This window comes from Papaver somniferum, chromosome 2 (assembly GCF_003573695.1).
Source record: "Papaver somniferum cultivar HN1 chromosome 2, ASM357369v1, whole genome shotgun sequence".
Classification (NCBI taxonomy): domain Eukaryota; kingdom Viridiplantae; phylum Streptophyta; class Magnoliopsida; order Ranunculales; family Papaveraceae; genus Papaver; species Papaver somniferum.
The window spans coordinates 73,048,334-73,120,422 of record NC_039359.1 but is presented as its reverse complement, the minus strand read 5'-3'; the positions used below and the strand labels follow the sequence as shown (position 1 = coordinate 73,120,422).

General features: G+C 37.1%; 4 protein-coding genes across 5 annotated transcripts; 2 read left to right on the top strand and 2 right to left on the bottom strand.

Annotated features, from left to right (window-relative positions):
• The first annotated feature begins 25,772 nt into the window (after positions 1 to 25,772).
• Positions 25,773 to 26,930, top strand: LOC113348029 (GDSL esterase/lipase At4g26790-like). The gene is made up of 2 exons (XM_026591717.1): positions 25,773 to 26,389; positions 26,600 to 26,930. Exons 1-2 carry the CDS (start codon positions 26,128 to 26,130, stop codon positions 26,788 to 26,790), a joined length of 453 nt encoding a protein of 150 aa, XP_026447502.1. The 5' UTR covers positions 25,773 to 26,127; the 3' UTR covers positions 26,791 to 26,930.
• Positions 26,931 to 27,064: 134 nt separating this feature from the next.
• LOC113348028 (ELF3-like protein 2) lies at positions 27,065 to 32,402 on the bottom strand. Its single transcript, XM_026591716.1, has 4 exons — positions 31,410 to 32,402; positions 29,791 to 30,731; positions 28,441 to 28,492; positions 27,065 to 28,327 (listed from the first exon to the last, which is right to left on the bottom strand). Exons 1-4 carry the CDS (start codon positions 31,629 to 31,631, stop codon positions 27,269 to 27,271), a joined length of 2,274 nt encoding a protein of 757 aa, XP_026447501.1. The 5' UTR covers positions 31,632 to 32,402; the 3' UTR covers positions 27,065 to 27,268.
• A 34,587-nt stretch (positions 32,403 to 66,989) lies between these two features.
• LOC113353527 lies at positions 66,990 to 68,391 on the bottom strand. 2 transcript variants are annotated; one of them, XM_026597096.1, is made up of 2 exons: positions 67,861 to 68,391; positions 66,990 to 67,545 (listed from the first exon to the last, which is right to left on the bottom strand). In XM_026597096.1, the coding sequence occupies exons 1-2, from the start codon at positions 68,336 to 68,338 to the stop codon at positions 67,169 to 67,171; spliced, it is 855 nt and encodes a 284-aa protein (XP_026452881.1). In that variant the 5' UTR covers positions 68,339 to 68,391; the 3' UTR covers positions 66,990 to 67,168. The 2 variants fall into 2 exon arrangements, with proteins under 2 accessions (XP_026452881.1, XP_026452882.1); XM_026597097.1 differs by having other exon boundaries at positions 66,990 to 67,539.
• A 1,807-nt stretch (positions 68,392 to 70,198) lies between these two features.
• Positions 70,199 to 71,089, top strand: LOC113353526 (hevamine-A-like). Its single transcript, XM_026597094.1, has one exon. It carries the CDS (start codon positions 70,202 to 70,204, stop codon positions 71,087 to 71,089), a length of 888 nt encoding a protein of 295 aa, XP_026452879.1. The 5' UTR covers positions 70,199 to 70,201.
• Positions 71,090 to 72,089: the final 1,000 nt, after the last annotated feature.

Genomic DNA, 72,089 nt, shown 5'->3' with positions numbered 1-72,089 from the left:
AACTATTCCCTGTGTGCTTTATATGGACTCAGATGAGTTTTTCTCACATATTAAGAGCATCTGAGGAAATTTGGAGCGCTTCCTGAGTGCCTGTCTTGTTTAACATCCTTCGCCCATATGGAAATAGATTTCTCTACGAGCAAAATATCTAAAAAATGCTTCATTTTGGGATGTTCCGCTGTCTTGTTTATTCCAGAATTAAATTGATACAGTAATAGCATGTCAATCACTACAAGGTTCTCAAAGACTAAAATTGAAGTGCAGAACATAACATACATCCGGTTCCAAATCAAATCAAGTATTACACCCTCTTCTTTCTAGGCATCGGTGTTCTTGTAGATGGTCCATAAAATTTACTCGCAAGCTTTGGTGGACCCTTTCCAGATCCAATCAATTCTGACAAAATTACATATAATTGGTATCAATTATCAAACGAATTATAAAGATACGAGGAAGAAAACACATACCAAGTTAGTAGAAGCAGAAACGCCATAAATCAAGCAAGTCTTTTTACTCCAAGATCTTTTGTTGGGCAATCCATAGACACTAGCTATAGCGAGAGGCCAATAAAGAAGAAGTTCAACCCAAGCAAGTCCAACGCGGAAATGAGGTTTCTCAGACATCAAATAATCATTGTTTTCTTAGACATATTTTGAAACTAATTCGACAAGGAATTTAGGAAAGAACTCAATAGGTAAAATTATTTGAGCATTCAGTAATGGAGTTTGAACCGATAGGAGAAGAAAGTAAATGGCAAGGAATACATTGATTAGCTTCTGTAGAAAACATCTTCTTTTTCTCTAAAATCTAACACTTCTGAGTATAAAAATATGGCACTATAGTATAAAATCTTGGAAGTTGTTAATAACAAGTTGTAGAAAACTTGCCATGCACTTCCTCGCATGACGCGACATGGGCACGTTATCTTCGTATTTCGAGTGTCAGCAAAAGACTATTAATTAGGTGTTACGTGGGTGGACGGATGGCGACCATGTTCTCATCATTATTTAATATATACAGTACAATTCAAATGTGCTGGAGCCACTTAAGCTGCTAAGCTAGCATCAAGATGCTCATTTCATATGAACTCCCATAATTATGTTACACAAAATTGGTTGAAAAAACCTAAATCAACAATTTCCAGGTGAAAAGGATATTTAGATTTTGATACTGTTTAAATGGACAAAAATGTAAAAATAATACATCAGAATGCATCTAGTTTCATCTTTGCTATTTTTTAAATTTAAGTCGGGATGAATCCAATTTCATCCTTGTTATTTTTTTGGTGTTCATTTCATCCATATTAATTTTTACTCGTCCATTTAAACCATGTTTTAAAAATATTTGGACAAATAACAATTTTCCGGTTATGTTGTATAGGGAACTGTTATTTTTGTCTTATGAGCTGTACCGACAAGCATATTGTGTTGCTGATGTCTTTTCTTATATATCTTGGTCTAGGAGCTGAGAAATTTTCATATCCTCTCTCTTCTCCTTCACATCTCACACTCTTATTCGCATTCTCTTCCTCAGTTAACAAAGTGAGTAGTTATGTCGTGGTATAGAGATCCTCAGCTGTTTATTTTTAACTGTCCTTCTCTCAACCATTCATTATTCATAGGGAGGATTACACAAGAGTATTCTGATAACCCGGTGGCAAGCGCAAATAACACTGATAATGAAAGGTTAGATTTCTCTAAACATCTTTCGATGGGAGATAACGAAGAATGCGAGTATGACGACTTCGAATCTAGCTTCCCAGTGAATACTAACATTTGGAAATTTATAAACAATCAAGGTTTGGTGCTCAAATTTGATGATGATGATGGGGAAATGGGTACCTGGTCTCATGAAGAAGAAAACACGCCCTTTAGGGCTGTTCATGGTCGGTTTTAGTTCGGTTTCTAGCCAAACCAAAACCGAAACCAATATTATTGGTTTCTAAAAATCTAAACCAAACCAATCCATTAATCATTGGTTCGGTTTCCAAATGGCTCCAGTTGGTTTCGGTTTGTCCCAGTGGTTTTTGGTTAACCAATAATTATGCCAAACCAAAAAAAAAAAATACACAAATTTACAGATAAAAAAATCGTAGTTGTCAATAGTATTGGTTTACACAAATATACAGACAAAAAAAAAATCAAGAACAGTTAAAGCTTACTCTAATTCTAGAGATCAAAAGAAGATATATAATATATCTTAATTTAGTTATTGACAAATAAAAAAGAAGGAAAACGGGAAGAAAAAAGTCGAATAACAGCAGCTGTTGTTGGGGGTGGAGAAGGGAGGCGGCTGAGAGAAGGAAAAAGAGAAAGAGGGAGAGTATCATAATGAAATATTAGATTTAGGGTTTCTATTTATCCTCTAAATCAATGGGTAGAATCTAATACTTTTAAATCGACGGTAGAAACTAAGTTTAAAAATTAATCGGTTCCCCAATGGTTTTTGGTTCGGTTTTCAGGTCAAACCAAAACCAAACCAGTAATGTCGGTTTTTCAACTTTTTTTACCAAACCAATCCAAATTTAAATGGTTTGGTTCGGTTTCTTGCTTATTGGTCTGGTTCGGTCGGTTTCCAACGGTTAACCGACACCATGTTCAGCCCTAACGCCCTTCTATAACCTACCAGGCATTACCGAAAAAGGAATCGGTAACGAAATTGCTGGCTGACAAACAAGCACTTGAGGAAAAGATCTCCAAATTAGAACAAAGCAATTCCAACTTCCAGAAAAGAGTTTCCGACTTAGAAGAAGAAAATTCTATTCTTAAAGCTGAAATCCAAAGAGAGAGGAATGAGAAAACTGCTCTTATGAATTGTCTCAATGGAGAAAGGGCTGAACAGAAACACAAAGAATTACTGGATCGTTTTGCGAGTCTAGAAACTCGTGTCGAGAAAAAAAAAATTAGATGCGAGTGAGTGGTCAAACAAGTAATTAGGTTTCTTTCCAGGAACTTGATGTTCAAACGTTTTCAAATAATACTATCTGACAATCACCAAAACCATATTGATCCTTTGAAATTCGGAGCTGACACACAAAATTACTCCTAAATAGAGAAGAGGCGAGATTTGGGGATCATATAACAATGCAGGAATTAGTCATGCTGCCCCGGCCCCAAGGGATTTGCGACGGAGATGTAATATGACTTCAAGTTAGCGGGTTGAGCTTCCGTTCGTGGGAATTTACAGGCTCATTGGCCGAATAAAGTCACTATTCATGGTTAATCAAATCAGCTTTTGTAAAATTTATTTTGAACTCGTTTTTGCTTTGTTTATGTTGCATGTGACGAGCATGAAAATATAAACAGTTTCTCCATCATCATCATGTGACTGATGATGTCTCCTATATTTGTTTGATATACATAATATATAGGATTTGAATTTGGTGTATATCAGATAAATTTAAAGATATTGGGAAAGAAATTAAATACCAAGCTAGTGGAGGCTGAAACACCATAAATCAAGCAAGTATTTTTAATCCAAGATATTTTCTTGAAAATACCATAGACACTAGCAATGACTAGAGGACGACGAGGAAATGAGGTTTCTGACATTAACATAGATACAAAATAGGTTCGCCACGTGGCCGCACAGGAATGCACGAGATAGGAATAAGAGATCTCACTTAAAGATCTCGGTCAGTGGCTTGTCAAATCAAGTCAGGATCGTCATTAATGAACAGTCAACGAAATGAAAAACCAGGTGCGAGATATCATATTGAGGTGAGATGACTCGCTTGAAGAAATCTAAATTGCGAAGGATCAATTGGAGTACCCGACAAGATACCAATCACGAAATGAAGTTTGGAGAAGTAGGTTACTTGGATGGAAAGATAATCGACGAAGTCAGTAAATTACGGAGCCAGAAAAGAGACAGCTATCCAGACAAACATTCAAAGTTGTCAGCGTAAGAAAGGGGAAAACTTTATGGAAAATGATCTGGACGAAGTATAAAGCATCTCCACGACATCCTCACGAAGTAAATTAAATGAGTTGTACATCATTAGGGTCGATTGGTCTATAAATAGGGGTCCTTGGGTAAATGTAAAGGAGGATCGGATTCGGTGAGAATTGATAGCTTTGTTTAGGGAGATATTAGGGTTTCCTTGTACTGGAGAACTTGTATTTTCATTACTTGGAGTGGTTAATTAATAAAGAACTTCTCGTCTAAACCTTTATCATGTCTTAGATCTGTTTCTTTTCCTACTTGGGTGTGCTACCGGATTTTCGGTAGTTACATTTTGGCGTCCAGAAACAGGGACTTAGATCGGGGATTTATCCTCATCTAAGAGTTTGAGAAAGATTGAAACTATTAGGAGATTAGAGATATTGGCGAGCTATTTTAAGATTAGGGTTTTATAGATCTTAAACGACTTGTTTGTAGTTAATACTAGAGATCTAGGAGAGAGAGTAATTCATGGGTGCTGCATCGGAAGATTGAAGGCAAGAAACTAGTCGGAAGATATCGAACCAAAGATTAGTTGATGGCCAGAACACCAGATCGAGTGAGGCACTTGATAGCGACAAGGAGGAGCAAACGTTTGGAAGCGAAAATAGGAGGAAGAATGGAAAGGACAGAAACATCAGTTGCAGGGGAAAGACAAGACGTGAAACGACGGCGAAATAATCAGACTAATGAAGATGGCTTTAGGGAAGGATCGGTACACACTTCTGACACAGACACTGTTGCAGAGGAAGAAATGACCCATGAGGAGTTGGAAGAAAACATTGGTGAAGAACACATGACGTTGGAGCAGCTAAGGGAGACACTTCGCCTCGAACGGGAACGAGACAGGGATCTAGCAGAGCAACACGCCCGGCTGATGAGACAAAACGCTAGGTTGGAGCTACGAAATCGCCAACTTAATGAGGAAACAGAAGCTGACTCCATGGGATCGGAAGGAAACGCGATATCTTTAGAGGAAGAGGAGCCACGACGGAGGAGATTTTCCCATGAGGACGACGGAGGAGAACGACGAAAAAGACGGAATATGAAAGGCAGTGAAGAGAGAGATTTGAGGAGAGCGTTAGAGGAAACAAGATGCGAAGCTCAAAGACGGAGACACGAAGAAGAGAGGAGGAACGAATATGAAACGAGGCGAGAGGGGGAAAAGCAACACGATGTAAACCGGAGACACGGGGAAGCAATCGGACGTGGGGAAGGGAGGCTTAGCGTGATGAGATGCGACCATCATGAAAGAAATGAAGGAAACCTGAACCACGAGATCATATATGAGCTACGAGATATGAGGAAACTGATAAACAATTCGCGAAGAGGTGGTAGGGTGCAGCTGGCAGAGGCGATAGAAGAGGAAGAAAAATCTCCATTCACCTACGGGATAATGTACACGGACATTCCTGAGAAGTGCGTGCTGCCAATATATTCAAGCATATTCAGTGGATCGGAAAGTGTTGTGCAACACTTGAAGCAGTATACTCTGTCATTGATGTAGTGGGGACGAAACGAAGCAGTACTCTGTAAATACTTCCCAGCGAGCTTGACCGGCGAATCATTGGCATGGTTCGACGGACTACCAGAAAAATCGATTTCGTCATTTAAGGACCTACAGAGAATATTTCTAACAACGTACATAAGTAACAACCTGCTGAGGCCGGGAATCGAGACGTTGTTTAACCTAAGGCGAAGACCAACGGAAAGTCTGCGACGACTAGTAACGAGATGGAGGACTATGTATAGCAAACTTGCGGGACGAGTTGACGAGATTTTTTTTATCCTAGCCTTCGTGAACGCCTTATTCCCGACTGACTTATTGTACACCCAAATATTTATAATCCGAAATTCCTTGACGATGAATGAATTAGGGGAGTATCAAGAGGAATACGTAGCGTTGGAGGAGAAGCATATGCAAGTCAGCGAAGTAACACCATTTCCAGCAAAGGAAGGAAATTCAAGGCTATTACTGAGAGCAGTACATATCGTGGAGAATGATCCGAAATATGAGAAAGGGGAACCTTCAACCCCAGTTTTGACGAAACTTGTAGCTGTGTCAAGCGGAGGCCAAGAGTGAATCGACCAGCAGAGATACGAGGATTCAAGACGAAGGAATTATGAGCCCCGAAGAAGTAACACGGGATATAACAACAGAGGAAATCAAGGACCTAGATTTGGAGAGCGAAGACCAAATGCACGGCCTTTGAAGAGGTAAAGCTTCCTAGACTTAATACAACTGTGGATAAGGTATGGGAAGCGATAGTGCTGACAGAAGAGATTCATCCCCCACCAAATCTGGGAAGAAAACCACCTTCTAGTACTAGGAGTCATGAATTTTGCAGGTATCATCGGTTTCATGGTCATAACACGAATGACTGCCGAAACATCCGAAGGATCATATTTGGTCTACTGGAACAGGGGAAGCTAGCTCATGTTATGGAAGGATATGTGCAACCAACCCCACCCCCACCTCGCGATAATCAACAAGTGTACCAAATCGAAATAGATCGAGGAACCCACAAACTGAATTGTAATTCGATATTACATTCATCCAAGAGCATTCAAAATTTCCATGATAATATACTCAAAAGAGTGCATAAGAGGGACTTCGAAGGGAATGAGATATTTAGCGTGGTAAAGAAGGGGCCATTGGAAGAATGGAAAAAGAGGGAGATAACATTCTCAGCAAAGGACGCACCAGAGGGGGGAGCTTTGCACACGGAGTCGTTGGTCGTAACCTTAAATTTTGGGAAATATTCAAGGTGGGAGGAAGAAGAAGTCAAGAAAGAGAAAATTTGGACAATAGACAGAATCCTGGTGGATACGGGGAGTTCAGTCGACATACTCTTTTATAATGCATTTAAAACTATGGGGTACAAAGATTCAGAACTTGTACCCTCGACATATAACATATATGGGTTCAACGGGGTTGCGTCAAAACCAAAGGGAGAATTAGTTATGAAGATTTTTGCGGGCGAGTTGGAAACAAAGGTTACTGTTTGTGTGGTAGATATAAACTCTCCTTATAATGCTCTTATAGGTCGGCCATGGATAAAATGGGTTGCATCTACGTATCATCAGGACGCGCGGTTTCCGATGCCAAGCGGAATAGGCGAGATTAAAGGAGATCTAAAGGATGCGCGAGATTGTGTCGAAAAGGATGTCCACAACTATGAGGAAAAACTGAGAAGAAAGATAGAACAAAAGAAGAAGGTATGCGAAGCAAAGAGAGCGGAGCAACTGATGGTTTTCACCATTGGGATAAGCGAAGAACAGATCACAACACAGAAAAGCGTGGAAGAGGCAGAAAGATGGTGATAGCCAATGAGAAAGACCGCGAGAAGAATCCAGAGAAGGAAAACCAAGCCGAGATAAAGCAAAGTGGGAAAACGAAGAAGGGAAAAATAGATGAAGGAAACGTAGTAGTGAGAAGCGAGAAAGAAACCCCAATCGCCAAGGAAAAGCGAACCCCGCAAGGCGGAACAAAGACAAGCAATTCCAAGCGCAAGAAGGTATCGGTACAAGAGGTTAAGGAAAGTGTTGAATTGCCTGGTTATCTTGATAAGGAAAACGAGGCATGCGAAGAAGACAAGGAAATGGAACAATGCTAGACGCATTTTTGTGTCTAATTTGTCCTCAATGTTCCGTATTGTTAGTACTCGATTTCGTACTTATTATGGTGTTTTGTGTGTTTGTAGGTATTTTTTTGAAAATAAATATTGTTGGAAAATTTGGCTCAAAAAGTTGCTCGGTGTACCCCTGGAGAACATTTGCTATACGGACCCCCACTTTTGCTAAGGAGCACCCACGGCTATGTGTAGCCCATTTGCCTATAGCACCCACTGGTTATTTGGCACCCAAGACGTTGGATAAGGGCTGATCTTTCTTCTTCCTTCAAACATAAAAATGGCGGGAAGTTTGGTTCTTCCCTGGCAGATTTTTAGTTCATCATTTGGAGGAGTTTTAGCGAGACTCAATGGCTGGATCTTCAGAGGAAGACGTGACAGACATTAACATGCGTGGTATAGGCTTTTGCTTGGATTAAGTTGGGCTATATTTATCGGGTTAATTATGGACAGTGTGCATGAGAATATCTCACCATTTTCCATGAAATTTTTTGTTGGGCGTGTGTCTTGAGAGTGTTCGAATCAAACAATGACATTTAGTAGCGTGTTTTAGTGTGTATAACCAACAGCAGATACGGAGAATCACTTGCAGACGCGTGAACGGGATTTAAAAGGAAAAAAAATAATCACGTGATAGCAGAGTATTGAAGAGAGAATTATATGCACCTATGATGCGATATTTGGGTGCAGTGAGGCTATATAAGTCGTTGAGGGTCAGTAGAGAGAGGGGAGAGTTTGGGAGAGGCGGAGAGCAACAATAGAAGAGAAAAAAAATCGCACCAGAGAACCACCATTTCTGCTGCTGCTGAAGAACACGAAGAACAAAACACCACCAGAGGCAGTCGTTCATGCTACAGTGACAACGACAGTCACACGAGGGTCGCATAGATACAACAACAACAACAATTCAATTTTATCGTTCTTTGTAACAGTGTATTGCAACAATTATAAACGTTGCAAACACCCGATTTTCATTATTTTCTCTCCATTTCATCTTTGTAAACAAATTTTGAGCATGAATCAATATTTTGAGCAAGTTTACACAATGATGAGCTAAACCCATCCTCTGGGGCGACGGAGGAAGCTATTTCGCCAATGAAATGTGGTAATCTCTATTTTATTTAATTTATGCAATTATTATATGATTATTTTCCTGGATTAATAAATAGATAAAATGGTTTTTGTTAAACAATTGTTATTTCAATTGATGGAGCATGCTAGCCTAGGGTTTTGATGTCCCATACTTTCGATTTATAATTGTTATTTCTAAAAAATCAACTTTTGCAATATTAAGAATCAATTTGAATGAAGGATTTGCATAATTATAATTAGAGAATATAAATCACATTGATATTGGTAATTAGTGGAATCCATAGCCCAGTCTTCTCCATATTTTTCATATCACTTTTATTTAAGTTTCCTATATTTTTTATTTAAAATTAAGTCTAAAATTTGCTTTCACAAGTCTTGAACGAATCTTATTACTTCAACAACTTTGAAAATTACACCAATTTTTGGCGCCGCCGACGCGGACTTGTCTTTAGGCTAGAGTTTTTAGATTATTTTTTTTAGGTTTTTATTTTATTTGTTCTTCTTTATGTTTTTGGGTTTTTGTCTTTTTCTTACAGAATTCGGAATTTGGAGCGAAAGAAAATTTTGCAAAGCTTTTGGTGAATACTTAAAGACTTCGAGTGAAAGGCAAAGCAAAGGAGCGAAAGAAGAAGATTTTTTTTTATAAAAAAAAAAAGAGAAAAAAAAAAGAGAGACATTTTTATTTTTGTAGATTTTTATTTTTTAGACTTTCTTTTTCTTTTGCACTTTATATTTTTGGACTTTGGACTTTAAATTTTGGAACATTATTTTTAAACCATACGGAAGGGTAGTTTAAATATAAACTGTTTGTAGAGAAGGAAGATGATTACGATATCACCTCAGCCCCTCGGGTTCGTACATGACATAGGAGTTGTGGCCCGAGTCGACTACAAAGGTTCATCCCCAGTCTGGTACGGGAGGTAAGTTTGTCGAAACACTCGCGAATCCCCTGTCAGCGAGTTATTGTCTTCCTTCATATGCATATATGTTGAGGACCTGAAAACGACTGCTTTAATTTCCTAGTAAAGGGAAAGGACTGGCCATACAAGATAAGGGTTCGGATTTCATCACCGTTCTCTTCTTGCCCGCCTTAGGAAAACGACACCAAGCGCGAACCTAAGCCTAAAATTTTGACTAGAACGAGAACGATAGGGTAACGAGCTTAACATGAAAGTCATTCAAAAAATATTGGTTACTCTTTTAAGCATACTTCGAAGTTCTTGACAGTTTCTGTATGTTGAATGCGTGACTGCGCCGCCTTGTAATACCGGTGAGGCCTTGGGTATCAAAGATCCACCGAGCTTCCCTCGCCTCTATTTAACTTACTTTAACTCGGCTTGATTCCAGAGGGGTTTGCTTAAATTGTAACGAATTCCCGTTTGAAGGATTAGAAGCTGGTCTAGAAACAATCTAAGTGGAGCCATCATGCTTTTTGTTTGCTAGAAATCAGTAGGTTTGATGTGGTGGAGTGAGCCTTGTTTGTGTTTGCATAGAACATCCCTTCCTTTTTAGGACTTTTCTTTTTAATTTTGTTTTTCTAGTGTATGCCCGAAGTTTTTAAACGGGCTTGGAAAAGAAACACTCTAGGTTGTTTGATTAGTGACAAACCTAGTAGTTCTTCTTGTGAAGGCGGGGAGCTCGAAGACTCTTCTTTTGAGAACCCCTTTTTTGGAAACTTCAGTTTTGAGAATCATTATCTTCGTGAGGAAAGTACTCCTAGTCCTTTGGTAGTTCTAGAAATGGCAACTTTGAAAGCTTTGTTAAACCCAACTAGCACCTCTCGTCCTCTTGTATCAAGTTAGCTGAAACCGAGGCAAATTATGAACTGAAACCTGAGACTTTACAGATGCTCCCAATGTTTTTAGGGAAGGAGAATGAGAACCCCTATTTTCATGTTAGGGAATTTGAGGAAGTTTGTAGTACTCTGAAAATTAAAAACCTAAGTGATGATGCGTTGAAACTTAGGTTATTCCCATTTTCCTTAAAAGATAAAGCCAAATCTAGGTTGTATAGTTTGGACTCTGAGTCAATTGAAACCTATGACCAACTTACTTCTGCCTTTATACATAAGTTTTTCCCAAGGCATAAAACATCGTCTATTAGGACACAAATATGTACTTTTGCCCAACAAGAGGGAGAATCTTTATATAGGTACTTAGAAAGGTTCAATGACTTGATATCTCAATGTCCTCATCATGGTTTGGAGAAGGTTAGGTTAGTTCAGATCCTCTACGAGGGTTTAGATTATTCAAACAACAACCATGGTTGAGTCCTTATGCACAGGTGGGTTTGAGAATAAAACTGTTGATGAAGCGATGACATTTTTGAATGAAATCGCCGATAAGACCCAACAATGGGAAAATAGTAGGGAACCCCAGAAAAAATTCTTCTAAGTAGAGGAAATGTTAATAGGGTAGAAGGATCTTATGAGTCAGATGCCAAAATAGCAGCTATAGCCAAAAGGTTAGAAGCCTTAGAATTAGGTCATTCTAGTGGTAGTAGTGGAAGAAATGAGCCTTTTTGGGAAGGCCATGTGTTGAAGAGCAAGCCAATGCTCTTTATAACAACACTAGGTTTGATAACCGACAGAAGTTTGACCCATATTCAGAAACCTATAACCCTGGCTGGAGAAACCATCCAAACCTTTCTTGGTCCAAGGGCCAGAATCAAGGTCAGTCTAGTAATGCTCAGGTTCCCCCAGGTTTTGGCTATACTAAGAATCCTTCAGCTCCACACAGTTTCAGAACCCTTCATATAAGAAGATTATGAGTTTAGAAGAGTCTCTTGCTTGTTAACTCGTAACACTGTGCAGTTTCAGCAATCTGTTGCTCAAGGTTTAGAAGAAAATAAGAGAATAGGTCAGGCTAACTCTCAGGCTATTTCCGAGTTGAAAACCCAGGTTAGTCAGATAAATGAGTCTTTAAGAGAAAGAGGTAAGTTTCCTAGTCAGACTCAACCCAACCCTAGAGGAATTAATGAAATAGGTGAAAGACCATCTGATCATGTGAATGCTATTAAAACCCTTAGGAGTGGTAGAGTGATAGACAACAAGGTTTCCATGCCTGATAGTGAACATGTTGTAGTTCACCCTTCTGAACCAGAAACTGAGGAGACTGATAGAGTCTCTAAAGAGACCAATGAGGGTCATATTCCCGACTTTGTCCCTAGAGCCCCATTCCCACAGCTGCTAGTTCCAACTAAGAGGGAGTCCAATTTTAATGATATATTGGAGGTTTTTAAGCAGGTAACTATCAACCTTCCACTACTAGATGCAATTAAGCAGATTCCCTCTTATGCCAAGTTTCTCAAGGATATGTGTACGCGAAAGCGAAAGCTTAATGTCCAGAAGAAAGCCTTTCTAGCTAGTCAGGTGAGTTCTATTATTCAGAATACCACTACTCCTAAGTATAAAGACCCAGGGTCCCCTACCATTTCTTGCACAATAGGTAAATACCGTGTTGAGAAAGCGTTGCTTGACTTAGGAGCTAGTGTGAACTTACTACCATATCATGTGTACCTTAAGCTAGGACTTGGTGAGATGAAACCTACCCAGATGACACTTCAGTTAGCTGATAGGTCCGTTAAAATTCCTCGTGGTGTGATCGAGGATGTTCTCATAGAGGTTGACAAGTTTATTTATCCAGTGGATTTTGTTATCCTAGATACCCAACCTGTCCCTGACCCAGAGAACCAGATACCGGTAATTTTAGGTCGCCCGTTTTTAGCTACATCCAATGCGATCATTAACTGTCGAAATGGTATTATGAAATTGTCTTTTGGTAATATGACTATTGAGCTGAACATTTTTAATATTAGTAAGCTACCCTCTGAACTAGATGACTCGAACATAGAAGAGGTGAACATGATAGGAACATTAGTCGAGGAGTCATTACCAAACACTTTGTTAGAAGATCCATTAGAGAAATGCCTAGCTCACTTTGGGATGATTTTGATGATGATAATGTGATTAATGAGGTGAATGCTTTGTTAGATTCAACCCCTTTGTTAGACTAGTAATGGATGGAAACCTAAGTCGAACCACTACCAGTTTCTAAGTCTACCCTAGTTCCTTCATTAGAAGAGCCTCCTAAGTTGGACCTAAAACCATTGCCAGATTCCCTGAAATATAGTTTTTAGGCCCGTCTGAGACTTTACCTGTGATTATTTCTTCCGTCTTGGATAGTGACCAGGAAAGTAGGCTAGTAACCGTCCTTCAAAACAACAAGGAAGCTTTAGGGTGGACCATAGCTGACATTAAGGGTATAAGTCCCACTGTTTGTATGCATCAGATCTATTTAGAGAGTGATACCAAACCTTCTAGGGAGATGCAACGTCGACTAAACCCTAATATGAAAGAGGTAGTTCGAAACGAGGTCCTTAAGTTGTTAGATGCAGGCATTATCTACCCCATTTCAGACAGTAAGTGGGTCAGCCCCGTTCAGGTTGTACCCAAGAAATCCGGTATTACTGTAGTCCAGAATGATAACAATGAGTTAATCCCGACCCGAGTGACCACGGGTTGGCGTGTTTGTATTGACTATAGGAAATTGAACAAGGTCACTAGGAAGGACCACTTTCCCCTTCCCTTCATCGACCAGATGCTAGAGAGATTAGCTGGACATAGTCACTACTGCTTTTTAGATGGCTACTCTGGATATAATCAGATCGTTATTGCCCCAGAAGACCAGGAGAAAACCACTTTTACCTGTCCCTTTGGTACCTTTGCGTATAGACGCATGCCTTTCGGGCTTTGTAATGCCCCTGCGACTTTTCAGCGTTGCATGATGAGCATATTTTCTGACATGGTAGAACGGTTCTTAGAGGTCTTTATGGATGATTTTTCAGTGTTTGGTTCGTCTTTCGATGAGTGCTTGCATCATTTGTCACTAGTGTTGACTAGGTGTAAGGAAAAAATTTAGTGCTTAATTGGGAGAAATGTCACTTCATGGTTCGTTCAGGAATTGTTTTAGGGCATATCGTATCTTCTAAGGGTATAGAGGTAGATAAAGCCAAAGTTGACCTTATTAAGACTTTACAGGTCCCAAAAACCGTAAGAGATATTAGGTCATTCTTAGGGCATGCAGGTTTTTATCGTCGATTCATTAAGGATTTTAGCCTAATTTCTAGACCTCTTTGCAATTTGCTTGCAAAAGATGTTAAGTTTGTCTTTGATGATGCTTGTTTAGAGGCTTTTGAGAAGCTTAAGAATTTACTCACTACCGCCCCCATAGTCCAGGCACCCAACTGGAACCTACCCTTTGAGATCATGTGATGCTTCAGATTATGCTATTGGTGTTGTGCTAGGTCAGCGAGAAAAAAATTACTTCATGTGATTTACTATGCTAGCAAAACTCTGAATGATGCCCAGTTGAACTATACCACTACCGAGAAGGAACTGTTAGCCATTGTGTTTGCCTTAGACAAGTTTAGACCCTATCTCTTAGGTTCTAAGATCATCATATATACTGATCATGCTGCTTTGAAATATCTTTTGTCTAAGAAGGATACAAAACCTAGATTGATTAGGTGGATCCTTTTGTTGCAAGAGTTTTCTCCAGACATTAGAGACAAAAAGGGTGCCGAAAATGTTGTAGCAGACCACTTGTCTAGGCTAGTTGTTAGTTCCCCTGATGATTCCCTTCCTATAAGGGATAGCTTTCCTGATGAACAATTGTTCTTTGTTACCCAATTACCTTGGTATGCGAATATAGTGAACTATCTTGTTACTGGTCGAATGCCCCAACATTGGGGTAAACAAGATCGTTCTAGGTTTTTAGCTGAGGTTAAGCACTTCTTTTGGGATGATCCTTATTTGTTTAAGTATTGTCCAGACCAGATTATTAGGAGATGTATACCTGAGAGTGACCAGTCCAGTATATTTCCTTTTGTCATGATCATGCTTGTGGGGGTCACTTTAGTGCTAAGAAAACTGCTGCTAAGATATTGCAGTGTGGATTCTATTGGCCTTCGTTGTTTAAAGACTCCCACAGTTACTGTGTGACTTGTGAACGTTGCCAGAAATTAGGAACCATTTCCCGTAGGAACATGATGCCCTTGAACCCTATTTTAGTTGTGGAGGTCTTTGATGTGTGGGGTATTGACTTTATGGGTCCGTTTCCTAATTCTTTTGGTAACTTATACATCCTTGTCGCTGTAGACTATGTCTCTAAGTGGATTGAGGCGGCTGCGTGTAAAACCAATGACCATAGGGTTGTGATTGAGTTCTTGAAAAATAATATACTTACACGTTTTGGTACACCGCGAGCTATAATTAGTGATGGAGGGTCGCACTTTTGTAATGGACCTTTTAGGCTTTTGATGAAAAATATGGTATTACACATAAGGTAGCTACCCCGTATCATCCACAGACTAGTGGTCAGGTAGAAGTTTCCAATAGGGAGATAAAACGTATATTAGAGAAAACAGTTAATCCTAATCGGAAAGACTGGTCGTCTAGGCTTACTGATGCCTTATGGGCTTACCGTACTGCGTTTAAGACCCCCATTGGAATGTCACCTTATCGACTTGTTATGGCAAGGCATGTCACTTACCTGTTGAGTTAGAACATAGAGCTTATTGGGCTGTTAAGCAGCTAAATTTTTCACTTGACAAGGCAGGAGCCCATAGGAAACTCCAGCTCAATGAGTTGGAAGAGATTCGTAGAGATGCATACGATAGTGCTAAGGAGTATAAGAACAAAATGAAACTTGTGCATGATAGAAATATCTTAAGAAAGTCATTTTCTCCAGGTCAAAAAGTTCTTCTGTATGATACCCGCTTGCATCTTTTCCCTGGGAAGTTACGTTCTCGGTGGACGGGTCCTTTTATTGTTCGCACTGTCTTTCCTCATGGAGCTGTTGAATCGAGACACCGGATGGTAGTAGTTCTTCGAAGGTTAACGGTCAGAGATTGAAACCCTTTTTAGAGCCCTTTCCTACAGGTGATATTGAGGAGGTCCCTCAACCGGACCCTGTTTACCCTTGATTGACCATCGAGGCGATTGTATTGTATATTAGTTTTTGATTTCTCTCTTCACCCAGGTACTATCTTTCCGACTTCTCTCTTTACTAATTCCTCATGTTACTTTACTGTTTGGTATTGCTCTTTCATTAGAAACATTGAGGACAATGTTAGATTTAAGTTTGGGGGGGGGGGAAGAAGAAGAAACTTTTTGTTAGTTTAGTTGCAATAAATAAACTCCAGAGCCTAGAAATTTATGCTTATTAAGGTTGGCACTAACCAATCTAAGTGGATGGGAACATCTTGGTTGTAGGAGTTGAGGAACCAATCTGATTAGATGGAAACATCTAAAGAGTCTATTCATAAAAGCACAGAGCTCAGGTGTTAGAATTAAAAAAAACATGGTAGTTTCGCCATATCTCGTTGAATCCTAATCCTTTTTTTTATTTTTTAAGTGATTTGGTGGGGCACACGATTCAAGTTGTTACCTTTGCTAGGGTGGAATAGAGTGATTGAGATACACAAAAAAAAAAAAAAAAAGACCAGACCATTAGACCAACCGGAATAAATTCAATAAAGTCGACCACTGGTGCCCTTGTATATGCCAGTTGTGTTGACCTAGAGTTAGGTTTATCGACCACTGGTCCCCTTGTATATGCCAGTTGTGTTGATATTAGTCAGACCGGTATCTCAGTCCATTAGGATAGGTTCACCTTGGCAGAGGCCTTCAGACAGATATGGGAAACACCGTTCACTTTTAACCATCTTTATCCATCTTCTTAATCTTTCCATGTGATTGGTTGACTCCGGTTATGATGTACAGAAACTATCTGAGTAGAGCTCTGTCACTTATATATGAATTTTAGTATGCTGAGTGCAAACTCGTGTACACAATTGGAATTTCGCATCAGGGTACTTCCTCTGTAGTCAATGAGAGTATGCCAACCAAGGAGATTCTTTAGTGCTTTCCAAGGTTCTGCGTAGATAGCTAGGGTCTGGAGTAAAGGTTTTGTGGGTACACCTCTGGTAAACCCTCCGGAGACAACACTCCGCCACTAGGGCCACCTAGTGGTTTAACGGCTTGCTGCACGTGCTAAGTGTAGTCATTTTATTTTCTAGATTAGATTTGCTCGAGGACTAGCAAATAATAAGTTTGGGGGTATTTGATAGACGCATTTTTGTGTCTAATTTGTCCTCAATGTTCCGTATTGTTAGTACTCGATTTCGTACTTATTATGGTGTTTTGTGTGTTTGTAGGTATTTTTTTGGAAATAAATATTGTTGGAAAATTTAGCTCAAAAAGTTGCTCGGAGTACCTCTGGAGGACATTTTCTATACGGACCCCCACTTTTTCTAAGGAGCACCCACGTCTATGTGTAGACCATTTGTCTATAACACCCACTGGTTATTTGGCACCCAAGACGTTGGATAAGGGCTGATCTTTCTTCTTCCTTCAAACAGACAAATGGCGGGGAAGTTTGGTTCTTCCCTGGCAGATTTTTGGTTCATCATTTGGAGGAGTTTTAGCGAGACTCAATGGCTGGATCTTCAGAGGAAGACGTGACAGACATTAACAGGCGCGGTATGGGCTTTTGCTTGGATTAAGTTGGGCTATATTTATCGGGTTAATTATGGACAGTGTGCATGAGAATATCTCACCATTTCCCGTGAAATTTTTTGATGTGCGTGTGTCTTGAGAGTGTTCGAACTAAACAATGACATTCAGTAGCGTGTTTTAGTGTGTATAACCAACAGGAGATACGGAGAATCACTTGCAGACGCGTGAACGGGTTTTAAAAGGAAAAAAAATAATCCCGTGATAGCAGAGTATTGAAGAGAGAATTATATGAAGTTATGATGCGAGATTTGGATGCAGTAAAGCTATATAAGTCGTTGAGGGTCAGTAGAGAGAGGGGAGAGTTTGGGATAAGCGGAGAGCAACAACAGAAGAGAAAAAAATTCGCACCAGAGAACCACCATTTCTGCTGCTGCTGAAGAACACGAAGAACAAAACACCACCAGAGGCAGTCGTTCATGCTACAGTGACAACGACATTCACACGAGGGTCGCAGAGATACAGCAACAACAACAGTTCAATTTTATCATTCTTTGTAACAGTGTTTTGCAACAATTATAAACGTTGCAAACACCCGATTTTCATTATTTTCTCTCCATTTCATCTTTGTAAACAAATTTTGAGCATGAATCAATATTTTGAGAAAGTTTACACAATGATGAGCTAAACCCATCCTCTGGGGCGACGGAGGAAGCTATTTCGCCAATGAAATGTGGTAATCTCTATTTTATTTAATTTATGCAATTATTATATGATTATTTGCCTTGATAAATAAATAGATAAAATGGTTTTTGTTAAACAATTTTTATTTCAATTGATGGAGCATGCTAGCCTAGGGTTTTGATGTCCCATACTTTCGATTTACAATTGTTATTTCTAAAAAAATCAACTTATGCAATATTAAGAATCAATTCGAATGAAGGATTTGAATAATTATAATTAGAGAATATAAATCACTTTGATATTGGTAATTAGTGGAATCCATATCCCCAGTCTTCTCCATATTTTTCATATCACTTTTATTTAAGTTTCCTATATTTTTTATTTAAAATTAAGTGTAAAATCTGCTTTCACAAGTCTTGAACGAATCTTATTACTACAACAACTTTGAAAATTACATCAAACAACTAAAGGAGGAGCTCTACCGAGAAATACGAAGGAAGGAAGACTTGATAAGAGAACGAATAAGGCTAGAAAGGAAAAACGAGAAGCTCTTGATTAAGAACAATCACCTAAAAGGAAAACAAATGGAACGTAACACCAAAAGAGGAGAAAACACTTCGGGAAAGAAATTTGCAACTGAAGAATATCATGAGTATCGTCGAGATAGGAGGGGGCGAAGGGAACAAAGTGAAAAGGAAGATTTGGAAAGATCCGTAGAAAGCAGCAGGAGGGAATTCATGGAAAAAGAATATCGTATGCAGCCATTGATGGTGATAAGGGTAAAAGGTGCATCGATCAATAACCCAGTGACGAGGAGGAAATTTGGAATGCAGGAAGGACCAGAAATGATAAAAAAGTGTGCGAGAAGTGAGCCATGCAAACCAGAAATAGCAGCATTGTTTTCGTTGAAACAAAGGGAAAATGAAAGCTTGCGAAGTATTATGACAAGGTGGGATATAATTTGCAAAGAACTAAAGGGAAGGCTATCAGAAGAAGATTTATTACGATCGTTCATTTATGCACTGTCAGCCAGGCACCCCTTATTTTCAACATTGTTCAAGATCAGAAACGAAGTGAAGATGAAGGAATTTAAAAGGTATCTTTCAGAGCATATCCGCCTAGAAGAAGAACGCTGATGTTGAGAAAGAATCATAGAAACGAGAAAATGTACTTATGAACTTATCATTAGAAAATGTACCAGATTCAAAAAATAATAAAAATAATATTTTGAAGTTTGATGAACCGATTCAAGGATACAGATTTTTATAAGACATCTAAAATGACACGAACCAAAACACAGGCAAGTAAGACCTCATATTAGGAGGAGAATAAGACCCACGAAATGAATGGTTTCTAGGGAAACGTAAACCCTTCGCCTAAGAAGGCTGAGAATCCACGGCATGCACCCTAGTTCGCATGAAAGTGCAATAGGAAAGACCTAACGCATGTCGTGAACAACTCTCAGAAAGGAAGCTAGGGGTAATGATAATACCTATCCGCTGAGGGTCCCTTTTATGATGGCCTTCAGTAAGGAGTGTGGAGTATGACCAAGGCGCCTACGTATTCGGTTGAGCTGCGGGTGCCTGGGACGTCTGGAGCGTTACCGGCCATGACCGTACGGCAAGTCTTGGCTACAAAGCACTCGATCCCAAAGAAACCTTGAGCCATATCGACGAAGGGAATAAGAAGTCACAAAATCAACTAAATATCGTAACAACTGGATGGGAGGAGACCAACATGCATGTTAGGGTTCACCTCCTTGAAGGGGCAATCAGGGAGAATATAAAGGGATGAAACCATCCAGATTAGGGATCTGCGTGGCCAAAGAAGACGGCAATGTCATGGGGCTAACATTCATGGTAATGGCTAGGCCCCTCACACTGTCGCGAAATGGGGTTCATAAAATGTTAAGATGGGTTAGATGGATCATTATTTGAAAGAATAATAAGCGCCTGATACTTATTCGAATAAATATCCTTCAAAAAGGGTGAGGAATAATAAGACCTTAATTAGGAGGTACAATAATACCTTGGAAAGTAACACATGAATGAATAACACAAGAACAATACATAAAGCAAAGATTATCATGAAATGAGTAAAAAGACAAAGGCAGACAAAGGGCAATGTGGAAAGGTTAATCATCTAGAATAAAGACAACATGAGAAGCACAGGCGAAAAATTAAAGTAAGAGCGCGTAATGAAGTAAAAGGTTCAAAGCTTATACGCAAAATCAAAATAGTGGGATGCCAACCTTTCATTCCATAACTCGGAAATACACAAAAGAATAAGAGGCAAGTATATACTTTAAATTTTGTTATTCTTTTGAGTATTCCCTCGGCGAGTATATACTTGACGAAATAGAAAATCACAATATTTAAAGCATTACTTAATGTTTAAAGTATTACTTAAAGACAACCAGAAATATATAAAAGAAAAAAGTCAAGGTGTTTTGCCCTCCAAGCTTGGGAGCGCCCAGATAAAGAGATTGTTATAAAAACTAAAGTTGAAAAACATGGGAGAAGGGAAACTTAGATCGTTGCTGAAGAGGAACGCCATCAGCAACTGTTGCCTCAGGGACCCTACCACCAACCCCACCAAAACTAGCTCTAGTATCTGCACCAAGGTCCGAAGGTTGTCCTGGAAAACTCGAGGAAGCAAAGGCACACTTGTACTCTTCCTCCTCGACCTCGGTCTTATTGATCTTTTGCCCCTCGTCACCCTCAGTAAGCTCCCCTTCTTCACCTAAGACAGTTCCGCGGTTGAATGGTTGCTCGTCATCAGAAAAGACCTCAAGAGGAAAGGTAGGATGAGGAATGCCATGCTCGTCACATAAGTTGTTGAAGAGAGAAATCAGGTGGTCATGGGCATTTTTGCGATATAACTTCGCTACTTTCCCAGAATCCTCTATCATCTCGTCGAGATCAACGTTCAAACCTTTGATCTCATCCTTGAGACAAGAATCCTATTTGCGGGACTCGTCTCTTTCACGGGAAAGGTGAAGAACTTGATTCTTGTAACGCTTCTCGGATTCTGCAAAATCAAAACAAGATTTTATCAGAAATCTGAAGTTTGACATAACTGATAGTATCTCACATTACACCTAGAACTACCTTCCATCTGTAAGATAATGGTATTCAACGTTTCTTGGATATCGGAGTGCAAATGATCTAGCCTGGAGATTTCTAAATCTGAATTTTTGAGTTGAACGCATAGATCGTGATATGCATTATCCCAACCCTTACCATGACCGGACTTTGAAGTATGCTTGCTAGGTTGAATAACGAGAGCACCCTTGTTCTTGTGAAGATATACAGACTTGACTTGGGAGGAAGATTTGACAGACTTCGAGCGCGAAGGGTTACCCAGCTGATCCTGAAGAAATTCCACATTTTTCTTCAGACAATCAATTTCTTCGTTTAAACCGGCTAACTTATTACGAGATTTGCGAAGATCAACCATAACCTGATTTTTCCTACTGATCACACGCTCATTATCTTCCTCCAGTCTCTTATAGGCATATAATTACGAGGCATGAAGATACCTCGAGGTAGTAAGGGAATCGTTAACTCGTTGAAGTTCTAACTTAAGGTGCTTTTTCTCATCGTGAAGATGAAGGTTCAGCTCTTTGTTTGAGAACAATCGGTAGACATGCAGTCCATTTGCGAGAAAAAGGTCTCTACCTTCTCGTTCAAGATCAAGTTTTCAGACACATAACAATCATTCCGAGTCATGAGGTTCAGATTTTCAACGCAGATATCTTCCAGCGAGGTGGACACTTCGGAGACGTCCATTTGGCGTTGCATGCATCGATCTTGACGAAACACAAAATAAGAAAATAACAGAAGGAAAAACAAAGGCAAGAAATGCACCTACAAGGAAAGAAAACTTACTTCGAAGCTTCTCCATCTTCTTCTCTTGGTTGCTGGAATACTCCTTCTCCTCTCTGAGATCCTTCGTCAATGCCTTGATTTGGGAATCATCCTTCTTCATCTTCTCTCAGACCAACCTAGCCTTCACTAAGCTGGCCATATGACGATTGACCTCCTGAAAATTGTCGAAGCAGAATTTAATAATAAATCACGAAATACTGAAAAGACGTCGTGGAAAAATATGCAGGGCTCACCAAATTCATTAAAGCGGAATATTGTTGGAGAGTCAAATTCATGGAAGCATTCAGTAACACCGAAGAATCTTGGGAAAGAAAGTCGTCAACACTGAAAGTCACCAAAGATTCGAGTGCACGAGACCTTGTAGAAGGATCTTCGCGAGCCTTGTTATAGATATCTTGAAGGAACTTCATATCAGGATCATAGATGGGGTTGGACATCGCTGAAGAAGTCGCTTGCTTCCCCTTTTCGTGAGAAATGGGTTTCGTTGTAGGTATCTCAGGATGCTCGCCTAGAAGAGGAGGAATAGAAGAATCAACAACCTTGGGAGAAGCGGTTGTACGGGACTGGGAAGATTGGTGCTTAGGAGCCGAAGGTTGACTCGGAGCAGCAACAGAGCTCCTAACTACTGTCAAAGAAGCCAAGTCCAAAACCTTGTGTCGCCTTTTAGGCTCGCCAGAAGGAAGAGCATGTGGAGCATCACACTTCGAAATAAATGATAGACGCATTTATGTGTCTAATATAGCCCAATTGTATATTGTGTTAGTACCCATTTTTGTACTTATTATGGCTTTTTATGTCCCTGTAGGTATTTCTGGAGAAATAAGCTTTTGCGGCGAAATTGGCTAAAAAAGTGGTTTTTGCGCTCGTGGGAGAAAATTACTATACGAACTCTCACTTTGGATAAGGGGTAACCTAATTACTAAGGGGTGACCCATTTCCAGGCATCTGCTAAAGGGATACCGGGACTGGATAGGGGAAGGTCACATTTCTTCACGTTTTCAAAAATGCATTTTTGGCGGGAAAATGCATGCAGCGAGGAGCAGATTTGGAGATCGAATTTCTACGTGATTTTAGGAGATTCAATGGCTGTATTTGGTACGTATGGACTCTACAAGACTCAACAGGTCTGTTACAATCGATTGGACCCAACCAATTGGGTTGGAATGGCCGAGAGAGGGTTTCAAAGTCTCAACAGAGAGACGTGTTCTGTTTCAAGTTTAGAAGATTTTTGAGAGATTTCTGGAGGACTTTGACGCCATGATATGGATGTACCTGATCCTGTTCAAGTATTAGTTGGAGTTTGGAGAGTTTAGATAACTCAGAAGAGGTCAGAAGACGCGTACAGGGAGGATTGAAGAGAGATATTCTCTTAACTGCACGGAGAAGAAATCTTGAATTTATACGAGATATTTGGGGTCTGTGGGATATATAAGAGTGGTTTCAAGTCATAAAAAGGGTTGGAAAACCTTAGGAGAGAGTTTAGAGTCGAGGATAGCCGAGGAGAAGCGATTACAGAGAGTTACTGCGGACCAAGTGTCAGACAGAATCCATCGATAGTTCAGTTCTATATCAGGAGTTGCAGGGATGGGAGGAACCACGGAGGATTCAATGGCAGGGGTTAGAGACAAACCCATCTTCCGGAAATCTGCTTGGAAACCTTCAAGGGTTTTAAGTTGAGTAAGGGTTGATACCTTCTTTGGAGCCATAATGATGAAAAGAAAGGTAACAATAAGGACTGAGACTGAAGGAGAAGGAAAAATAGCTTGAGTTCACAAAAAAAGAAAGTATTAAAGAAGAAGAAGGAAACCCCAAACTAGAGCCAAAACGAGGTATTTATAAGCAAGTAGAAGGTCAACGGCAGACCAGGTTGACGACACTTTCGAGAAAACTTGACCGATAGCAATCGGTTACCAGGAGAACGTGGCTACGTGGAAGAAATAAGGTGGAGAAGGTGGCGTCCAAGGAATCTCAACTGGTTCTTTTTCCATTCTCATAAAATTCGAACGAAATAAGAAAAGGAAAAATGTAGGTACACAAAATAGGTTCGCCACGTGGCCGCACAGGAATGCACGAGATAGGAGTAAGGGATCTCACTTAAAGATCTCTTTCAGTGGCTTGCCAAATCAAGTTAGGATCGTCATTATTGAACAGTCAACGAAATGAAAAACCAGGCGCGAGATATCATATTGAGGCGAGATGACTCGCTTGAAGAAGTCTAAATTCTGAAGGATCAATTGGAGTACCCGCAAGATACCAATCACGAAATGAAGTTTGGAGAAGTAAGGTTACTTGGATGGAAAGATAATCGACGAAGTCAGTAAATTACGGAGCAAGAAAAGAGACAGCTGTCCCGACAAATATTCAAAGTTTTCAGTGAAAGAAAGGGGAAAACTTTATGGAAAATGATTTGGAAAATGATTTGGACGAAGTATAAAGCATCTCCACGAGATCCTCACGAAGTAAAATGAGCTGTACACCATTAGGGTCAATTGGTCTATAAGCCTTGGATAAATGTAAAGGGGGTTCGGATTCGGTGAGAAGTGATAGCTTTGTTTAGGGAGAGATTAGGATTTCCTTGTACTGGAGAACTTGTATTTTCATTACTTGGAGTGGTTAATTAATAAAGAACTTCTCGTCTAAACCTTTATCATGTCTTAGATTTGTTTTTTTTCTCACTTGGGTGTGCTACCGGATTTTCGGTAGCTACGGTCGGTAGTTACAGTTGTCTTGAATGTATTCTTGACTGTATCTTGAAACTAATTCGACGAGGAAAGAATTCAACCTATATTATCTGACCATTCAATAATGGAATTTGAATTGAAAGGAGAACAAAGTAAATGAAGAGAATCCATCGATTTGCTTCCGGACAAACATTTTATTTTTCTCTAAATCTTAATCTCTCACTCTCTCTCAGGATCTGCCACAATTTCCAAAATCTAATACTTCCTCCGTCCATGTTTACTTGCTTAATTTGGATTTTGCAAAAACTTGAAAGAAATTCAAATTACTTCCACATACAAAATCGATCTTTGAATTGTTTGTTCAATATACTAGTTTGCATATCCTAGTCTTTGTTTCTTTCTTGATAATTAGAAAATTTTAATAGAAAATATACTAATTTTTTGGTACAAATTTATTAAAAAAGAACACAATTTAGACAAGTAAAGTTGAACCGAGAGAATATATTAAAAGGTTAAAATAATGTACCTCCTTCATTTTAGATAACTAGCTAGTAATTAAATACTAGATGAAGTTGTTAGCTTATAATTAAAGCAAGCTTTAATAAATCTAACATGCATGTTAAAATACAAAATTAAGTACCAGCAGAGAGCATGAAGATATAAACACAAGTCACAAAATCATATTGTGCCGATGAGATTTGCAATTCGTTTCCCGTTAGACCTCCTTGAACCAGTTGGTCGTTGGGTGAGACATCATCATTCAAGGTGAGCCATCTATTTGGTAGGGTTAAATGGGCTACGATGCAGTGGTTAGACATGCATTGGAGAAATACTATGAAGGTAGGCTTTGGGTTTCCCACGATGTGGCACTTCTGTGTATAAACTATAGTTGTTGACTTTGGATAACTAAATTTTATTCCAGACTTTAACCTGTAGTAACTTTTCTGATGCATGGTGATGTCGAGGAAGGTGTCCGAAACTTGTTCACGATAATCGTAACCAGGAACTGGCATGCAATGGCCAGTGAGAGCAGTCTAGCATGTTTATTCGCCATACAGTTCTTACTGTTATTTTCAGCTGAGAAAGTTCATGCAAAAGTGTTTGCGGTAATTGTTTTTGGAGACTCAACAGTTGATGCAGGCAACAATAACCTAAGGCTAACTGTGTCCAAGTCTAATTACAAGCCATATGGTCAAGACTTCGAAGGTGGCAAACCCACAGGTCGTTGGACGAACGGTAGATTGTTCGCCGATTTTTTATCTGATGCTTTAGGAATCAAACCTTTAATACCGGCTTATTTGGATCCAGAGTTTGGTATAAAAGACTTTGTAACTGGTGTCACTTTTGGCTCGGGTGGAGCTGGATATGATAATTTAACTACAACAATTGTAGTAAGTGCACTGAGACTTCTATAATCATTTTGCTCTTCCCCTACGTGATGTTAATATTTTGGGGTTTCTAACACGGTTGTACACTTTTTATAAGCGTGATCAATCGAAAATATGCAGGGTGCCATACCTCTATGGAAGCAATTGGAATTCTTCAAAGAGTACAAGGAGAAATTAACTAAGTTTTAAGGGGAAGAGAAAGCAACCAAAACGATACGTGAAGCATTGTATGTAATAAGTATAGGAACAAATGATTTTATAGAGAATTACCTCACTATTCCCATACGGTCGTTACAATTCAACATGGAGGAGTTCCAGAATTTTCTCACCGAAAATGCCAGCAGGTTCATTAAGGATCTTGGAAGTTTGGGTGCCCGAAAAATATCAATAAGTGGGTCATTTCCCATGGGGTGTTTGCCAATAGTAAGAACTCTGAATGTTCTGGTAGGAAGAGCATGTTTGGATTACTATAACAAAGTGGCTATGGATTTTAATAGAAAGCTTATCAAGTTAGTCGCAGACTTGAGAAAAGAGGTTGATGGGATCCGTGTGGTGTATGCAGATGGTGAGTTCTCTATTTTATTCGGAAAAACTTTGCTCGCAATTTTTGGCAGCAAACATGATAGACAAACCGATAGAAATAGGATATGGGTCTTTGATGTGTGATCTTAAATATTAATGTTAAATCCCTGTTTTTCGTTTTCTTGTTCGCTAATTTCTTATTATGTTTTCTAATTTCTTGACTTGTTTGATTTCTTGTTGTTTAAATATATAGGATTCCAGGTGGTGAAAAATGGATGCTGTGGGATGGGAACGGTCGAGGTAAACCAACTGTGCATGTTGGCAGTGTCATTATGTAAAGATCCCACAAAATACATATATTGGGATGCAATACATTTCACAGAAACGGCAAATAAGCTATTTGCCAATAACATACTGAACACAGGCCTAGCTAAGTTAATCTGAGATTCTGAATCCCCCCGTCATTAAATCAATCCTGAAAATGTACTAATGCTGCTACCACAATGATGTATGTTCACGAGCAAAATAGAAAGACTCCCAAATATAATGCAATTTATAATTCGATGCGTAATGCTAAACATAATTACTCCACGAAAAGTTTAATTTTGATGTCGTTTTGATTTAAGTACATATTTTTGCAGAATGGCAATTGATTTAGGTTTTAAGTCAACAAAAAACCTTGGATGGTTTTAAGTTATCTCAGCTGTAATGTTTCCTGTGTTCCAAGAGGAAAACTTTTTAAAATATCTTCCAGAAATATATTTACATACAACAAGGTTGCCAAGGCGAAACCCAGTTACAAGAAAAGGCACATCAAAACACTCGATAATATAGTGATAAGTGATAAGGTCAAGTTAAGATACAAGGCGAGGCGAGCAGTATATCATCAGAAATACTAAACCTAGTGAGTGAGCAAATTCATCTACGGTGAATCAAACTGTTGTCTTCCTTCTTGTATCGACCTAAAAATCCTAGCAGCTGATTCATTTGCAGATCTAGGATTGTGAGGAACAACTTTAATAACACGTGAACATTGCTTGTCATTGTTGTTGAGCTGTGGTACTACATCTACATTCTGAGCAGCAGGAGCAGTAGGAAAAAGTGGAAGAGCATCCAACTTTCCAGAAATGTTACCTGTTGCAACCGTTCGTTGTGCTCTTTCTGCGGGACTACTTCCTGTACTCCCTTGTAATTCACTGTCTTTGGATGCTTGAAATTTAGATAAACGACGAGACACAACTGCTTCACTTCTTTGGTTCCTTGACATGTTGCATGAGTTTCGAGATTGCATGTTAGCATTGAACTCTCCAGTCGATAACTGTTCAGTTGATGGACCCACTTGTTCAACAGCTGAGGCAGACATAACTGGATTCATGACAGGCATCCCGTAAGGAGGAAAATAAGTTGGTGGAACAGGAGCCGCAGGATGATGACCTATCTGTTGTGGGTGTGGAGCTGGATATTGATAAGCTGGATTTAAGTAGTCTCCTGCAATAGGAGGTAAGCTCGTAGGACCACAACCGCCATAAAACGGTGTCATGAAACCAGCAGCTGGAGGACATGGCCCTGAGTAGGGCTTGTAAACAAGTCCTTCGGAAGGGGACATTATGGGGACCAGCCACTGATTTCCTGGTGGTGGGAAGCACCAACCCTGATTATTATTAGGAGGAGGTGGAGGAGGCGGTGTTGGCGGTGGGTTTTCAGAATATGGGGCGTAAACTGGATGTTGGTTACCATTTCTTCTGTCAGTCCCATCGTTGACTGAAGGAAGATTAGGTTTTTCAACAGCATTCTCGGCCGAGCACTCAGTAATCCTGCTAGGTCTCGAAGAATGGTCTTTCTGCTTCGCGATTGCTGGAATAGGTTTCACGACATACTTCGGATGCAGCTTCTTCACAGGTGATTCCTTAAAAGAAGGCTTGACTAAATAAGAATTTTCCTCAAGCAACAGATGTGGGGATCCAGCAAACAATTTCTGTACCTGTTCCAGGGACGTTCACAGATCGAGTCAAAATTTACATAATTAAGGAAAAAAAGTACGAGAGAATAGAATTAACAAAATAGAATAGTTGCCAATGTTAAGAGCAGCTTTACCTTTATCAATCTATGCAACTCAAATACTTGAACAGAGAACACCCTTTGCTGACTGAAAAAAAGTAATTGTCGCATTAGAAATACTCAAAAGGACATGCATCCAACCGAAATAAACAAACATGTCGTCACTCTCGGGAAAAAAAAACACTCTTTAGATCAGTACTGGACTTCAGTTTAGCTACAATTGTTTATATTCATAAATGGAGAAATACTTAGAATAGATAAACTAATGAAGTAGATGCCAAACTTTGGCCATATATATGACAAGCATATAATTGAGACCTTGAACAACAAAAAGAAAGAATAAAAAGCATATATATGGCCAAAATTTGGCCATATATACGACATATCCAAACACAGAAAGAATAAACAGCTCAAACTTCGATAACTGCAACAATAACAAAAAAGCATGCAAACATAACCCTTCTTCATTTTCCATATTTTCCTTTTGTTCTTGGATCAGTGACCTAAATCTAAGAGGAGAATGGTTCATTTTCCTATGTTAAGACATTGAATATGACAGATTTATATTCTACAAGATTCCGTTGGAGGAAACTCTAGCCAACAAAACCCTGGGAACAAAATCAAATGCATTATAGATATTCCTATATGTAATTACTTAGATCCCTTCTTCTCACAGCATGTGTGAACTGTTTGAACTAAAGCCTGAGTTTATTTCTTCTTCAAGCGGGGATGGGAAGGTACATGAACCAAGTGGCAATTCATCTAAGTAAGCCCACAAAGAGCTAACTGATATGATGGTATAGAATATCTAAAGAAATACCAGAATCTACAAAATGATATGACAAATAGATAATACTTCGCAAGAATCATCCTCAGGAAAGACATATTTTCGGCTAATCATTCACATTAAGCATTAAAATAGAGTATATATTTATCGTTCTTTCTTTTCTTTTCCTTTTAGAAGTATGGCTTCATGGATGATGTATCAAGATCACAAATAAATATGTGCACTAGCTAGCAGACCAAATAGGTAAGAACCAGCATAATATAGTATCTTTATGAAACTTGAGAAGAAGAATATAACATATTCAACTATGCATAAGAAAATTTGAGCGCATTTTCGATGTTTTAACCAAAACAAACATTCAAATACGAAATGTTAAATGCAGATATCTGGTAATCTATGTAGATCACAGACATGCCAGGAAAATATATCTTTGGAAAGTTTATGTCATATTTTAGGTATAATGTCTAAGAGGTTTATTAAACATTTGAATATGTATATATAAATTCCCTGCAGTGAGCTAACTTGGAAACACATCCTAATTTATAACACTGGCAATCTGTATAAGAAATTATCATGTATGCTAAGACAAACCAACTTACTTGGCAATCTCTTTTCTTGCTTTCCAAAATTGCTTCTGACCTATTACACCAACAACATCATCAGGAGATATGTCCAAACTCGATACAGAATCCAGAATAGAAGTCTCGGAGACATCATCATTTCTGTCTGCATCTCTCCCTTGTGATATACTGTGCATTTTGTCTTCATCGCATTTATTGGAGTTTTTATGACTGTTTCCAACAGAGGCTCTGGAACATGGTTCACTTCTAATCCTTGAGACATTAATCTCTTCCACACCACCGTCAGAATGCCCTTGATGTAGTTGTGTATTGACATCCTCTGATCTTCCTAAACCGTTACCTGAAATATTTTGATGTCTGGAGTCTGATGATGCACACACATACTTCCTGTGATGTGAGATCCTTTCTCCAGCTGATGCATGTGATGTACTCTTCTCCTGAAAGTCCCTACTGGTGATAGATTCTGCCAGGTTCTCTTCATCCTGGTTCCTAGAACTTTGTCTTGACCTCAAGTCCGTAGTATTTGGTCGTTTCAGATGTTTATCCCCAGCATTATGAAGTTGCGATGAAGAAACACAAGTACCAGATACAACCCTTCCCGTATTGTTAACTGCATTAAAGGGAATAAGCATTTCCTGTTCCACATTTTGCTGAGGTTTGGTGGTACCAGTATTCATTTTTGGCTGAGCAAACGTTGGAACCATAAAATCATCCTCATCACCAGCCCTGTTCGGGTGAGTGGTCTTTGAGTTAGGGAAGTAGCGTGTGCGAAATGAACTGCTTTCAGCATTTGGTTTTCGATAATTTGCATTATCTGTGGATTTCTGTTCTGAATCCCGTGTCATGGTTTTATGATTCACACAATCAGAGGAGCGAGAATGAATCTCCTCAGCAAAGTGATGAGGTGTAGGCGGAGGGATGTAATATGGTGAAAACACGGTCCTTTCATGCCCACCCCCCTATAAACAAAAACACAATCAGCAATTAACAATGATCACAAAAGAGAATGGCGTACATAACTTGACCGGTTATTAAATTCGAGGAATCATCATCTTCTAACATAAAAATAGCATAAAATATATTTCAACTTACTAACAATAAAATTTCCAACTTACTAATAATGAGGGAGGATAACCATATTTGGAATTTGTAGCAAGTGAGGAAAATGAAACGTGACTTCACTTGCGAGCAAATTTAACTTAAAGATACAAAAGATAAAGAGAAAATTATTTCTCTCAAAACATATTTGACAATACCAAATACAGACTTGATTACACTCTAGATAACACCAAAAAGAGGATAAGCATTTACTCTAAATTTGAAGCAACTGTTATACAGACTGTATTACTTGGATGATTCCAATCCTATACATCTAAAGCCATTCCATTCAAACCCGTGTTTCAAACAATAAACTGCATAGCAACAGCACCCATATCTTATACAAACACCTATAGAAATGTAGTCATCTAATACTCAAACTCAGAAACCACATAAACATCGTTATCAGGATTTGCAATTAAAAAGCAACATGTAATCCTCTCAAGTTTAGACTAATCAAAGCACTGTCAAGCACAAGTAAATAAATCTTCTCTTATGAAACAATGAAATATCCATATAAGTATAGGTAAGGAACTAACCTGGCTCATGGAAGCTGAGGCAGAAGAAACTGTATTACTAGGTGGTAAAGGCAATGTAGAACCTGAACCAGAATTGAACCTTTGAGATGGAATACTAAGTTGTTCATATAAAGCCATCTTGTTCCTTGGTGGTGCCCTTGGTCCTCCTTTCTCTGTGTCATTTACATGTAGTCTTGGAAACAAAGGTCCTACACTCTTCTCCTCATCTTTTCCACTTCTCATCTTTTCCAACCCCAAATCCACTTAACCAAATCAATATTTCACTCTTATAAAATCACAAATTCCCCAAAATTTAAATTCTTACACCAACAAAATTTAAATTCCTACACCAACACCCAGATATCCAAAATCAATCCTTGTTCAGGAACAACAAATAACAAAATTTCAAAGAAGCCAGCCTTGAAATGGAACAAAATTTTGACCTCTATTTACAGAACCCACTTCAGAAAAACTTCTAATTTCCCAAATTCAGACTCTAACAACAATACCCAGATAGCTCAAATCGATCCTTCAAAAAAAAAAGACCCCAAAACTTCACAGAAGCGAAATATCAAACACCTTGAAAGGAACAAAAATTTGATCTCTATTTACAAAACCCACTTCAGAAAACTCAAAATTTCCCCTATTACATCAAACCCCAGATCGAAAAAGCTGAACCCCAATCAAAACAACCGTATGAAAATCATTTTCTTGGTGTGTAATTCAACCGTATATCTGAGAAAAGAAAGGGGGGCGTGGAGATGAGAAAGAAAATCGGGAAGAAAATATCTAATCTGAAGGAGAAAGATATAAACCAGTAAAAAGGCTTAAAAAGATAGATTCGACAAAAGAGGAGGTGGAAGAGAGAATCCTCAATCTTTCATTTTTAATTTTTATTTTCTAGAGAAAGAGGAGAAAAGTGTAGGTGCTGCGGTCCTGTAGGACCCAAATGGATAAAATTAAAGGAAGCACTTTTAGGGATAGGAAAGGCAAATGAATCAAGAGGGAGTTTTGGACATTAGTGTTTTTGTGAAGCAAGTGGTGTTTTTTGTTGTTGGAATGGAAAATCAAATCCTGGTTGCAAGATCAAATAAGGGCAGAGTTCTGCACCACATATCAAATGTTTTCTTTTCATGTCTTTTACGATGACTACCTTTACCTATTATCTTATGAGCGAGGATGCATAGATTGATCTCGTAAGATTTGACCCAGTTTTCTTTACATTCCCAAGGACAGTGAATTTGAAGTTAATACGTTGGAGATACGTTTTTTTTTATGAAATTTGAGGGTTCTATAAAAGATGAGTATAATTTGAGTTGTATAACACCATTATCTGATATTCTGAAAACTAACTGTCGAAATTAAAATCGGTAAATGGTGAGGCTTGCTATTTAAAATTGTGCTCATTTTTTGTAGGAATCTGGAGTTTAAAAAGAGGAATGTATCATCAGAATATCATCTTCAAATTCATTGTCGTTTGGACTCTAAAGAAAAAATTGGTGAAAATATTGTTAGATAGTGTCCATATAAGATTGTTTATGAGTCCTCCCTCTTATCTTATACGAGAATTACTATATTCATGGGAAATTGTTGTGTCAAGTTACAAGCTTGTTACATGAGTTTACCAATTTACACATAGGTTTTCGGATTCCATGTAATTGAAAGGTTATTTTTATTAGGAACTGAGAAGGACAGTTGCTAAGGAAATTAGATAAGTTGAAATTTTTGTCATGTTACATAATGGACATGCAGTTTTCCACTACGATAAGTTGATCTAGAGAGAAATATAAAACCACTGTAAATCTGGATACAGAAAAGTATGGATACCAGTTTCACAAACTGGGAAAACTTTTATAGGTATGGAGCCGTGGTACATGTACCAAGTACACGTACCGGTGTAGCTATAGTTCGGCAGCGATTTAGTGGTACGCATACCCGGTATCCATACCACAAAAAGTCTGTGAACTCATGAACCTGGAATGGTACGCATACCTAAATATGCATACTGAAAAAGGACTGTTGGTTTTGAAACCGTATTCATACCCGGTACATAAACAGATAAATTTTTGTATGTTCCGGAACTTATATTTATCTTAAGGGTACACATACTTGGTACATGTATCATGACAAATATAGTCACGAGCTAGGTTGAAGTACACGTACCTGGTACACGTAATTACCTTGTCGAATATTTTCAGATGCACAAAATATTGTTTCTGTGAGATAATTAGCATTTGAATAAATCTCTAAGAACATTATATAGACATGATTAATCACATTATAACCTATGGTTGTGATTCAAATTTAAAGTCTTAAGTGTTTATGAAAATGATTAAGCTTATAGTTCAATCGGTTAGTTTCGTCTAACCGTTTATGAACAGTGTCTTTGTACACGGTTCGGTTACGGTTCATCCTAACCATAGTGTATATCTTGATATGTCAATGACATTTAAAAGCTTCATCTAACGGTGGTTATTTATTGCTTGGTTCCAAAGGTATCTTAGCTTAAACCTAAAGCAACCTATGCTTTGAAAGTATATAAAAGGGGAACCTTAAGAACTGGGATCTTTGAATCCTGACACTAATTTTTTGTGTGTCCTAGTTGTGAACTAGAGTCGTCCTCTTCCAAAAACCCTTTTAGGGTTCAAAGACTTCATGGGGATTCGTGAAGCCAGGTCCAACTATCTTTTATCTTGATAGTTCGAGTATCCTGATCTTGACCGATTGTTGATCTTTCTCCATCAATCAAGATAGATATAATTCACAAAGTTCTATTCGTCTCAAACTTTGTTGATTCCACAAGTTTAACACTTGTGGGGTGAATAATAATATAGGTTGCTCTTCGGGAAGCATAAGTCAGGATTTTGAGGTTATCTATACTTTGTCTATTGCTATCAATTTCCAGTCTCACCTTGATCTACAATAAAAAGGAAATCACACATATATACTTATATGTGGGAGGCTGATTGGTTTAAAGTGTTCAATTGAGTTGAAGCAACTCTTAGGCTGTAAGGGACGTCAGCTAAGGGAATCAATTGGGCGGAGTCCTGCTAGTATTAAATAAGCATAAGAAGCGCGACTGTAACTGAATTTATGTGAGGGTTTAATTCGGTCTCAACTACATTCCAATCTGAAGTTACTTGGTAGTATGCTAGTGTCTGTAACGGCTTAATGGAGTTTGGTGTTCAATCTGGACTAGGTCCCATGGTTTTCAGCATTTGCGGTTTCCTCGTTAACAAAATTTATGGTGTCTGTGTTACTTCTTTTCCATATTTTATTGTTTATCTTTATAACTGAAATATCACTGGTTGTACGTAAATCAATCAAATTAGATACATCCATCCTTCTTTATTGGATACGACTTGATCTATACTTGGATATTGATCTTTGGAACCGTCCAAGTTCTGTCACACGCAAATCAGGTTCACGGACTTGTCTCTGTAAACTTTCTGATGGTGGGAGAAAGAGATATAACTCTAAATATTATTCCTTGATTGAGATTCATTAAGTTGAACTCTCGAAATTTTATTTATGTTTGTCCATACAGGTTTCCTAAGAAAAAGTTAGTGGTCTATTTTGGTACCTACTGCGTTTTCAGATAACAAATGAGTTATGCTAAAGTGGATAGTATAATAACGAAGATAATTGGATTTTTGCAGACAACAAAAATATTAAAGCCTTTTATCTTTCTGCGATACATATAAGAAGGAAAGACTCAATCAATGTTCTTAAAAAATCCAATGGTGAATGGACTAGTAACCCTGATATTATTTCTAAGGAGTTGTTATCTCATTTCCAAAATATGTTTCAACATGACCATCGTATTCGTGTTGCTCCTCCCTTCTTCTTGTTAGCAACCAGTTGGCCAATAAAAATAAGCGTATTACCTGTGAAGATATCAAGTATTACACTACTAATAAGTTCACTTAGTCCATGAAACAACCTCATTCTTTCATTCGTTCTTTCCTTCTTTTATAGATATGTTCTATTAGAGCGCTGCTCGGTAGAGCTCACAAGTTTGGTTATCTCAAGATTGTTAACAATGATGTACAAAACTACATCTTGATTTCTAGTCTAATAAAGTAAAGTCTCAAAGTAGGATGAGAGTATGGTAAAAAAACGAAGGCTGAAGATTGGGAAAAAAAGAAAGAAAAAAAACGAAGACATTTGCAAGAACTTCATCAACAAAGAGGTATGTAAAGAATGGCATATCCTACTTACTCATGACAATTAGCATATGCATTTTGTCTTATGAGACTATGTCATATGATTTTAGTAGATTTAATATTGCAAAGAAGAAATTTTGAGTTCAAGCTTATTTTGGTTAAACTCTCGAAATATGATTCAAGAAATGGATGTTTGTAAATCCTTTACAATTTTAGTTAAAAACAATTTATTGTTCAAGAACTATTAAAGTTTCAAGTTGATCATTTGGAAATTGCCCAAGCAACGATGCATATTGTATATGAATTTTGAATGTTTCAAACTAATTATGTGAGAAAAAGAACAGCTCGGCGATAGGTAAACATACTTGTATATTTTACCAAAGTCATCTGAATTCCGCAGACTGTAGAGGTTCGCAAACCCGGTTTCCAAATCCCTTACATTTGATGTCTGGAATTAGGTAGGTTCGCAAACCCCTAGTATTTGATTTTTACGAACTTCTACGGTTTGCAAACCCAATTCGCAAATTCTTAGGCCCGGACTTCGTGATTTGTCGCAGATTTGGTTTGTAAACCTGTTTGGTTCTAGTATTAGAAGATGTCATGAACTCTTCTAAATGATTATATGCTTTTTCTACAATTCTCATAAACACTTCTAAGATAAATTAATACACAAAATCACTTGCGGTTGTGGATAATTGATTAAGTCTTGAGTATGTTGAACACCGATATTTCTTGTAAGTTTAAAAGCTACTTAGCCGTTATGAACCATCATTATGCACGATTCCAGAACCCTGGACCAAAATGCATATTCTTATGCGTAATTGAAAGGAAGAATCTATGCTTACATGAATTCCTAATAAGAATTTCATCTAAACTAAGAAAGTGGTTGCTTTAATTCCAAGCAACCCTACCTTGAATTCAATGCTACCTGGAGTCTTGAAAGTATATAAATATAGAGATTCTTGGGACATGATTTCTTAATCCATGGCACTATTTTTTCCTAGTTTCTAAGCTAGAGTCTTCCTCTATAACTTAGGTTTCCTCTGAGAAACATAATTACGTTACGACTTTGAAGACTACACTTAAGGATTTTTAAAGATCGATCAGACTATCTTTTACTTGATAGTTTGTGTATCTGAATGTTATTTTTATAGCTCTTTGAGGTTTTTGTAATCTTGGATCAGGAACGAGATAGATACAAAGCACAAAGTTCTTCTTCGTCTCAGACTTTGTGATTCCTCAAGATAGATATCTAACTCTTCTATGATTTTTTTTATTATTCTTAGAGGTGGTTAGTAATAGAGGCTTCCCAGCTTATTGACTATAAGTGTTTCATATTTGTGAGGTTTCTCGTACTTTGTTTACAGCAAACATATTTCCAAACCTAGATTGAAAAATAAAAAGGGAAATAAAATAGGTTTGTTTGTAGAGGCAGATTGGTATCGAAAGTCTTCACTAAGATTGAAGCAACCCTTAGGCTGTAAAGGACGTCAGATAAGGGAATCAAGTGCGCAACATCTTGCAAGGTCAAGAGGCGTAAGGAACACGAATGTAGTTGAATTTCTTACGGTTAATTCAGTCTCAACTACATTCCTGTCCAAATTCTGACATTAGGCTAGTGTTTGTTGTGGTTTAATACATTGTGGTGTTCAAAGATGGACGAGGTCCTAAGGTTTTTTTGTAGGTGCAGTATTCCTCATTAACAAAATTTCTGATGTCTTGTGTTTTTCTTTTTTCGCGTTATATTATTTGTCTTGTTAATAGGAATATTAATAACACAAGTAGTCCTTGAAATAAATACAGATAGTTTAAGTCCTTATTATTTGAGATAAAAAAAACAAGTCTCACTCATGTTGAATTCATATCTTGAAATTATATTGCAAGTCTCATACTTGTTAGAATCTGGATCCTCTTAATTCAAATACGACTAGATTAATCTTGGTTATTGATTTTTGAGATCGTAAAAGAACACTTCTACACAATCAGTTTCATATTGATAGTGGGAGAGAAAGAGATAAACTTTATATACAATATTCTTGAAGGGTATTTGCTTTAGCCTACTTATGATTTTATTAGGTTTTGTACATGTTAGAGCATTGCTCGATCGAACCCACGAAGCGTTGGTATGTCATGTTTGGTTGTCATATTTTATTGAATCAAAACTCATGTTAAGAGTCGCTTGATTATGTACTAGAGTTAAAATTCGTGTAGGTTAGCTTGAAAGTATTAAAATATGAGACATTACACGTATTGCGAACTCTTGAAGATGTGAAGAAGCAAGGAGCTACAATGGCAACAATCATCCTTCCACTTGAGGTTAGTGATATTTGACTTGAAATGTTTTATTCTCTAACGTATATTTCAAGTCGTGCATATTGAAAACATAAATGCGAAGCATATATGAACTCTAGATATACATAGTATTAAGGAATACAATACGAGGTTTATTTCTTAACCGTTAAACTTTGTAGATAAGACATCGTCATAATCATTTGAATTTTATTGTGATTATATATGGGTATGAGGTGAGGATTTCATCCTAGGGAACAATGTTTACATGTGTTCTAAGGAAGTAAGTTCATAAACTTGTTTGTGAACCGAAAAGGAAATTGGCAGGAGTTATTGGTTTTGTTATTCATTGCATATATTATGAACAACCAATATGTGTGATAGAGTATAACCGCTCACAACTTGTTGTGTTCTTGGTAGAACTATTCAAAAAGTCCTGACTTATGTATTGGTATAACTTTTATTAGTAAAACTAATCTTAAGTAATCACCTGTGGTATGATCGGATTATGTCTGAGCTTGGGGAAAGGGAACCGATCCTTGTAAGGGGAAGGGAACCGATCCTAGTAAGGGAAAGGGAACCGATCCTAGTAAGGGGTGCAGTACATCAAGGGGAACCGATCCTTGTATGGGGTGCAGCAAGGTTTATAGCAGAAAGAGGAACCTATCATATGGACATGTGCAACACATATAAGTTAGATACCATATATATGTGGGGAACCGATCCTAGTACCTAGTCAACCGAATCTTTGGGAAGCTAGTGTGACTATGCGTAGTACTCACATGGAGGTAGAACCGAAACTTGTTTGGTAGAACCGTTAAACCCATGATTGTGATTGAATGTTGGTTTGATCAATCACATAGTTCTTGAAAGTCAGATGAACCAATTCTAAACTTTTTTGGAAGTTTGGCAAATCGGTTTCAAGGTTGTAAGTATGAAAGAGAACTTACAAAGTAAAAATGTCGACAAACTTTGAACACGTGCTGTAAATATTTATTTCTATAATTGTTCAAAGATATTCCTTAACGGCTAAAGGAAGAGAATCCCAAGACCGAAACATAAGTAAGTTAAGAATCTTTTAATTAAGGTTATTAATTTCATTTTGTAGGGAAATTATGGAATTAGTAATGTGCATTTACTAATTAGATTTTCCGAGAGATTTCGATCGTTATTTTTGGACAGAGCATTTCCAGGAACTATGGAAAGCGAATTTGTGCTTTAATGAATATCTTGAGAATATTTTCGGTTTTGGAAATTCCTTGCTGTCTAAACTTCCTTGTCTATAAATACACGAAATTTGCCATTTTAGTAAACTAATCCTTCGTAACAACAAATTTACTCTTTTGTTGTTGTTACTGGTGTAGCCGCCTATCGGAGAGGAGAGTAATCTAATTAGGTGAAATCTATTACGACCGCTCAGTTTAAAGTCTTCTTTGGGATTGAGAAGCTCTAGCGCGACCCGTTGGTGGAAAACTAGATAATTGCGGTTTATCTTTGTTTTCGATTGATTTGATTGACTAACGGTGGTTGAAATCTGATTACATCTAGTTTGTTTATTCTTGAGAATCTTCTCTTCTGATATAAGATTCACTCAAACTAGTTCAGAGTTTCGACAGGGATATTTATACTATTATTAGTTCTAAAGACGATCTTTTGATAATCCATTGTTAACAGACTACGTTCTTTGCGTGATTGATCACGAGAGATTCAAGTGATTGTGTGCAGGATTTTATTGAATATTTAAGAAGATTTGAAAAAAAAGAAGATATTGAAGATCTGACTTGGATTTTACAATCTTTGGTGTGCACAATACTTTTTCGGTAAAAGAGAATCCAATTGATAATCGGTTTATCCTTATGGTAGATTGGATTGATTAATTGAGTAGATCGGCATCAACACGGTCCTTCGGATTAAAGGTGTTGTTGTCTTAATCTTAATAGATTACCTTTGGGTGATTGAACATAAGATAGATCTAGACCTGACGAAGGAGTTTATGTTGAGATAAACAGAAGAGCCTTTGTCCGAATCATATCACTTGGTTGAATAGAGTTGATACCAAGCAGATTTCTTGTTCCTTTACTGTTTGGAATACGAACCAAAGGGATTGATCCAAGTACGTGACTTATTTATAAGTTGGAGGCGTGGGAATACAGACGGAACTAGGTGAACTATAGGGTTAGTTACTTGGTCTCAACTATAAGAAGTTAGTGTAATTTTGTGTAACGGATTAATCCTGAGAGTTCAATTCTGGACTAGGTCCCGGGGTTTTTCTGCATTTGCAGTTTTCCTCGTCAACAAAATCTTGCTTTGTCATTTACTTTTATTTTCCGCATTATAATTGTTTTATTATAATAAAAGTAGATTACACAAACGTTAATTCCTATTTACTTGATAAGCAACCCTATTGTGTTTGGTTAAGTCTGAACCTTTGTATCAAGTAAACATACTTCGTTGTTGTATTGTCTCGATCTCGTATCCATAGACGATCACACGAAGTGTGAACCGATTAGTTGTATTGTATCGACTCAGTCCATAGACAATCACTTCCGGAGAAACGACTTATAGGTAGGAAAAGTTTTAGCTTGAGGTATATTTGGGTACCCTCGCATTTTCAAATGGTATCAGAGCGGGCAAACACGTAAAAGATCTAAAAATCTGTGTTTGGTGCGATCCAACCTATATGATTGAATCTAATGTTCGATTTAATCAACGTCACAAGATCTTCATAAGATCTTTCACAAGACTCTGATGAATACTCCACAGGTCTTGTAAAGATCTTAGACAACGTGATTGAACAAAACCAGTCGCTAGCTGATGAAATCAGTAATATCATGAGTGATAAAAAACTGGCAAAAACTTTGGATGGTTCCAATGATCCTTTAAAATGTTCAATTTCGACATCTAGATGTTGTAAACAGAATAAGAAGAAACAGTCCATGAATTTTCTTCAAGAAGGATGGATTCATTTATGTCAGAAAATTTGTTTAAAAAAACTTCTGATTAATCGCGTTATGAATATTCATAAGATCTTAACAATCCTTCATAAACCTGGTGAACAATGTCTGGGAGCCTTCACTTTGAAAACAACTTCACCATTCCAGTGGTTTCTCCATAGTGGTTGTAGTAGACATATGACAGGTGATCTCTCCTGGTTCACGAGGACTGAAGACTATAAAGGAGGGTCGGTAACATTCGGAGATGGAAGCAGCTGTCTTATCAGCAAGAAAGGTACAATAAAAATTCCTGGTATTCCTGAAATTCATGATGTTGTTTACGTTAAGGGTATGAAAGCAAACCTTTTGTCTGTAAGTCAAATTTGTGATAAAGGTAACAAAGTTATCTTCAATATGAAAGGTTGTGATATTGAAGACAAGTCCGGGAAAATAATTTTTCGAGGACGTAAAAGTATGAATAATTGTTACCTTCTTGATATAAAGTCCAACTTGTATTGTAACTTGACTAAGATTGAGTCAACCTATTTGTGGCATGAACGGTTTGGTCATATCAACTACCGTATGCTAGGAAAGCTCATTAATCGTGAACTTGTCAAAGGTGTTCCAAAAATCAACACTAAAGTAGAAGGTGTTTGTGGAGCATGCCAAAAAGGTAAGCAAGGAAAAATTCTACACAAATCTTCTCGAGACATAGCCACTCGGGATCCTCTCGATCTTATTCATATGGATCTATTTGGTCCAATCCAACAAGCTTCCGTTGGAGGTAATAAGTATGCCTTAGTAATGGTAGATGATTACACTCGGTTCACATGGGTTGCTTTTCTAAAAAAAAAAAAGAATGACACTCTTGAGAAATTCAAAATTATTGTGAACAGGATACAGAATGAACAAGGTCGCAAGTTTAAAAAAATAAGAAGCGATCATGGTACATAATTCAAGGATACAGAAGTATATGAATACTGTAATGAACTTGGGATTACCCAACAATTCTCTGCTCCTATTACACCTCAATCGAATGGTGTAGCTGAGAGAAAGAATAGAAATATTCAAGAGATGCCAAGAGTAATGCTTCACAATAAAAACCTACCATTAAATTTCTGGGGGGACGCTGTTTTTACATCCTATTATCTAATAAACAGAGTTTACTTAAGATCCAAAACTCTAAACACTCCATATGAACTATGGTATGGAAGAAAACCCAATCTGAGCTACTTAAGGGTTTTCGGAAGAAAATGTTGTATTCTCAAGGATAGAGAACATAAAGGAAAATTTGATTCCAAAAGTGATGAAGGAATTTTTCTTGGTTATCCCTCTGATAGCCGTGCCTTCTGGGTATACAATATCAGAACCAAGGTCATGATGGAATCTATTAATGTTGTTATCGATGACATTAGTGACTTTTGTCAAGACAAACACATTGCAATGCAGCTTCCTCCCTCTGAAACTGTTATTAAAGAAAAACAGATTGTAAAAGAACCATCTGTGGTTCCTCTAATTAGTGACGTTGATGACAAAGATGATAATGAAAGTATTGTTGAACAACCTAATGATAATGAATATAGTGTTCAAAAACCTGCTAAGTGGGTACATCAAAGACACTCTACTGAAGACATTATTGGAGATGCCAATGTAAGGGTTATGACCCGAAGAGAACTTCAGAATGTCTGTCACTATTCATGTTTTCTATCGTCAATACAACCAAAGAATATTGAGGAAGCAATTAGTGAACCTGCTTGGGCCAAATCTACGCATGAGGAACTCAATCAGTTTAAAAGGCAAGAAGTATGGGAACTTGTTCCAAAACCAGCGGGAGTCAACATTGTTGGAACGAAGTGGATCTACAAAAACAAATCAGACGAATTCGGAACAATTGTCAGAAACAAAACCAGACTTGTTGCTCAAGGATATTTTCAAATTGAAGGTATTGATTTTGATGAAACTTTTGCTCATGTTGCTCGTTTGGAATCTATTAGACTTTTACTTGCTTATGCCTGCTATATTAAGATTAAATTATTTCAAATGGATATCAAGTCTGCATTTTTAAATGGAGATCTAAAAGAAGAAGTATCCGTAGCTCAACCAAAAGGTTTTGAAGATCCATTGTTCCCATATCATGTATTTAAACTTAAGAAGGCCATGTATGGTCTAAAACAAGCTCCACGATCTTGGTATGACAAATTGACATCCTTTTTACTTCAAAAAGGATTCTCTAGAGGTGGTGCTGATAAAACTCTTTTTACCAAGTGGTGAGGCAACCATGTCCTTATAGCTCAAATATATGTAGACGATATCATATATGGATCCACCTCAAAAACTCTAACAGATGAATTCCTAAATCTTATGAGTGGAGAATTCGAAATGAGTAATGTCGGAGAATTGTCCTATTTTCTTGGTTTGAAAATACAACAACAAAAAGACAATATTATTCTTTTTCAAGAAAAATATGCAAGGAACCTTATTGAGAAATTCGAACTAAACAAGTCAACTCCTATGGCAACACCAATGCCAACTACTGGAAAACTTCAATCCAATCCAGGAGAAAAATCTGTTGATTAGAAACTTTATAGATCCATGATCGGAAGCTTGCTATACTTAAATGCAACAAGGCCAGACATTTCTTTCAGTGTGGGATGTTGCGCCATATTTCAAGCGGATCCTAAAGAATCACACTTTAAAGCTGTAAAATGTATCATAAGATATGTTGGTGGTACTGTAGATTATGGTATATCATACTCTATGGATACAAACAATAATCTTGTTGCCTATTCAGACGTTGATTGGGCAGGGTGCGTAGAAGATCGGAAAAGCACCTCAGGTGGTTGCTTATATGTTGGTCAAAATCTTGTTGCTTGGCACAACAAGAAACAAAATTCACAGTCTTTATCAACCTGTGAAGAAGAATACATTGCTGCTGGTACATGCTGCACCCGATTATTATGGATGAAACAGATGCTCATCGACTATGGAATAAATATTCCAACTATGAACATCCTTTGTGATAACTGAAGTGCTATTCGCTTGACTGAGAATCCATTTGAACATTCTCGTACTAAACACAGACATTAGGTATCATTTTATTAGAGAATTGTATGAGAATGGTGTTACCAAATTGGAGTACTTTCCATCTGAGCGTCAACTAGCTGATATTCTTACTAAACCCTTAGGTAGAGAAACTTTTGAAAATCTAAGGAAAGCCATAGGAATTATCAAGGTACATTAGTACCGTGTGAACCCTTATGGTTTGGGTGACTTTTTGATTTAGCGGGATTAAGTTCTAGCCCTAGTAGGTAGGATTTATCAAAGGATTATGAGGGGTTCTAATAGAAACAGTATGTGAAAAATTCATAATATGTTGAATCGTTTTTTGGTTTAGCATAAAAACATATGTGTTTCGACGGTTTTCAACTTTTGCTTGCAATTGTTAAAACCGGTTTTCAACCTTTATCTGGTAAAGGTTGAGGTGAGTTGTTGTTCTTTTGTTTATGCATAAGGATGACAATGTGGTGATATTTCGATATCAATTCTCTATTGACGAAGATGTTATCATATTGGAGAAGTGGATGCGAAATTTGAGGTAACAATCTTGTTAGTTAATTATTTTCCTGTTTAAGAAAAGCCTGAGTTTATATTATATATATTTGTTGCTTTTGCTTAACAAAATTTAGGTTCAATGGATACTTATTCCATGATGTGTGTGTGGATGTTTGTTTCAATTGGTTCCTGTTAATAAAAACTATTGTTATCTTACTTTATTATGTGGTATCAATCGTTTAGGCTTACAAAATTTTGGTACAATTGATTTGTGTGTGATTCAATTGGTTCCGGTTAAGAAAAATTATTGTTATCTTTCTTTTGTATGGTATCAATTGTTTAGTCTTACAAAATTATGGTGCAATTGCGGTGCTTTTAATGTCTATGTTGTTTCAGTTGCTTCCGGTTGAGGTGAGTAATTATGCAAGTTGATTTATTTTGGTTTTTATGAATTATTTATGTCTTAACGAAATAATATGTGTACGGGATGAGTTGTTTAGTCCAATTCGATTCCGGATAAGAAACTAAGTTAATTCTGATCTTAGTTTGTCTTGTCAAAGTGAGGTTTCGGTTATTCAAGTCTAATTGAATGCCTAAACAAGGAAATGCTAGTTAACTAACCTAGTTTTTGGCTTGTTTAAAATTGAAAGGTCTAAGTTTATGGATAATTAGAACTTGATGAGAAAAATGGAGTTTATCTTTATTTTGGTCTTATCGATTTAAGCGGTTGTTTTTGAACAATCGGTTTAGCAAAGGGACTAATGTGATTAGTTGTTTTTGGTTTGCTAAACTAAATGGGAAAAATTGTTTCGGACAATTGTTTCCTTGGTAACATATCAAAATACGACTACTTGTAGTTTCGGTTTTGATATTGGTTATCAGAACATGATGGATGGAACCTTCGTGCCCAACTCTACAAGTTTGCAAGTTTATTTTGAGATTTGTAAGATTCTTTTCGTGTTGTCCTTTATTTTTTCGTTTCTTTGTCATTTTTGTGACAAAAAGGGGGAGAAATATATGGAGTAAACAGGTGGTGCTGGTATTGATTTTATATTGATTGGCATCGCTAGGGAAAAGAACATTTCTACTTGAATGTTTTATCTAACGAAAGAGTGAAAGCACAGACTAAGGGGGAGTTACATGTCATATTGATTTGTATAACAAAGATGTGCGGATTGAATATCTACCTATCTTCCTTAAGGGGAGTATTTTCTTTGTTATTATAATGTCAACAGCGGCATTTTCAAGGATTGAATCTAAGCAGTTTTACCGTGCTGTTGAATCGGGAATCAAGCGGATTGTAATGAATTCTTGTAATTTGTTTATCCGTATGAGGTAAGAGTTTTGTCACTAAAATTGACAAATGGGGAGATTGTTAGAGCATTGATCGGTTGAACCCACCAAGCGTTAATATGTCAAGTTTGGTTGTCATATATTAGTGAATCAAAACTCATGTTAAGAGTCGCTTGATTATGTACTAGAGTTAAACTTTGTTTAGGTTAGCTTGAAAGTATTAGAATATGAGACATTAGAAGTATTGCGAAGTCTTGAAGATGTGAACAAGCAAGGAGCTACAACGACAACAATCATCCTTCCACTTGAGGTTAGTGATATTTGACTTGAACTGTTTCATTCCCTAACGTATCTATCAAGTCGTGCATATTGAAAACATAACTGTGAAGCATATACGAACTCTATATAGACATAGTATTAAGGAATAAAATACAAGGTTTATTGCTTAACCATTAAACTTTGTAGATAAGCCATCGCCATAATCATTTGCATGTTATTGTGATTATGTATGGGTATGAGGTGAGGATTTGATCATAGGGAACAATGTTTACATGTGTTCTAAGGAAGTAAGTTCATAAACTTGTTTGTGAACCGAAAAGGAAATTGCCAGGAGTTACCGGTTTTATTATTCATTACATATCTTATGAGAAACCAATATGTGTGATAGAGTATAACTACTCACAACTTGTTGTGTTTTTGGTAGATACATTCACAAAGTCCTGACTTATGTATTGGTACAACTTTTATTAGTAAAACCAATCTTAAGTAATCACCTGTGGTATGATCGGATTATGTCTGACCTTGGGGAAAGGGAACCGATCCTAGTAAGGAAAAGGGAACCGATCCTTGTAAGGGAAAGGGAACCGATCCTAGTAAGGGGTGCAGTACATCAAGGGGAACCGATCCTTGTATGGGGTGCAGCAAGGTTTATAGCAGAAAGGGGAACCGATCCTATGGACATGTGCAACACATATAAGTTAGATACCATATATATGTGGGGAACCGATCCTAGTACCTAGTCAACCGAATCTTTGGGAAGCTAGTGTGACTATGCGTAGTACTCACATGGAGGTAGAACCGAAACTTATTTTTGTAGAACCGTTAAACCCAGGATTGTGATTGAATGCTGGTTTGATCAATCACATAAGTCCTGAAAGTCAGATGAACCAATTCTAAACTTGTTTGGAAGTGCGGAATATCGGTTTCAAGGTTGTAAGTGTGAAAGAGAACTTACAAAGTAAAGATGTCGACAAACTTTGAACACGTGCTGTGAATGTTTATTTCTATAATTGTTCAAAGATATTCCTTAACGGCTAAGGGAAGAGAATCCTAGGATCGAAACATAAGTAAGTTAAGAATCTTTTAATTGAGGTTATTACTTTCATTTTGTAGGGAAATTACATAATTAGTAATGTGCATTTACTAATTAGATTTTCCGAGAGATTTCGATCGTTATTTTTGGACAGAGAATTTCCAGGAATTATGGAAACCGAGTTTGTGCTTTAGTGAATATCTTGAGAATATTTTCGGTTTTGGAAATTCCTTGGTGTCCAAACTTCCTTGTCTATAAATACACGAAGTTTTCCTTTCTAGCAAACTAATCCTTCGTAACAACAGATTTACTCTTTTGTTGTTGCTACTGGTGTAGCCGCCTATTGGAGAGGAGAGTAATCTAATTAGGTGAAATCTCTTACGGCCGCTCATTTTAAAGTCTTCTTTGGGATTGAGAAGCTCTAGCGCGACCCGTTGGTGGGAAACTAGATAATTGCGGTTTATCTTTGTTTTCGATTGATTTGATTGACTAACGGTGGTTGAAATCTGATTGCACCTAGTTTGTTTGTTCTTGAGAATGTTCTCTTCTGATATAAGATTCACTCAAACTTGTTCAAAGTTTCGACAGGGATCTTTATACTATTATTAGTTCTAAAGACGATCTTGTGATAATCCATTGTTAACAGACTCCGTTCTTTGCGTGATTGATCACGAGAGATTCAAGTGATTGTGTGCAGGTTTTTATTGAATATTTAAGAAGATTTGAAGATAAAGAAGATATTGAAGATCTGACTTGGGTTTTACAATCTTTGGTGTGTACAATACTTGTTTCGGTAAAGTAGGATCCAATTAATAATCGGTTTATCCTTGTGGTAGATTGGATTGATTAATTGAGTAGATCGGCATCAACACGGTTCTTCGGATTAAAGGTGTTATTGGCTTAATCTTAATCGAGTACCTTTGGGTGATTGAACATAAGATAGATCTAGACCTGACGAAGGAGTTTATGTTGAGATAAACGGAAGAGCCTTTGTCCGACTCATATCACTTGATTGAATAGAGTTGATACCAAAAAGATTTCTTGTTCCTTTACTGTTTGGAATACGAACCAAAGGGATTGATCCAAGTACGTGACTTATTTATAAGTTGGAGGCGTGGTAATACAGACGGAACTATGTGAACTATAGGGTTAGTTACTTGGTCTCAACTATACAAAGTTAATGTAATTTTGTGTAGCGGCTTAATCCTGAGAGTACTCAATTCTGGACTAGGTCCCGGGGTTTTTCTGCATTTGCAGTTTTCCTCTTGCTTTGTCATTTACTTTTATTTTCCGCATTATAATTGTTTTATTGTAATTAAAGTAGATTACACAAACGTTAATTCCTATTTACTTTATAAGCAATCCTATTGTGTTTGGTTAAGTCCGAACCTTTGTATCAAGTAAACATACTTCGTTGTTGTATTGTATCGATCTCGTATCCATATACGATCATACGGAGTGTGAACCAATTAGTTGTATTGTATCGACTCATTCCATAGACAATCACTTTCGGAGAAAGGACTTATAGGTAGGAAAAGTTTTAGCTTGAGGTATATTTGGGTACCCTCGCCTTTTCGGTACATACAGGTTGCCAAAAAAAAATTGGTGGTGTACTTATTATACTCTCCCTCTTTTTATTTTCATCTCACAAAGCTCTACATACCTACCAAAAATGAGTGCGTTTAAAAATACCAAACCTCATTATCTACCAATTTTAAGTTCAGCGGGTAGTTTTCAGATGAGTAGATGGTGGTGTCATACGTTTCATGATGTGCTCATTTTTGGTTTTAGGAAGGCAAAGCTTTGTAAGAGGAACACATCCCCAAAATATTATTTTTGAATTTGTTACCCTTTGGTTTTTATAAAAGACTTCCAAAGTTTAAGATATTGTGACAATAAAGGTGTTCATGGGAAATTATTGTATCTAGTTACAAGCTTGATATTAGAGTTTACCAAATTTTATGGACGTTATCAGATTTTATCAGATTGAATGATGGACTTTATTTGGAACTGGTAAGATAAATTATTTTGGGAATAGACAAAATGGAAATTTTATCATGCCATATAAATGGTCAAATGCAATTTTCACTATATAGTAACATCAACAAATGTGTTGAGCAGCGATGACATGGTTGTTTTGTCAAAGTAATGTCGCTCAACCCATCTTCATAATTCGCTCAACCAATATTATTTCTACTGATCAATAAACTCCATTTTCGTATAACAACAAATTAATTGGATTCCTGCAGCCGACAAAGATACTAAAGCCTTGCATTTGTATTGCATAGAAGAAGGAAAACTCATCCATGTTCTTAAAAAAATTAATGGTGAATGGACTAGTAACTATAATGTTATTTCTAAGGAGCCGTTATCTCATTTTTAAAATATATTTTAACAAAACTATGACATCCCCATTTAGCTGTCAATAACCAGATGGATTAATTGATATTATAGATGTCTCATCAACTTAATTCCAACATGTGAAGAAATCAAGCCATATATTAATCGTATTGGTGATTTAAGAAGCCAAGTCTTGATGGTTATCCCGTCATCTTCTTCAAAAAATGTTGGCATCTTGCGGGAAATACGGTAATTGACCTTGTCAAGCTTTGTTTCATATCAGGTACTCTCCCTCCAGGATTAAATCATGCAAATATGATATTTACCCTGAGATGTAAATCTCATGAAATCGTTGTATATTACTAACCCATTGCATTATGCAATATCATGTTGTATATGGTGGTTTTTATAATGAGGGGAAATGGTTATTTTATGACTCGTGTCGAATAAAAAATATACTCACGTGCTCAGTCGTGGCCTTGGCCTCATGAGAAAGCCTCCGCTCAGCCATATGAGAGAAGCTCTTCTCGCCTCATGAGAAAATCTCCACGCATCATATGGGCAAGGTTCAGCTTGACTCACGAACAATCCCCCCTCTAATCCATATGAGCGAGGCTCCACTTACCTCAGGAACAATCCTCCGTACAGACATATGAGCAAGTCTCTCTCTCATAATAAGAAAGCCCCTCTCAGCATAAATATCTAGGCTCCGCTAGCCAAACGAGTAAGCCTTAGCTTTCGGCCACTCCAAACCAACTTTCACAAACAAGATTCGGCTCTCAGCCTCTCCATACTCTTTTTTTTGGCATCACGGAATATATACGCGACTTCCAATAACATCCTTGCGAGATATACTGGTCATGTCTACTAATTATTTTTATGATGCATCCACTTTTGATTCCATGAGCATGAGAGAGACTTAGGTCTTCAATAAGTGCAACTTACACCTCCGCCTCACCAACACAACTCAAAGTTTGATAATATGTGTCTCATCCACTTCGTCCCACCTGTGAAGATATCAAGTCAGATTTCAATCTTATTGGTGATCTCATAAATCCAAGTCCTGGTAGTTATCCAGTCATTTTGTTCAAGATATGCTGATCTTGTGGGTAATAAGGTAACTTACCTTGTCAAATTTTTCTTCATATCAGGTACTTTCCCTCCTAGCTTAAATCATATTAATATTATCTTGACCCTTAAATATAAATCTCTTAAAATCGTTGTAGATTACTGACTCGTTGCATTATGCAATATCCTGCTATAGATGGTAATTTTTGTAATGAGGGGAAAATGACTATTTTAGGAATCATCTCGAATAAAACATATACTTATAGTCATAGTGCAAGCCTCGATGTAGACTATCTGAATATTCCGGGGTATGTGGTATAGAATGAATGCTCAGAAGGTCTTAATTATCATCCATAACAAAATAAAGAATCTATTTCTGAGCATACGAGGTATATGCTCAGAGAATCCAAACTAATGAAGCTTGTCCACAATAGTTTTTTTTTTGTAATTCCGGGACGGAATTCTTTAAAGGAGGTAATAATGTAACATCCGCATTTTTTGCATGCCGCATGCTCAAAGATGCGTCGTTGAATGAGATAAAGATTCATATCAAATCTTGTGTAGCTCGTTTAGGGAATGTTGACCCATAACAGAAGTAACACTACAATGGTGCATCAATTAGAGGCTATCTAAGTGTGATATTGCACCACTATGACGTGATACTCAAGTTGGGCATATGGCCAGAACTGGATGTGCACCATTATGGTGTTATTTCTGAAACTCGTTGTAGAGAAAACATGTGTACTTGGTACATGTTCATCCTCTTCCCTTTTTCTAGTTAGAAAAAAATGTAAGAAGGAAAGCATCAATAAGCTGTAAATCTTAGCCTATGAAGCATATATGATGCAAAAGCATCTTTATACCATGTTGTTTACTCAATATAGTTTCATGAGGCATATGCATCATCGTTGCTAAACTAAGAATGCACCACCATGATGCATTCCGAAGGAAGGGCCGAATGTTGCACACTTTTTTGCATCACTTGTAAAGACCCTTTGACCTATTCATAAGTGCATAATTCATATTTTTTTAGTGTCCATTCCATGCTTGTTTTAGCTATAATTCGTGCATTTTCTTTTGTTATTACTCTTGTTTTTTTTTATTTGTTTCTATTATGTGAATCATCTCAAGGAGAGTGAAAACTTTTACAAATGATCTAAGAAGATAAGTACTTCAAGTATCCAAGTGCCCAAGTCGAAGAGAAGCGAAAGAAGTGTGAAGAAAAGGAGCAAAAATGCTCAAAATCAAGAGACGGAACAAAGACTAATATTAAGTCACTCAAATTCAGTATTTCTCATCATCACCTTGAAAAAAATTGAAATACAAAGAGAATGCAAAAATAATGCGGTAATTCCAAGTCCAGACGAAAAAGTTATGGGCAAAAAAAGCTTATTGAATATCGGATACTACGGGAGGATACGCATACCGGGTACGTGTACCGTCGGAATATGAAATCTTGTAAACTATAGGGGTACGCGTACTGATTGAAAAAACGTAGGTCTAACCTTTATGGAAATCTTTATGGACTAACTCCAATATACTTTCAAGAGAATCAACTAGGCAGTCTGATTCAATCTTAAGAAAAGTATATCCAAGAGTTATATCTCAATTTCTCAATTCAATATGCAATCAAACAAATAGGAATTTGCGAGACCGATTGAATATAAGAAATAACTTGGATGGTATCAAAAACCAATATTCAAGTGTCAATCAGTTTAATCAACAACCAAAGGTTGGATTCACAATTGATTGAACTTACGCATAACCTGTGATATTTCAATTACATAGAAAATATAATGCGGAAAATAAATAACACAGACACCAGAAGTTTTGTTAACGAGGAAACCGCAAATGCAGAAAAACCCAGGGACCAAGTTTAGATTTGAACACCACACTGTATTAAGCCGCTACAGACACTTGCCCACTCCAAGTTAACTTCGGAATGTAGTTGGGCCCTAACCAATCTCACACTGATCAAGGTACAGTCGTGCTCCTTACGTCTCTGAATCCCAGCATGACTCTACGCACTTGATTCCCTTAGCTGATCTCATCCACAACTAAGAGTTCCTACGACCCAAAGTCGAAGACTTGATAAACCAATCTGTCTCACACAGAAAAGTCCATTTAATAGATAAATATGCTCCCACAGATATACCTATGAGTTTTGTTCCGTATTTTGATAAATCAAGGTGAACATGAACCAATTGATATACCAGACTTATATTCCCGAAGAACATCCTAGAAATGTCAATCACCTCACAATAATCTTAATTGTATGGTAGCTAAAAAAAATATTGTGTAATCACAAACGATCAGACGAAGATATTTGTGTCTACTTTTTATCTTGCCTATCGGAGATTAAATCTTGAGCTAATCATAGAGAAGATAGTACTCAATCAATATAGAAAACAGCAACATCAGAACATGCAACTACAGAGAAAATATTTGGGTCTGGCTTGACAATCCCAATGAAGTCTTCAAGTCATTAACCTACAGGGTTTTGGAAAATACCTAACTTTAAAGGAGAATCGACTCTAGTCGCAACTAGTATCACATAAAAGGTGTGGGGATTAGGTTTCCCAGTTTCTAGAGTTCTCGCTTATATAGTCTTCAAATCAGGGTTTACTATCAATGCTACCTTGGTAACAAATCATTCAATATTGACCGCTAGATGAAAATCTGATTAGACTCAAGCTAATATCTTTCAACCATTAGAACGAATTTAGCATGTTCCACACAAATGGAAAGTGACTTCAATTAGATCGAACTTATCTTTTTACACAAAAATGAAAAGTTAATTCATTTAGATATGAATAACCGTACCTAAACGTGTACGACTTTAATGGCTGAACAATAGTTAACCGAAGTTAGCCATATGAACACTTTCATATCAACCATATTCATCTTAACCATAACTAGTTCAAATGAAACTAGTTCTAGAGTTGTTCAATTGTTTATATTCTCATAGAAGTATACATGACACAATTGAAGCAAAATCGATTTTGATTCACTCGAATCAATTCATGAACATTATAGCCATAGTTTGCAAAAGATTGCATTCCTTATTATATAAATGTATTAGTTCATGAACAGATCGATTTTGGAACATAACCTACTCAAGTATGCAAACGGGTACGCATACCTAAGTAGCCAGACTTGGACTATATTCGTCAGTATGCAAACTGGTACGCATACTGTCGTTCACATCCGAACTCAGTTGAATATAGTGCACATACGGGTACGCATACCAAGGTTCTTGGACTTCAACAGACTTCGCCAGCACGGATACGGGTATGCATACGATAGCTCCCGAACTTCACCTGACCAACCAGTACGTATACGGGTATGCATACTAGATTGCCGGTCTTGGACTACACATATGAAAGTACGCATACTGTGTTTCTACCTTATCATGGTTAATCGTTATAAACTCCCATTACAATAATTGAAACATTATCGGAAGGAAGGGATAGTTGTCTCACACAAACTACTAGCTTAAAAGCAATTTTCAAGTGATCGAATGATCAATACGAAATATTCCGAGTCTACATCAGACTGTCTCACACAAATCATGTATGATGTTACCAGACGATTTTCACATAATCATCTTTTGACTTTCGTCAAGAATATAAGATGAACTTGGTTAAAAAGAAAGCTTACTAACACATATTTCGAGAAATATGTAAGCGAGTTAAACTCAGCTCGAAATACCAAATGTGTATAATCGAAGTCTATATAGCTATACGACTTTTGTCTCAAATAGGAGATAGAGTCGATAGACTTTTGAGTGATAGATGAGTTCAATTCTCCACATACCTTTTGTTTATGAAGTTTCACAAGCTCCCCTTAGTAGTTCTTCGTCTCCAATCGATGAACGCCGTGAAGTCTAATGCTCAACTACACTTACTATCCTAATCCGAGACTTAGCTATAAGTAGACTAGAAATCAAGATTTATAGTTTTGACAACTAAACTTGACAAACAAGCCTGAGATAGCAGCGCTTGCGAGTTCGACCGAGCAATGCTCTAAAAATATCCTCCTTTATCAATTTTAGTGACAAAACTATCAATACATATGGATTACAAAATAAATAAACTTTGTAGCTTCTCATCCAAATGCTTGATTTCCTTGGTTCTTCAACATTACTCGAAATCTTTGTCACTTCCAAGTACTCTAGTTATTCTGAACGTGTTCAACTCAGCATCATAGTTGTTGAAGATCCGTAGATATAACAATAAGAAAACAGTAGCTCTCAATCATCGTTATATAATGTCATAGTATTATTACACAACATCAAAGTCCAATTGTATCACAACTTTGACAACAATACTATGGTGATATGTATCACTCCCTCTTAATCAATACTTCATATCATATGAAAACCACTTCCCCTTACATAATGATCTGTAAACCATATGTATTTGTAGTGTGAACTACACATTAATTCTCCCCATTTTTGTCAATATAAATTGGCAAAGGTATGAAAACTAGTGGGATCCTAATGAAATTCTCATGGAGATAATTCATGACCAAAAGAAAACATATCAACTTTATTTAGATCCAATCATGTAGTCGAAACTAAATGCATTCATCAAGGAGTTAATAGAGATACAAGAAAACTCCTACGATATCCCACAGCCGCACTTCCCACAAAGATTTCGCAATTAAGCATAAGTTCAAATAAGAACTCTCCTCCATAAAATGTCATTCCCGAAAGAACAACAAGAGCGACCTTTCTTTTACACGAAAAGAAGGATTTCTTTGGACATTAACAAATTTCATAAAACATGAATTTGTATCCAGAAAACTCAATTAAATTAACCACAAGAGAACCCATGATTAATTTAATCAGAAATGATCACATAAGAGAAATTACGGAGCCGCACAGTATTTACACAAAGATGTGGATCCGGGAAAGACCAATATTGCGGAATATTCAAAGATTCATTCTATTTTTCATCAATATTTGCATAAAGACATTAATAGGGCTAATCCTTGCAGACAAAAGTGCATCCTTTCTTCATCAATATTTGCATAATGACATAATAGGCTTAACCTTTGTTGTCAAAAGTTCATTCTATCTTTTACCAATAAAGACATATGATAGACTTAATTTTTGAGCGAATATGGGACAATCAGAGTTCACGGACACAAACACAATCCTATAACAAGTTGCAATATACAAAACCATAAATATTAATATTGCAAAATCATCTTCCAAATAAAATTTAAAATTTAAATAAATAAATCTAAAAAGATTGCAAGATGAAAATCGTTGGAATAGCTATGTGTACTCACAATAATTGCTATTCCAAACCATAGTTATCCTTCTTTAAACACAAGAATAAATTCTCATAAGAAGTTTCCTAGACAACAAGAAATATAACTCCTAGGAAGAACGCAACTGAAATTCATCAGACATGATCAACAACCAGAGATCGAACACAAACTAGTTCATCGGTTGCTTTCTTCATTTCGTTTTTCAGAAATTCAAGATTCTTTGTAGCAATTCTAGGTTGTTCACATACGACAACAAAATCTCGAAGAAGATTTCCTACCAATTGAGATGACATCTGAACTGGAAATCTGTTTTCATGATCAACAACATGATAACATGTTATGAAAACATGGTCCTCGTGAAACTCAAAAGCCTCGCCCTTTCCAGCTTTATCTTCCTTTTTGCATCCATCCATTGTGTATACCATAATCTCACAGGAGAATTTTGATGTTACCGAACGATTATATATCAGAGGAATAGTTCATGATATATATATATATTGAGACTTTCATAGGGAAACCCTAGATACTCATTTACGTTCGGTAATGGGCCAGGTGTACGTACGCTCATGGTTATGAACCAAGTTCAAGACTAAGTGAACCATTTAGCCTAATTTAGAAGTAGTTTTGATAAAAATCAAAACCAAATTCTAAACACATTGACAGAAAATCTTAGCTCAAAAAAGAACATAAGATAATTGTTGATAGACAACATATCAACTGAAGAGAGGTGAGGGTTTTCAAAGAGAGCAACAAAGAGAACTTCCTCAAGAGTTACTGATCAATTATACTACAAATATAAAAACTAATAGGAGAAAGGCTCAACAGTAAGATGATCAATTTATTTTTGAACAAGAAAAAGTACAACAGAGACCACTTTTCCAAGAAGAAACACTTATTCAGAATTATGAGCATCCTCACACAGTCTCAAAGAGGATGCTCATTAGTAAGCAGTCAAGTTGTAGTTTGACAACCAAATAGCTCATCAAGGGTATTGAAATTTTCCATTTTTCTTTCTTGATTGTTATCAGAAGCATCATCAGACTTTTCAAAAGAATTAATAGGAGAAGAACAAATATTACCTGATGCAGCAGTTTCTTTTGCCTTCTTAATATTGCGTTTCAGTCTATTTATACTGGTGTTGAGCTCAGAGACACGATTATGGATGTGAATGTATTCGGAAACAAACACTTTTGATTCAATATTTTCTTCAATGAGTGGAAAGGAGTTTGAACTTTTCTTCTTCCTTCGATGACTTTTTCTCTTCATAAAACAATTTAAAGAGTCAGACGTCCATATGACATTCTTTCCGTTACAATTGTGAACAGAATTTGTGTCATATTTACAACCAAGAATTGTCCCATCACAACACTTTTCTTGGTTGTAGACTAGACCTTTAATACCAGCATAATGAGGAGCAGGTTTGATTACTTCTTTAGACATCCATACAAGAATGTTATGTAGTTCTTCATTCCGCTGATCTCCTTTCAAGATGACCTTTTTTTTCCATAATAATAACAGTTAAAGGGAATGTTTTTGACTGTTCTCATATGAGCTGTTTTTGAAGGTTGACAATCTTTGTCCTTAAGAACATCAGCTGCTGAAGGTAGTCTTTCACTTTTGATATCAGTGAAATTTTCACATGGGAATTTGTCATTAGCACCAACAAAATTGATCTTACAAGCACTTGGAGAGTCTATTCCTTTATATCCCAGACCACATGTATCACGATGTTCTTTACATGCTCCCAGCATAGTGGATAATTTTGTAGAGCTAGCATTGAATCTTTTCAGATACTCTTCTAATGATTTGACCTTACTAAAAGCAGCAGATAGATCAGCCTCCAATTGTTTTTCTCTGGCGAGAAATCTGATTTCTCTGTCGTTAAAACATTTTTTTTAAAGAGTCATATCTTGCTTCAGTTTCTGCAAGTCTTTCTTTCAACACAAAGAAATTTCGACGAATATTATCACATTTAGAATTCTTTGAACGCACATCTTCTTCACGATATTTAAGAAGAGATTGTAACCACAATCATATCCCTTAAAGAATTTCTCAATTTCCTGTTTTCTAGACAGAAAGGTTTCAGATATTCAGCCAAGCAAGTTGTTGACTTCTTTTTCTTTATGAGATGGTCGAAAAGCTTGATATATTGTGAGACTTCCTCATCTAAATCTTGTCCCTCTTCTGAATCACTTTCATCCAACTGTTCATCTAGGCATTTTTCCCAGTCGAACACAGTTTCAGTCCATGGAAAAGATGTGAGAGATTTCTCAGGAGATTCAAGGATTTGAACCAAATCAGAGTGTTTCTGAACTGGTGTTGCGTTGTCAGAGATAACACTATTCTCCATAGAGACAGATGTACAGACTTATAAGGTATTAAACGTGGCTGCCTGCTCTGATACCAATTGAAAAAGCGGGGGTCTGATAACCACACCCAATATTTCTCTTAGCAATCTGTATGGACTAACTCCATTATACTTTCAAGAGAATCAACTAGAAAGTCAGACTCAATCTTAAGAAAAGTATATCCAAGAGTTATATCTCAATTTCTCAATTCAATCTGCAATCAAAGAAATAGGAATTTCCGAGCCCGGTTGAATATAAGAAATAACTTGTACGGTATCAAAAACCAATATCCAAGTGTCAATCAATTTAATAAACGACCAAAGGTTGGATTCACAATTGATTGAACTTACGTACTGATGTGATTTTTTACAAGTGGTAAGTAATGTGGTTCGTTCAAGACTTGTGAAAGCAGACTTTTTAGACTTAATTTTTATAAGTAAAAATAACAAACTCAAATAAAAAGGTGTTGTGAAAATTATGGAGAGACTGGGGATAGGATTCCACCATTGGTCGATATTAGTGACTTAATAAAACAACAATTATGCAACTCAACATTCAAATTGATTCTAATAGTATTGCCTAGACATGTAGATTTTCAAAACAAGAGATGTTAATCCAAGCATAAAATATCAAAACCCTAAAGCAAGAATATTCTATCAAGATAAAATACACCTAACTAATCAAAATCATATAATCAATTTTTAGTTCAATGCGAAAATCATAATAGAGTCGTTATAATTAATGAAAAGTAGAAATATATCACTTTTACCGAAACAACGGCTTCCTCCATTGCCCAAGGATTGGATTTATCTCATCATGATGGAAACACGCTCAAAATTCTATTTCATTGCTCCAAATGTGCTTAAAAAATGATTATGTAAGAAAAGATGAAAAACCGGGTTTGTAACAATTATGTTTGTTACAAACCAACTATTACAAAGAACGATACGACAAATATGTCATTGTCACTGTAGCATGAACGACTGTCTCCAGGCGTCTTATGTTCTTCGTGTTCTTCAGCTTATGCAGCAGTAGAAAAGTATCTGTTGGAGCTCTGATTATCGCATTGTTCTTCTCCCAATTCTCCGTCCGCTTTTCTCTTCACCCCCAACAACCTATTTATACCCACAGAAACTCCAAATCTCTCGAGTAATTGCAAAATATTTTTGATTATTCTCCATGCAAGATACGGGGTATTTTTTTCTTTTTCTTCACCTCTTCACGCGCTCTATAACAGTCAATTACGTGTATACTATCCATGTTTAACTCCTTCACGCTTCTCCAATAACCAAAATATACCCAAACACGTGCAGCACACGTCTAAACTTGCTGTAATCCCTTGACTATCTCCTCCGTACACAAACTCCCTGATTTCTTCTCTCCGACGATGTAGCCCAAATTTACCGGTTCTGATGGACATACCAGTCCTGTTCGAGTATAACAGGCCTTATCCAACTGATTTTAGTGTTTTAATCTTCCTAAGAATCTTCCAAAACCAGAACAGCAACATCGGGTTTTCAAAAGAAAAACACATAACTCCCTGACTTCTTCAATCTAAACCACCAGCCAATTTTAACCCAAAGCATCGATCGTACCACGCCTGTTATGCTTAAACAGACCTTCCCATGTAATTTCAGCCATTGAGTCTCCTTAAATCTCCTCAAAAATTCGAACCCTAATTTCTGTTAAAGAAGAAAAAATTTCCCGCCAAAACTGGAAAATCAAATGAAGAGGATGAAGTACCCTTATCTAGAAGTGGCGTGTTGTTAACATATGGGGTGCCCTGTGGGTTCCCTTATCCAAACTGAGGGTGCCTTTAGTAATTTTTCCGGGGTTCCTTAACAACTTTTCGATTCCAATTTCCCAAAAATGTTTATTTCCCAAAAATACCTACAAACACACAAAACGCAATAATAAGTACAAAATCGAGTACCAACAATACAAAAGATTGATGACAACTTAGACACAAAAATGTGTCTATCATGCACTACCTGTGATATTTCAATTATATAGAAAATATAATGCGGAAAAGAAATAACATATACACCAGAAGTTTTGTTAACGAGGAAACCGCAAATGCAGAAAAACCCCGAGACCTAGTCTAGATTTGAACACCACACTCTATTAAGCCGCTACATACACTGGCCTACTCCAAGTTAACTTTGGAATGTAATATAGTTGAGCCCTAACCAATCTCACACTGATCAAGGGACAGTCGTGCTCCTTACGTCCCTGAATCCCAATAGGACTCTACACACTTGATTCCCTTAGCTGATCTCACCCACAACTAAGAGTTGCTACGACCCAAAGTCGAAGACTTAATAAACCAACCTGTCTCACATAGAAAAGTCAATTGAATAGATAATCTGTCTCCCACATATATACCTATGAGTTTTCTTTCATCTTTTGATAAATCAAGGTGAACAAGAACCAATTGATATGCTGGGCTTATATTCCCGAAGAACATCCTAGAAATATCAAGCACCTCACAATAATCTTAATTGTATGGTAGCGAAACAAGATATTGATGAATCACAAACGATAAGACGAAGATGTTTGTGTCTACTTTTTATCTTGCCAATCGGAGATTAAATCTCGAGCCAATCTTAGAGAAGATAGTACTCAATCATGATAGAAAACAGCAGGATCAGAACATGCAACTACAGAGAAAATAGTTGGGTTTGGCTTCACAATCCCAATGAAGTCTTCAAGTCGTTAACCTACAGGGTTTGGAAAAAACCTAAGGTTAAAGGAGAATCGACTCTAGTCTCAAATAGTATCACAGATAAGGTGCGGAGATTAGGTTCCCAGTTGCTAGAGTTCTCCCTTATATAGTCTTCAAATCAGGGTTTGCAATCAATGCTACCTTGGTAACAAAGCATTCAATATTCACCGTTAGATAAAAACCTGATTAGACTCAAGCTAATATCTTTCAACCATTAGATCAAACTTAGCTTGTTACACACAAATGAAAAGTGACTTCATTTCGATATGAATAATCGTACCTAAACGTGTACACTTTTTTTGGGTCAATAATAGTTAACCGAAGTTAGACATATGAACACTTTCATATCAACCATATTCATCTTAACCATAACTAGTTCAAATGACTCAAATGAAACTAGTTCTAGAGTTTTCCAATCGTATACAAGACACAATTGAAGAAAAAACGATTTTGCGAATAAATTCATGAACATTATAGCCATGGTTTGCAAAAGATTGCATTCCTTGTTATATAAATGTATTAGTTCATGAACAAACCGATTTTAGAACATAACCTACTCAAGTATGCAAACGGGTACGCATACCTAAGTAGCCGGACTTGGACTGTGTTCGCCAGTATGCAACCAGGTAAACATACTGTTATTCACATACGAACTCAGTTGAATATAGTGCGCATATGGGTACGCATACCAAGGCTCCCGGACTTCACCTGACCAACCAGTACGTATATGGGTATGCATACTAGATTGCCGGTCTTGGACTACACATATGCAAGTACGCATACTGTGTTTATATCCAATCATGGTTAATCGTTCTAAACTCCCATATCAACCATTGAAACATTCTCGGAAGACGGGAATAGCTGTCTCACACGAACTATTAGCTTCAAAGCAATTTTCAAGTGATCGAATGATCAATACGAAACATTCCGAGTCTACATCAAATGACTGTCTCACACCAATCATGTAAGATATTACCAGACGATTTTCAAATGATCATCTTTTGACTTTCGTCAAGAATATAAGATGAACTTGGTTAAAGTAAAATCTTACCAACACATATTTCGAGAAATATGTAAGCGAGTTAAACTCAGCTCGAAATATCAAATGTGTATAAGCGAAGTCTATATATCTATACGACTTTTGTCTCAACTAGGAGATAGAGTAGATATACTTTTGAGTGATAGATGAGTTCAAGTCTCCACATACCTTTTGTTGATGAAGTTCTACAAGCTCCCCTTAGTAGTTCTTCGTCTTCAATCGATGAACGCCGTGATGTCTAATGCTCAACTACACTTAATATCCTAATCCGAGACTTAGCTATAAGTAGACTAGAAATCAAGACTTATAGTTTTGAAAACTAAACTTGAAAAACAAGTTTGAGATAACAACGGTTGAGTTCGCCCGAGCAGTGCTCTAACACTGAGTATGCATGCCAAAAGTTCATGGATATGGGGGTATGCATACTGGGTACGTGTACCATGAAAGCCAAATTTCATGAATTTTTTAGGTATTTCTTTCGTAGATTTAGATTCGGGTTCCGGGACCGATGAAGATACTTAAAGGCCAAGCATTACCTATATAAATATGTATTAGGTCTTGTTGAGAGGGACAAATTTTTTAAGCTTCGGAGAGGAGAAACAACACATGGATCGAAATCTAGGGTTTCGGAGTGGTTCTTATCAATCCTAACTTTATCTCTTTGATTTTCTCATATGTATATCATGGGTGTTTCTACATCCATGAGTAGCTAAACACCCATTAATCGAGGATGAATTCTAAGTTCTTAATAAGATTTGTGTTATTATATTAATTTACTTTGAAGTTCTTCCTATGATTATCGCTTGTTTATATTATAACGAATGTTTATGATTGATTGATAGATTGTTTAGGTAGCCAACGGAATTGGTTTATTGATTTAATCTAATGCTAGTCTTGAGTTAGGAGATTATTAGTCGTCGAATAACTCTTACACAGTAAAGAACAAGTTTAAGAGGGATTCTTTGGAGCGATTGTGTATATAAACAATACTAAATAGTAGACCTTGATCTAAGATTCTAACTAGTAGGATAAACCTATAAATTCATAAACCGTAATGCAGTCGACAAAATTACACCTTGAGTGATCTAGAACTAGGTGTTTTAGACGACTAAAATCTGGTAGTCGAGAACTTCCTTATCCAGTGACATAAGGAATTTAGGGGATAACAGTGATCTGCTGTTATTCCACGATTGGTGATAATCTATGATTAACAACGAGTATGTAAGTATAATAACTCATTGACGGTTTAGTAATGTAGAAGGATTCCCCGATCACATCTCTCTTTATTTCTTACAACTCAAGTTCATTTGTTTTGATTATTTACTTTTCTTGAAAATATAAAATAAACCCACCCTTTTTGAGACACTTCGATAACTAAAACTCACTGCTCTTAGTGGGAACAAACTTGACTTCCATTATAGTATTTATAATTGAGTGGAAATAAGATTACTAATTTGATTGCTCCTACGAAACACATCACACATACAGACTAGGTTTTGCTTGGATTTGTCCTTGCAACACGAGTTGGATTTAGTTGTTAGTCCCATCGTTAATGAACTTCTGTCCGGGCTTGATCCCTTCAATATGCAGAGGAGGTTTCGGAAGCAGCAACAATGAGTTGCAATATTAGTGGTCAACCACTTTGTCACTCATATCATATAATTGTGAGGTGATTGCGACATTTTGGTAAATCATATCATCTAGGCTCGTCAAATGATGCAAGAGATGATTGTTTCCATACTTGGTGAAGTAAGTTACATTTCATTCCTTGTATGATCATACTTCCTATCAATCCACCCGATGTAGGCGTGCACCAATTGTGCATCGGGCATATCCAAGAAACGAAGATAAATTGGTATGCAAGTTAGTGAAGCTTGCATATGACATTTGCATCACGAAGAATGATGTAGGGAAGTAAGGATGTCATGATCCTGGCTGGTGGACCTTTAGCACGAGCAAAATCATTACATGCTTTCAGCTCAATACCGAAGAGAAGCAAGTGCACAAAAATATGTTTCCAACGGTCTATGTGTAAGCACAAGGATGCTTTATGCCTGGACAAGATTCGCAAGTCATTGTTGCATGCAATATGTATCAGCATTAGTCTTTATGGCCTTGCACAATTCGCATAACAAGGGTAAGTTAGAACAAAGTGGAAGCTGCATCTAAGGCAACATGCTTGTAAAGCATGCTTTAAAACGTAATTCGACGTGCATCTACCTGGTGAAAAATGAATCTTTACGACTCGGTCACTGTGTTTATGATTGGCGAACCGGGGAGTGTCGACCTGTTGGGCTCAATGTCGGAGAAAAGATTTTCCGGTTTGTCATATTCGCCCTCTTGTAAAATTCCTCATTCGTCATTGCAAGCATCCGGCCTTCCGCGATGATCCCAACACTTTCTGGTCAAACACCGCCTTTGGCTCTTGCCTAAGTGGTCACTTCATCTTAATATAGTCGAGGCGCTGAGGAAGCCATGCACTGTTAAACTCAAGTATTTTCGTCCAAAATCTTGCGGCGTATATCTTCAATTGTTGAAAACAACTTGGTTACAACATTAACTAGAATATGGGCATACGACACGACTTGGTAGTTCTCGTGTGTATGAATGTTTCCCATATCCGGGAATTTAATACAGTATGGCATGGTACGCTAAACCCATCCACCACTTGGTGATCATTCGCTGACATTCTCTAATTGAAATTAACAAAATAAGTCGGTTGATAATAGTGCAAATACTTCATTACCATCACTTACAGAAAGACTGTATGTACTACCCTCAGGGTTGAAACTTCCATGTCATATTGATATCCACGACCAAAGAGCTGGAGACTTCATTCAAGGTCGACATGATTCTTTGTTCCACGATTAGCATTGACTACTCATCGCTTCCTTCCCACAGCATCAGCCCGGGAATACAACACAATGGATTAGAAGCATGCGTGTTATACAAATATGTTGAAGGCTCATATTTGTATGAATGAACCTGATCTAGTATATCAGCAAGACATGAGGCTCATTCTCATGAGCATGAGACACCTATTTCTTCTTAGGATACAGTTCCGACCATAAGAAACGATAATAATAAAGACCAGAGTTAACCTTCTTTAGAAAAAAAAATCCTCCCAAATCAAAACCCGTTACCCTCTTGGAGGAAGGTTACTAAAACTGATCACCAATAATCATCATAGAGCCGCCACACTCGGCCATGGTGGCGAAGAACAACCAAGAACTCTAATAAGAGCAACTGCAATGGACGAGTAAACCCAAATTTTTACTCGAGTGGGCTGGCGTAGTGGGACGGACCATCGATCAAAATTTGATCAAAGAGTAAAATCCAGACCAAATTTGGTCGGCGATCAAGACCAAATCCAAATATAGTCGGGCGTTAATATAATCTCCGCTACACATCGGGCGTTGATATAATCTCCGCCATTCATCGCGCGTTGGTATAGTTAACGTCCAACGAACAGGCGTGCATATAAACTTCGCCTGAATGGGGCGTTGGTAAAGATAACGCCCGATGGGGCGTTCATAAACTTAACGCACGGAATGGGGCGTTCATATACTTAACGCCCCACTCCACTTTAAGTTTTAAACTTTTGAAACTTGCATGGGGCGGGCTTTATACCTCCGCCCCATTATTTTTTTTTTTTTTTTTGTTTTGTTTTTTGAAGCGTATACTATACCAACGCCCCACGTTAGGCGTTATCTTTACCAACGCCCCATTCAGGAGTTATCTTTACCAACGCCTGATCCCAGGCGTAATCTTTATCAACGCGCGACCAAATTTAATCTGCAAACACTACGCCACACGACGGACTAAACCCAAATTTGATCTTTTTTTTTAGTTTTTGGTCTTTGGTTATACTCGCACCACTGTGGACGCTCTAAGAAAACCAAACTCTAATTATCTTGACCTTTAGTCAAAATTGCGCTGCCAAAGTCAAGCCCTTACTTGGTCTTTGCCAAATCTCCTTCACAAAGAAATTACTAGGCCTAACATTGACCGATTCACACTTCTATCAACCAGTATCCGCCAAACTTTCTCAAATTGTATAATCTGCATCGGGATTTAAAAAATTTCATTATAGCTTAAAATTTTCCATGTAATATGAAAATTCCTGAGTCTATTGTTATTTCTCTAAATTTATTATATGACAAATTCGGTTAGTAGCTCATAATCTACCTAGTTGTCGGGAAAAGTTAACACTTGCTGAAAATTTCCCTCGTGACCTTAAAATTGTTATGCCATTTTAACCTTTTTGATCCGGTCACCGAAATTATGCAACTCAACCCAGAATCGTCCATTATAACCTTTTTGTTACTATTATTGTGCTCGACAATTTATTCATAATCCAGATGGATAAAAGTAAAATCACTTATAACGGATAAGAAAAGAAACCGAAATAAATAATATTTACTAATGATACCAATTTATTTGAACGGATATCAGAATTCATATGAAACAAAATATTTTTTGGTGTCTCGTATGGTATCAAAATAAATAAAGATGGAATTGGAATTGGAATTGGAATTGGAGTTGGAGTTTGTCTTATATAGGTTTTCTTTTCTCTTTCATTTTTGTTTTTTTTTCCGGGAACAAGTGGTTTATTTATTGGACTGGAGTAAAAAGAAAATCAAATTCAGATTTGAAGATAAGAGTTTTGTTTATGTGCTTAACCTACTGGAGTTGTCCTAAATGGAGGCTTAAACCATTCACACGACGGTGATGGTTCCCCAATCTAGAGGAATATGAGCATATGCCGTCAATCTTAAAAAAAAAGTTTAATTAATGCTGAACAAAAATTCGGTTGTATCGTTAGATCAGAAAATTAATCTCCCAGCGCTGAACCGTTCAACGTTTATATCATTTTTTCAGCACCGAATCATTCAGCGTTTCAATCTCGCTGCTAGTTGAACTGCGAGCAAATACTAGGAGAGAGAAGTAGACAGAAGTGGTGTTAACCTTTTTCCCACACTTTTTTTGATTTGCAACACTTTTTGGCCAATCTAACAGCTCATAGGGGTTAACCTTCGCAAAAGAAAATTCCATCCATCTCCGTGGGGACCAACAAAACTGAGAAGTCACCGGGAAAGAAGAAACAGAACACCACCAGACACGCAGGGATACCGTATAAGAAAGGAGGAGGATCAGCCAACCAGTTTAGTAATAACATTTCATTTTAGAAGATAGTAATGACATTTCAAAAAAGAATCATTTCGTTTTTCTTGTAATGCCGTCACTGCCCAAGAATTTAACAGTAATTCTTATGCAATTTTTTTCTTACATCAATCTTAAAACCAGGGATTCATGACTTCAAATTAAATTACACCTAGAAAAAGTAGAAATAGACTCTCAAATATTTTTTGGCCCTGCTTTAGCCCAATTCAACTTTACACATTATAGCAACCTCATTACCGAAAGTACTGGCCCTAAAATAGAAAAAGTTTCAACAAAGAAGAAGCGGATGATGACGACTCATCATTCCCACCACCTAATGCCGAGCCCCCTAACATACTCTGCACGAATGTTTGCCCTGCTTGTTGTCCTACACCATTATAAAACCCTAGAGTCATTGATGCACCCACTGAAGGATTATTACCAAGTTGGTTCTGAAAATTAGCCTGCTGTACACGAGCTGGTGCACCAAAACCTGGTTGATTATTATTCATGGCATAATAATTTGGGTTCTGATTTGTCGCGAAGTTGTACCCTGTTGGTGCAGGTTTGTTCCGTGCCTGTGCAGGACCAGGAAATGAGTTCTGGTTTTGAAACACTACTTGACGTGTTTGCTGATTGTAACCTGCAGCTGCGCAGCAGACATCAAATTATTGACTTAGCACTGACGGATTCAAAGATTTTTGGAATATAAGATTGAAATTGCAAAGTCAAGGAATTATCAATAATTGCCTATATATTGCAGCAGCTATATGTCATATTTAATCATTTTGCAACTACACAGAACATTGAATAAGTCGATTAAAATGACGTAGAAGAATGAAAAATGAACCGAGCAAAAAAAAAAGAATGAAAAATGAAGTGTTTACTTTTTCTTAATGGAAATAATAAGAGAATGCAACAGGCAAGTAATTATTAAGGAAATGCGCAGACAAAAAATAAGTACCCGGTAATGAAACTTGATGTTGAAACATAGGCTGCGATTGCTGAACAGAAACCTGATGTTGAAACATAGGCTGTGATTGCTGAACAGATACACTCCGCTGAATAGATGTGGAACCGGCGGTCGTTGCACAATTCAAATGAGCATCGAACGCGCAAGAATTACAGCGGTATATCCAACACTTTGATCCTGATTTCTTGCAAATATCGCAAGAAAAGTCTTTGGTTGGATACAGGATTTCATACGTTAGGGTAAGATGGTGTTGAGGATGAGAATTGTGGTTTACAGAAAGAGGCATAGAAGCGCAATGAACATGAAGATCGACTTTGCACTCTTTGCAATGGTAACAAAATCCTTTATCTGGACGACTACAAGCATCGCAGTTAAAAATTCCTTGAGGATAGGGTGGAGAAGAGAGGAGGGAGAGAGGATGCTTAGGATGACAGGGGTGATTGATGACTGAATGATGATGAGGTGCCATTGATCTTGAGCAGATGTGCAGGAAGAAGAATAGAAGCCTGGCTGAGTATGAGTTTTGTATTATTGGGCTAGAGCTCTATTCATTAATCTCTCATCTCTATATATGCTTTGTCCGGTAACAAGATTGGTCGTCAGAAATGTAGTTGACTTTGAGAGCAGAGAGAAAGGCATTTGATTTAGTTTGGCAAACCTACCAAGTCAATGAAGGAGCTGTAATTTGGTGCAATATCTACCAACTGGAGAAGGGGGTTTGTTTTGAGTAATGATAGGATGACCGTGAGAAAACCGGGACCACTCCTATTAGTGCCACGGAATTTCTCCCGGTTTTCTCACGGTGAACAAATTATTTTCGGTTTGTTCTTTGCTCAACTGGCAGAGTCTACCGAATTAGCCTATCGGGGAACAACGAGTATATAGAAAATCAAACACAGAGCCGATTACCCTAATATTGCAAGGTTGTTAGTGGGGTATCAGTTTACCACAAAGGACATCTTCATATACTACAAACTAGAAAAATGGATTCACATAAAATCAAACACAGCCAATTACCCAATTTCAAAGTTTTTATACACTTATTTATTTATTATTATTTGAACACTTTAGTCTTTCTGTTGTTAAAATATTTGATTCTAAATTTTACATAATTGAGAAACGTTGAGAAAATAATAGATTCAACAAATTACATAATAGAGAGAAAATAGAAACAATTTTAACTCATTCAGGAAAATAAACAAAAATTTCTACACAGTTTTGGATTATCATTTTCCACCAACACCTCACTTTTTAATGATGGATCATCTTAAGAATTAAATTAATATTTCGAACCAGAGTTTTTTTCACAAATGATATTTCAATTTGTGTTTGTTTTAATCACTAGCCACAGTCTCTATTTATTTAGAAGTGAAGGTTTGTTAACATATTCTCCATTTAATTCTCATTCTCGTTCACATTTTTGGTTCATTTCTTTGACATTCAAGAATTATGAAATTGTGAACAAAATATTTATGAGATCCCGCTTTTTGGACATTCACCACAATTACTAAATGAAATCTCCAGGGGACTGATTGAATCGTTAAATGTTTACTTATGTTTTTCTCTTCATTCAGTTGATTACGGTGTGAAAATACTAGCTAAAAAGGCATTATAACTATTTGTACAAAGTTGGTATATGACTCTGCCCTCTCCTGGAAGACCCACACCACTAAGCCTGCCTTCAAATCCCCCATGTTTAAAATAAACTCTGTTCCGGATCTAATGTCCACTCAATATAATGTCTAAAGGAATGTCGTCCCTATTTCCCAACCAGCGATTCTAAACGAACCCCGATAAAAACAAAGAAAATAACCCGCCTCTCGCATATTTTTAGGGTTTGTGGGTCCCAGTAAACCCGTCTATCGGAAAATTTGCAGGGATCCACGTATTTTGTGAGTGGCGGTTTTCTCGTTGATTCTAAACGGTGGTTCGTTTAGACTTTTTGTTTCCCACATATACAAAAATAAACTTTACAAAACTATTTTCATTTGTATTTTCGAATGTGATTACTTTGGATCATTATGTAAACCGTCTGGCATAAGCCAAATTACGAATGCTTGTAAATTTGAATTCAAGGATTGTGAAATTTATAAATTCTTAATAATACATCTCCGTCTGCGTTTAACCATATCTACATAATATGATATAAAAAAGTATTAGGTGACTTTAGAATTACGCTTTGTTCCTCTCTGAAGTCTAAAATGTATCTATTCTCAATTACAAATCGATAGGAGTAATCTTTTTCCTATAAAAGCTTCATTTCCCAAGCATGAACAATCACACTTAAATCATCCAAAGTACAATTTCAATTATATCATTTCTGCTTCTTCTAATGGCATCCAAATCATCAATATTGGCATTGGTAATCATCTTTACGCTCGTGGTGGGCTCTAATGCAGGAGGTATAGCAATTTACTGGGGTCAAAATGGAAACGAAGGCACATTATATGAGACGTGTTCAACTGACAACTACGCCTTTGTGATCTTAGATTTTTTGCCCATATTCGGCAATGGAAAAAATCCAATGTTGAACCTAGCTGGTCATTGTGATCCATACTCAAATGGTTGTGTTACTCTAAGTGATGACATAAAGTCATGTCAAGCAAAAGGTATTAAAGTCATACTTTCAATTGGAGGGGCATCTGGAAGTTATGGTCTTGCTTCATCTGAGGATGCTAGACAAGTCGCGACGTACCTATGGAATAACTTTTTAGGAGGGAAATCAAGTTCTCGTCCATTGGGAAGCGCCATATTAGACGGGATAGATTTTGATATTGAAGGTGGAAGCAGTCAGCATTACGGTGAACTCGCAAAATATCTTAAGGGTTATAGCAAGAAAGGTAAGAAGGTATACTTGACTGCCGCACCACAATGCCCTTTTCCCGACGCATGGATTGGAGATGCACTAACCACGGGCGTGTTTGATAATGTTTGGGTTCAATTCTTTAATAACCCACCTTGCAATTATGCTTCTGGCAATGTTGGTAATCTTGAAGATGCATGGAAGCAGTGGAATACGTCAATTCCAGCGACTAAAATCTTTCTAGGTTTACCTGCCGCTCCTCAAGCTGCAGGGAGTGGTTTTATTCCTTCAAATGATCTTACTTCTACTATTCTTCCAATGATTAAAGACTCCAAGAAGTACGGAGGTGTTATGCTTTGGTCCAAGTACTATGATGATCTTACAGGCTACAGTTCTTCTATCAAAAGCCAAGTATAAAATCTTTGAATTACTCCGATCTAAAGACAATGTTGATTATGTATCTACTTTAAATATCCAAATATTCTGCTAAAATAAGATTTTATATATATATATATATATATATATATATATATATATATATATATATATATATATATATATATATATATATATATATATATATATATATATATATGTTATACTCCCTCCGTTCCACTTCAGATGATGTTTTTGGAGTTTTCACGCAGATTAAGAAATGGAGAGAAATATGAAAGTTTTCTATTTATACCCTTGAGAAAAGTCTTCAAACATTAATTGTTATTAGTGCATCTAAAAAAAACTTATGGTTCCAAGACAAAATGTCAGGGTGTAATTGGTAGTTTTGTGGAAAATATGAAAACTTTCAAGTATTGTGGAACAAAAATATAACCGTAAACCATCAACTAAAATGGAACAGAGGGAGTATAAAAGAACCGTTATTTTCCATTTCTACAATAATTCAATATTGAATTTTGGTATGGCGTTTCTTCTTCCTTAAAGCTTTAGAAAAAGAGTTGTAGACCCAGATGGAATTACTGGGGGACTAGCAATTGCTTGGGCGGATAGGTTTCACTTTGAAGTAGTTTGATGGAACCTTAACATGATCAACATTATTGTTAAAAACAATTTCCACTCAGACGAGTGGTTACTAACCTGTTTTATGGATCTCCTAAATATGAACTGAAATTGGAAATAATGGGTTATTTAAAATATATTGCAAACAGAATAAATCTAAATCAGATGCCCTGGCTAGTTATAGGTGACCTGGACATTATTTTCAATATTGAGGAAAAAGAAGGTGGCCGACTTGCCTTTTGATAGAAAAAAGATAGAGACAGTTATGAATTTAGTTCAAATAACTGGATTATCTATGTTTCAAATTAAGGAAACATCTATACTCGGGTCAATAAAAGAGAAGGCAAGGCTAATATCAAACAAAAGCTTGACATGGCTCTGGCTAAACTTGAATGGATTTTAG

What these genes read in the sequence shown, in the direction of transcription:
- LOC113348028 (XM_026591716.1), bottom strand. Translation starts at nt 31,631, where the DNA reads ATGAGAAGTGGAAAAGATGAGGAGAAGAGTGTAGGACCTTTGTTTCCA. An exon ending in CCTCAGCTTCCATGAGCCAG is followed by an intron (nt 30,732 to 31,409) that starts GTTAGTTCCTTA and finishes TTTTGTTTATAG; the next exon opens with GGGGGTGGGCATGAAAGGAC. An exon ending in GCAAGAAAAGAGATTGCCAA is followed by an intron (nt 28,493 to 29,790) that starts GTAAGTTGGTTT and finishes ACTTTTTTTCAG; the next exon opens with TCAGCAAAGGGTGTTCTCTG.
- LOC113353526 (XM_026597094.1), top strand. Translation starts at nt 70,202, where the DNA reads ATGGCATCCAAATCATCAATATTGGCATTGGTAATCATCTTTACGCTC.
- LOC113353527 (XM_026597096.1), bottom strand. Translation starts at nt 68,338, where the DNA reads ATGGCACCTCATCATCATTCAGTCATCAATCACCCCTGTCATCCTAAG. An exon ending in ACATCAAGTTTCATTACCGG is followed by an intron (nt 67,546 to 67,860) that starts GTACTTATTTTT and finishes TCTGCTGCGCAG; the next exon opens with CTGCAGGTTACAATCAGCAA.
- LOC113348029 (XM_026591717.1), top strand. Translation starts at nt 26,128, where the DNA reads ATGGAGGAGTTCCAGAATTTTCTCACCGAAAATGCCAGCAGGTTCATT. An exon ending in CCGTGTGGTGTATGCAGATG is followed by an intron (nt 26,390 to 26,599) that starts GTGAGTTCTCTA and finishes TTAAATATATAG; the next exon opens with GATTCCAGGTGGTGAAAAAT.